Consider the following 72,089-nt stretch of genomic DNA (forward strand, 5'->3'; position numbering starts at 1 on the left):
TCCAATCGGGGAACCCTTGGGGGATGTCCGACTGCCGGTTTAAGCTCGATCCCGGCAGTCGGACATCCCTCTTGCAATCTGGTACCTCTGGCTCCTAACCACTCATCTGCCTGCCTGCCTGATAGCCCCTAACTGCCTCTGCCAGCCTGCCTGATTGCCTCTAACCCCTCTGCCTGCCTGCCTGATCACCCCTAACTGCCCTGCCCTGCTGGCATGATCTCACCCCCAACTGCCTCTGCCTGTCTGATCACCCCTAACTGCCCTCCCCTGCCAGCCTGATCTCACCCAGTATTTGTCTCTCTTTGTTTTCCTCAGTAGTTCTCCAGGCCTCCCTGCCTCCCTGTGTCCCTCTTACTCTTCCCTGGCTTGGAGGGGTCGGGGCCAGTGGGGGCCACTCCACCCTCTGCCCTCCCGCCCTTCCATCCAGGCCTCTTCAGGCCCAGTCTGTTTTGTTTCCTCATTCTGAGAGAGGCTTTGAGAGCAAGCTGGGAGGGAGGGAGGGAAAGAAAGGGAGAAAATGCTGTGAGCTGGTGGGTGCTGTGTGTGTCTGTGCGTGTGTACAGTTGTGGGTGAGTGTGAGTGCTGGCCTTGACTCACCCATCCCAGGCTCCACTGCCACAAGTCCCCACCCACCCACCAGAGCCTGCTGCACGTGCAGCCTGGATATTAGGTCGAGTCTCCGGTCATTGCGGATGTGACAGACCCAGGGTTTTTATATATTAGGATAGTCACCATGCTGTATGTTAACATCCCCAAGACATAAGGGCCTTATAACTGAAAATTCATACTTTTTTTTTTTTACCATATTTACCCATTTATTTATTTATTCTTTATTTCTGGTACTCTAACCAAGATATAATGCTACAATTCTCAAGCTGTGGAATAAATATCCCTAGAGCAGTGGTTCTCAACCTTTCTAATGCCGCGACCCTTTAATACAGTTCCTCATGTTGTGGTGACCCCCAGCCATAAGATTATTTTTGTTGCTACTTCATAACTGTAATTTTGCTACTGTTAATGAATCGTAATGTAAATATCTGTGTTTTCCGATGGTCTTAGGCTCTACAGCAGCAGTTTTCAATCTGTGGGTCACAACCCACAGGTTGAGAACCACTAGCAGGGTCACCTAAGACCATCGGAAAACACAGATATTTACATTACGATTCATTAACAGTAGCAAAATTACAGTTATGAAGTAGCAACAAAAATAATCTTATGGTTGGGGGTCACCACAACATGAGGAACTGTATTAAAGGGTCCCGGCATTAGAAAGGTTGAGAACCACTGCCCTAGAGTATACCAAAAGGCACAAAGAACTAAGAGCATTAACTTAACTTGAGGTAAAAGTCACATGTTTACACATTTATATTAATGCTAACACATGCTTTATGAAATATAAGCAAAATTTTAATTTATTTTATAATAAAACTTGTCAAGAAATATTTTGGTCTGCTGAACGTATACCCCAAACTGCAGAAGCAAGGTTGTACCCCTCTGCTGAGACTTTTCTGACAGTCTAACATAATGACAATATCTTCAATAACAATTTTAGATAAAATGCTAATGTTTTCCCATGCAGTTATATATATCCTCCATAAAAATCCAAGGCAGAACTTGACTTACAAAGTTGAATGTTCAGAGAGCCAAAACAAGGAAGCTTATTTTGGACCAGGTTGCTTGTGCTTTAACTCTAAGGAAACAGAACTTCATCTCAAAATGTGGTCCTCAGAGTATCTGCATCAGAAAACCCTGGAAATGCTTATTAATATGAAGATATTTAAAATACACCCATTACTCAAAGGGTGATTGTTTTTTATAAATACTTGTTGTTGAGAGTATTATAGATGTCCTCCCTTTTCCCTCCATTGCCCCCCTCCACCCAGTTTCAGCCCTGCCCCAGGCCTTCACCACCCTATTGTCTGTGTCCATAGGTAATGCATATATGCATATAAGATCTTTGGTTGATTTTCCCCACCCCTTCCCTCTGAGATTCGTCAGTCTATTCCATGTTTCCATGCCTCTGCTTCTATTTTATTCATCAGTTTATTTTATTCATTAGATTCTTTGTTCTTTTGATTTTTAGATTTAATTGTTGATAGATATGCATTTATTGCCATTGTATTGTTCATATTTTTATCTCCTTCTCTTCCTCTTTCTCCTCCTCCTCCTCCTCTTCCTCCTCCTCCTCCTCCTCCTCCTCCTATTCCTCCTCCTCTTCCTTCTTCTCCTTCTCTTAAAGAATACCCTTTAACATTTCATGTAATACTGGTTTGGTGGTGATGAACTAAAGAGGGATTGTTTCTGGAACAGAAACTCAAGAACTTCCATGGGAACTTAATAGAGGATTGATACATAGATACACTGAAGTTTGCAAATAATTTCAGATGGTTGGAGGGTTTGAAATTCCCCTAGCTAGCTTTTCTAGTTATCAGTTTTCTCAGCTGGCCTTTTCATAAAGCATGGTAGCACCTAAACTCCTAACAGTTTTTAGAACTGATTGAAAGGAGCACTATACATCTTGAATACCAAAACTCTAGGAGGAAAGTTGATTGTTCTACTGGGGATATTGAGAGCCTGAGTTAAGCCTCACTCATTTGGAGAATCAGTAACACTTACCTGAGAAGGGTTGCAAGGGTCATCTCAAAGAGAGCCAAACATTTCTAAATGCCTCCCTCAATCCATTTAAAGGCCTGGACAAATATTTGAATGAACACCATACTTCTGGCCATCTTTTCCTTTCACAAAAATCAAATCCCCCAGGTTGTTAAGAGATAGCATACTAAAATAAGTTCCTATTGTCTATCAGTTTTGTATCTGACTTCCTCAGAGTAGATCTTCTCAGATTCTTTAATTTATTAATGTGCAGAGTTTTGAACAGGAAGATAAAAATGCAAGGTTTTAAACATTTCTCTTGAACTTATTGGACCAGAGAATTTTCTTAAAAGATAGACCATTGTATATCCCTGCTACTCAAAGTAGGATTCAGAAATCAATGGGGATCTTTGTAAGCTTCCCCCAGGAGCTTGTCAGAAATGCAGTATCCCTAGCCCTCACCCCAGAACTACTAAAACAGAGTCTGAAGTTTTACAAAATCCTCAAGAGATATGTATGTGCATTAAAGTCTGAGAAACAAGGCTAGAGAACACATTTTGAGGACCAAGGCCAAGGACAATGACAGAGATGGTTGTAACCTGGAAAGCTTCAAGAATCAGTCTTACAGTTCATTCACCTTGGCTCCTGAGAGCCTTCGGTGTTGTTTCCAAGGAACAGCTGCTCAGTGCAGGGAGTTTTCACTTGGAAAATTACATCTGAAGCCTGCATGCAAAGCAATGCTTTCTGCAATGGAGAAAAGCACAAATTGGGGCTATGGTTTGTACCTTTTTCAGTATATGGACAGTTTGATTTGCACCAAATATGTCCCACGGAGACAGAGATACTGAATGAACTAGAATTTTGCCTGCCATTTGAATCTGCAGAGAAATAGCCCATTTCCCAACTGCAGCTGAGAACTCATCATCTCATCTTAGCTAACAAATAATCAGAGATTTTTTAAATTGCTGTTCCCAAGCCACGCTAAGTCCCAAGCACAGATTCTGAATCAGGTGCGTGTGAAATACAAATAGGGCTGGAATTGGGGAGGAAAGATGAAGCTTGAGCCTTAACAAGCAAAATGTACATGATAATAAAAGCCATGCTCAGCCTCAAGTCCATGTAAGGTATGAATCAACCAGCAAGAGCAAGGTTCCCATCGGAATCTTCCCAGCCTTACAGCCATGACTCATGCCCAGAGCCATCTTGTCCCTGCAAGAGAAGCATAAATCATCATCCATTCTTGAAAATGATGCCAAAAGTGCATTTTATTCAAATGCATTCCTTAAAATAATTGCTGAGAAAAATAATACAAGAGTATTCAACTGACAACTGACTCTTTAGTGTTCACATCTGGAGGGGAAAATGTGTCATGGAGTGGTTAAGTGGATTCTAGAGATGCTGGGAATTCCTAAACACACAAAAGTCCAGCAACAACAGAGCTTGTTTTATTATTTTAAGGAGGAAACTTTTGTGTCTTTGTCACACTTACAAACTCCTAAATTTTATAATGCCAACCTGATTGTGTTTTTCTTTGTTTCCTTCTTTTCCTTTCATATTTTAACCAACAACAGCAGAAAAAAATATTTGTCATAGATTTCTATAAGCTCTCTCTCCTCTCTCCTATACCCTTTCCACCAGCATTCAAGCAAGCTCCAGACTCTTTCATGGTTACAATAAACCATCTTTGACTTTGTTTTCCCTCCTTAAGCTATTCTCATTAAGAATTATACTAATTTTAGCAACCATTTATTAAGCTGTATAGTGGATACTGTTGGTGTCCCAGTCAATGCCCTTTACCAGATTGGTATACCTACCCCCAAGAAACCAGCGTTGTTATGCCTACCCCCAAGTGTTGGCTGCTAATAGTTCACAATTGCCCCATTTTCAGAGAATTCCCCTTGACAAAAATGGCAGCCATTTGTCCAGGAAGTCACATCCCACTCCCACCCCAGAGACAGACCCCTGCCAATGACTGGCTGACATGAAGAAAACAAAAGGCCAGCCAGTCACATCTAGGTTGGAACAACTTCATGGTGTAATTAACACTCCAGAGCCTGCAATGAATCAAGCTAAAGCCAGAGTACAGTAGAAACCATATCCTGGCTTAGCTCCTTCTCCTACTTCATCAGCTTCCTTTCACCCCTCACCCCCTTTCTCCCGAGAATGCTTCTCTAATAAATCACTTCCAGCTGAACCCCTCTCACAGGCTCTGCATCTAGAGATGCAGACCTAAATCAAGCCATAGTTTATATGTATTACCGATATACTGTTTTCATATATTTGTTTCATTTAACACTCAGGAATACCTTATTTGGGAAGGCTATGTAATTGAGTTGACTAGAGACCAGGGTTAACAGATATTTTTCTGGTTTCTAACATGGTCTATATGCATTATGCTAAAATGCTGCCTTAGACATTTATAGTACCAAGTTAATCACATATCACCAATAAAATTAATAATTACAAAGTTCATAATTTGAATGAATGTCTCTTCATCATGTCAACATGTTCAACACCAAACAGAAGCACACAGTGTTTCCTTGACACAAAGTTATATTTTTCCATTAGGAAAAAAGAGGAGAAAGAAGAAAAGGAAATTAAAGTAAAAGAAAGTAATGAAAGAAGGAAGGGAGATGAAAAAAGGAGGGAGGAAAGGAAGAGAGAAGAGAGGGAGGGAGAGTGGAAAGGAGGGAAAGACAGACAGACACACAAAGAGATAAGGCCACAATAGATGCTTGTTTTAATAGGCTTTTAGCCTCTTAGGTGACCCTGGTCTTGCTTCTTGGCTGGAAATGCACTGTTCATCATTTCTCCTTCCCACTTCTTTTCAATGTGGAACAGTTGGGAGTGTTTTCATCATGGGCTGAGCTTCAGTGCAGGGCTTGGCTGAGAATCACTTTTTTTTTTTGCTAAGAACGGTAAGGAATTTCCAGGGAGGGCTTGTAAACTAGTTATCTCTGTTGATGACCACATCTGTGGTACAGAAACATTCCATGTAATAAAGTGTATCTTGTGTTCTGTGACTTTCTGCCATGTGGGTTTGTCTTTCCCACCCCATTCAAGACACCCTTTTCTTATTAAAAAGAATCAGAATGTAGCGAGTGATACCCCGCCCATAGGGTGAGGAGGCCTTTCTGTTTTTCATTTTGTGTCCAAGCAAGGCAAATATCATAAAATTCATTGTGTGATTTCTTAAGACTTCTAAAATGATCTCACTCTAAAGGCATTGAGGATGCAGAATGCCTACTATGTGACAGATATACATAACAATACCACTGAATATTTTATATCAGCTCAGTAGAATTTCACAGCAACCACTGAACTAGGCATTCTGGTCCCCATTTTCCAAAAGGGAAAACTGAGAGCCAAAAGGGTAAAGTCCAATGTCAGGCATGGCATCTAAGAAATAAAGAAACTCAGCTACAGAGTCAAATCTGAAGGATTCCCAAAGTGTACTTTAACAGGAGCACAGAGAGTGACTTCTCAGGTGTCCATCTCCATCTGGATAAGAACACTTTTCATCCTGAAGAAATGCAGTTGTAATGGTTATTTGCCTTTAAAATGTTTGCTCTGCCCAACTCTCAGAATTCTATAGAGATCTACCAGCCTTCCAAAGAATATGAAAAGAATTATCATGTAATATAGTGTATTCCCAAACCACAAGACGAGGTAAGCAAGGCTGGAAGAAAGAGAAGCATGGAAAATGGCCTGCTATAACAAGGATTACTCAAGATGACTATAAGCAAAAAAAAAAAAAAAAATTTTAATTTTAAAATGCCTTTGGAAGAAGATTTTGTTTGAGCTCCTGAGGCTGAAGAAACTGAAAATGAATATGTTCGCTCCCAAGGAATTCGGGCCCCAATGCTGTATCTTGATCTTTCTAGGAATCTGATATCCACAGGCATCTGCCCAGAACAGTGACCTTTGACTTCATTACTGCTTTTAGTAAATATGGGAAGAACATGATTTAAAGGAGTTTGGAAAAAAATGGTTTATTTTTAAAGAAGAGCAGAGAGTATGTCAATCAACTAAAAAAGTATCAGGTTTGAAATTTAATCATCAAATGGGAGTAGGACTAAATAATGTCTAATTTTACTTCCAATGACATTTTAGGATTTTAAGACATATTATCTAGAAAATGTACCTGATAGATGGCAGATTTTATGAGGTTACAAACATTTGCAAAGACGCTCAATGGTTTTCTAAACCTAGAGTATTGGCAAATGCTATTTATGTTATTTTTTTAATAGAAGTTATTTTATATTCCTTGACATAAATTATACTGTAGATAACATAACTTTCTCTCTTCTAGTTCCAAAAGTAAACACTATAATTCTTGGGCTAAAGTACCCTAATTAATAAGTTAATGGAAATAAAGAGTAGTGAATATATTTTTTAAAGACTTGTAGAGTTAGCACAGACATTGTGGCATACATGATAGATGGTCATTTTGGCAGATGCCTGCTCAAAGCTTCCACTGTTTATAGTTACTGGTACAGGTAGACTCGGCTTAGAAGATATGCCCCTGGTATATTCTAGAAACAGACAAATGCTTTGATATTAGGATATCTATATGCCATGATTTTTGAATGAAATAATTATATACAATTGTAGCATCTGTTGCTTTTTTGTTTCATCATTCTGTGACTCACTTCTGTCCATCAATAAGGACAATATTAATGAGAACAATGAAAATTTTACCAGCTAGTTGTGGGCTCTTTAGGTCAACTGGCTGACCTATACCCATGAAGAGTCAGCAGAGCCTCCTTGGCTTTATCTGGGAGGCCAATGAACTGGCTATAGGAAGCATTGGAACAATCAAAGACAGGTTTTTGGGAAAGGGCTAAAGAGTGTTACCCTGGCTTTGTTCTAAGACTATCCTAGACATACCCCATGCATACCCTGGCGCTTTCACAGATTCCAGAGGAGTTCATAGACTTAGTGAGTCTACCCCTTTAAGCCTCACAGCAACTTTGCCAGGAATATAATGATATTTCCTTTATTTTACAAACAGAAAATTAAGGCACAGAAAGATCAAAGAACATATCCATAGTGGCATAGCAGAGAAGAGGCAGAACCAGGATTTGAACTAGCCAATATGACTTCATGGGCCATACTCTTTACCAGTCCCCACCACTGCTTAGAATCTACAGGCCTGCATGTTTCCAAGCACACAACTTAAATGTAAGGCAAGGGGATTGACTATCTCCTCACTGAATCACAGCATTTTCCAACTAGAAGAGATGGATGCACTATCACCTATAACAAGAGGGTTCCTTTGGGATTACAGGAAAACATCCAGGTCAAAGTGAAGCAGAGAATAAAATCAGTATGCATAAGGAAATATGAGTTATGTTCCCTCCCAGAAAATTTAGGCATTAGTGAGAACTGCTTTTCATAAAGAAGATAAATGCTTTATATCTCTTAAAAACTATGTGTTTGGAAGCACCTTGGTATCCTCCAATAATTCAAAGAAACATGCTAATAATTCCTATTAAGGATGTGTCTACCTGTACCTTGGGAGTAAATCATAATTACTAAAATGTCCTCAGAATGTTTTTCTATCCCTCGGTTCAGATCTCACTGGCATCAGCTGAGGGGAGAGGGAGAACGCAGGGAAATGTCCTACCCTGGGCCCTCACTGGCACTGCAACCAACTGGGCGAGGACTGCTAGTCAACTCCAGTGTGGGTTTCATGGCAACGGAAGCACAAAGATAAGGTTGCCAGCTCTAGGCTGACACACTGAATGTAAGGGAGGAAACTTAACTGACGATACGAGAGCCGGAGCCCGGATGTAGGGTTTCTATAATGAGAGTTTCTATTTTTCCTCTGGGAAAATTGAGCATTGTCAGAAAATACTGGAATGAATGCAGTGTATTTTTCCCTAGGAAACATAGCATTTCTTCATTCATTCACTCATTTGATTATTTACAGAAATAAAGTGGCTTGATTTTCAGGGAAGCCTATAGGGATATGTTTATAATACGCTTGCTTCCCATACCTGTTACTGTATATGGATCCATAGTCCTGAATGAGAAGGAACAAAATCAAAATAAAAGTGAAGAAGGTGAAAGTACAAGCATTAAAAGATAAAATAATAGTAACCATTTCCTCTTGTTTCTTTCTCTCTTTCTTTCTTCCTCCTGCTCTCCCTCCTCCCACCCCTCTTTCTTTTGAATCACATGCTTTTCTGACACACAAAAGAATGTCTGCCTTCATTTCCTCCCAGGCCCAACTGGCTTATCCTACATGATAAAAAGGTAATATGCAAATTGCATCACTCTGCTACGCCCACGATTGGGCCGGCTGGAGGCGTGGGGGGCGGGACTCAGGGTGGCTGATTGGCTAGCGGTAGGAGCGGGGGGCAGGTACTCGCGAGTCCCCGCCCCCCGCCGGCCTAAACGGCCGGCACTGCGGGAGGACCCATGGGGCTGGCGGAAGACACTGGTGATGGAACTCGGGGTGGCCGATTGCGTGGCTGCCGGCACCAGTTTTCCGCCAGCACCAGTTTTCCTCTGGCCACCCCTGATTGGAGCGCCTCCCGAGTCCCACCCTCAGCCTTCGGGAGGCGCTCCAATCGGCGGGTGGCCAGACGAAAACTGGTGCTGGCAGAAAACTGGTGCTGGCAGCCAGGTGAAGGAAAGTCTATTGCACGAAACTTCGTGCAACGGGCTTCTAGTACATAGATAATCTTTTTTTTCCCAACTTTATTGAGGTACATTGACAAATTTGTAAGGTATTTAAAGTGTACAAATTGATGAGCTGATATATGTATACATTATGAAAGGATTCCCCCATTTAGTTAATTAACACACCTCCACCTCACATGTTTACTATTTATTTATTTAATTGTTTAGGGAGAACATTTAAGTTGTACCCTCTTAGCAAATTTCAATTAGATAGTGTCATCAACTATATAGATGCCATGTTCTAAATTAGTGCCTCATACCGTAATTCATCTTATAGCTGAAATTTTGAACACTTTTACCAGCCTCTCTCTTTCTTTTGTACATCCCAGATCCTGGTAACCATCACTCTACTTTCTGTTTCTCAAGTTATGCTTTCTTAGATTCCACATATAAATGATATCATACAATATTTGTCTGACTTACTTCACTTAGTATAATGCTCCTCAGGTTAATTGATGTTGTAACAAATAACAGGATTTTCTTCTTTTATAAGCCTGAATAGTATTCCATATACATGTAATGTGTGTGTGTGTGTGTGTGTGTGTGTGTGTGTGTGTGTGTCTGTGTGTGTGTGTGCTAAAGGCCTGGTACATGAAAATTCATGCACTTGAGTGGGGGTCCCTCAGCCTGGCCTGTCCTCTCTCACAGTCTGAGAGCTCTCAGAGGCAGGAGGTGACTTGACGATCAGGGGAAGGCAATGCCCCCATAACACCTCTGCTGCTGCCATTGCTGGCAGCACAAGCCAGCTCTGGTTACCTGAGCCTCTGGCAGCCCTGGGTAGCTGGGAAGCTACCATCTGAGGCTTGCCTGTGCCTAGGGCCAGCCCTGGGTGGCTGGGGGGCTGAGGGGACTGGGTGACTCTGGAGGCAGGCATGCAGAGCGGCCAGACCCACCTGGCTGAAGGGACTGGGAGCCATCATCTTGTGGCTGTGGGTGCTGCCATCTTTGAGGGCATCGCAGTCAATTAGCATATTCCCTCCTTATTGGCTGTTGGTGCCACCATCTTTGTGAGGGTGTGATGGTCAATTAGCAGATTCTTCTTTATCCTAGTACTTAAGATTTTTTTAAACCAAATACTTTGACTATTGTGAATATGGGAATATAGATTTTTGTTCTAGAAAAGGATTTCATTTTATTTTGCAATACATTTACAAATGGGATTGCTGTAAGGACAATCTTATTTAGGAAACTCCAGATAATCCCCAATACACTCAAGTCATTCTTGGCATTGTCCACTCCTGCACAAGGTTTAATGGGTGTCTCTGTTTCCATAATATTGGCCTCCCAAAAGTTAACCCATTCTCCAACTGTGAATTAATGCACTTTTTTTTTGCCTTGTTTTGTAAATACTTGATCATAAACAACATAGAACCACATAGCTATGTGCTCATCACACACACAAAAAAAGTGTTTCTTGTGTTATTCCTTATCCTTCTTTTCCAGACAAGTTTTAAATGAGTCAAGCCATGAAGTTTCTACTGTATATTTCATTAAAAATAATCTCTGCACCATAGAATTTTTTTTTACCACTTGAAATTTAGCTTATGTTTTCATCTGCTTCATTTCATACATAACTTCAATCTTGTCTAGCAACAGTACAATCAAAGAATAAACTATTCCTGATAATTACTTCACTTTGAGGTGCAGGCACCCTTCTTTTATAGCCAGTCTAACCACATTACATAATTTGTCTCTGCCCCTCAAACACATCTACTTCCAGATCTCCTCAAATCATCGCTTTGATTTTCCAGTAGTTGTCTCAGTTTTCACTCTTGGCAAAGCCTTGAATAAGTTGTGAAATATCACAAGCAAAAGGTTTAAGTATTTCAGTTCTGCTGGGACTGCCCAAGAATTCCATGCAGATATGTAAACATTGCCTGGAGCATGAGATTCCTTTCCAGGTGTTTACCTGCTGAACCAAGCCCTCAACCTTATTTGATAATCATTTGTTTGTCTCCAAGTACTGGGCAAACCATGAAACTCCATTTACCTTCAAATTTGGAAAACTAGAAAGCTTTATACCTAGGGAAAAACAGAGTGAACTTTGCAAAGTTCCAGTGATTTTTACCCAGCTTGTGAATTTTGAATAACATGTAAAGTGTTTCTTATACATGGCATGGCTCACATTTCTCCAGTATCTCTAGATACAGCAAGTAGGGAGGTAAATCAAATAATATGTTGACTTAGAGTCAAGCATAAATTACTTGTACATTGCATAAGAAAAGAAAAGAAATTTCTAATTGGAGTTTAAAAAGCTCCACTGTGTTACTGAATACAATTTCCTGCTATGAGGACAAATATAGAATAAAAATAGAAATAAATTTCTTAGTTGGCAGTCCCTGAATTGAATGACAAAATGAACACTGAAAGACAGTGTTGGTGCCCATATAGAAAGCATATTTGTAAGCAATTTTAGCTATCCATTGGCTCAATCAGGAATAGGTTTGTGCACCGAAAATAAGTGAGGACAAGTAGGTGTTTGGCAGGTGGATGAAAGGATCGTAAGTAAAGCCAGGAGCCACTGAACGCAACATGGAGGGTGCAGTAAGGGAGTTCTGTTCTGGGGACCATATGAGAGTTGTTATTTATATTCAGAATCCAGGTAGAAAATACAGAATATGAAATAGCAGGCAAAGAATCTGGGGACTCAAACTCTGGTGCATTTTTAAAAGATAAAAATTACAAACTTTATAGATTCCAATTCAAGCAAAGTCACCAAATTTTTAGTTAAAGAAATGATCATTTTATTGGTAATTCTCTCCTGCTTATTGCTAATAATCAGAAGAGTTTGTTTTATGTGGGAAGACCATTTACTAGCTGTGTGTCTTTGGCAAGACATATACCTATTCTGAATGTTTCCCTCTCTATAAAATGAAAATAATCACTTGAAGATAAAAAAGATAAGAACATAAAAATTAATTGGAAACTGCTATCGAAATTTTATTGCTACATGTATGGTTATTACTTATTAGGTACAGAATGCAAATTCTGTTATTCGTTTAAAGGGGAATGTCTGGCCCGAGGGCGGTATAAGGCCCAAGAAATCATTTGGTCTGGCTCTGCCAAGGCATTAGGGGTGAGCTAATTAAATATTTGACCAAATATAGCAGGCTCATTAAGTTGATAATTTTGGATGGCCTGCAAATGATATTATAAATATCCAAATGGCCCTTGGCAGGAAAAAAAGGTTCCCCATCCCTGGTTTTAAAAGAAATAACTTACTTAAAAAAAGAAAAAAAGAGTAAATTAGTGTGAAGTTGAGTGTCTCTAAAGCTTAAGAAGTAATCATTTTCCCCTAATCTGAAGCTTGCTCTGAGCCTCCATTACCCTCTAAACTCCTTACCTCAGTGGCGACATGGAGTTGAATATCTTCAAAGATAAATTATTGAAGAGAGTCCAGCAAATGAGCCAGTTGGATTGGCAGACTGCAGGGAAAGCCTGAGGGAAGATGACAGAGAAGAAATGGAAAAAGGAAGCTGTTAGGAATAGGCCTGGGCCCATCCAAAGGAAGGAGCAGAGGAAAGGGAAAGTCTTGATGGTGGAGGTACAGTGGTTCCTCATTCTACCTGAGGACCAGCAAATGAAGGAGCATCCTCATCTTTGTACAGCCTCTGAGGTCAAGTGCTGCCTATGTGCAGGGTCCCTGCTTATAGCAAAAAAGTTTCCGTAATGACAGAATCCATTTCAACACATGTGGCCTCGTGCTTTCCTTAGGCCCGTTACAGCCTTGAGAGCATTGGGGGATCCTTCTTCCATTACAGACAAATTTCCTTATATCCAACACAGCTATCATTCAAGGAAAGAAACCTCTTCCAGCTGCCTGGGAGGACGTTTGCCCGTGAGTACAAAGATGGCAAAAAAAGAAAAAAAAATGCCCAAAGCTCCAGAAGCAAGGAGTCTTGAAGAGAACACAGAAGCAGAGAAAAGGCTGCATTTCAAACTGTGGCTAAAATGCCCAAGACACGTAGTTCATCACTGGAGCACAGAGTTGAGTACCCATTATAGACCCAACCAGCATGACCTCCAAACACATTCCCACACTCAGGCTGAATAGTACTCTCCTGAGGCCCCTCACTGTTTAACTGTCAATCCATTTTATCCATAGTGAGCACTTGCACAAAGACTAGAGTGTAGAAGAGATGAAATACACTATTTCCCCCAAAGTATCTCACTACTAGAACCTGCCCCTCCCCCCGCCTCTTCTTCCCTGACAAGGGGAAAGAGGATGCAATTTCCGGATGTCCTAGGCAAAGGCAGGCAGAGTCTCAGGAAACACATTAATAGTCATTTGGCTCTCACCATATCCTCTTGGAAATCCCCAGGTGTACCATTTGTACAACTAAAAATAGAGGAAATAAAGGTGGTTTTCTTTAGAAATAAACAGGTCATTATTCTGCTTTGCTCTCATACGTGATGCTAGAGAGAGAGAGAGAGAGAGAGAGAGAGAGAGAGAGAGAGAGAGTGTGTGTGTGTGTGTGTGTGTGTGTGTGTGTGTATTAGAGGCCCGTGCATGACATTCATGCACTGGGGTAGGGGGTGGGAGGTTCCTCAGCCTGGCCTGCACCCTCTCATAGTCTGGGACCCCTCGGGGAAGTCTGCCTGCCATGGAGGCAGCAGAGGCTCCCGTCACTGCCCCGGCGCTCGCCAACCATGAGCATGGCTTCTGGCTGAGCAGTGCTCCCTCTGTAGGAGCGCACTGACCACCAGGGGGCAGATCCTGCATTGAGCAACTTCCCCCTGGTGGTCAGTGCGCATCATAGCAACTGGTTGTTCCGCTGTTTGGTCAATTTGCATATTAGTTTTTTATTTATAGGATATGTCCACTGACATGACTACACTCCCCAAAAATCTCCCTGTGAGCAGTCATCTTATTTCTAAGCAATAACTACCTTCTGGTAAATATATCCTACCAAGGGTCTCTGGGTCTGCTATGGTATTTAGCTATCAGGTTTGTCTTCAACTTCAACAGTTGTATAAAAGGGCATAAAGTCTTCCCCTTGGGATATTTTTATACCTTTTTCTTTCCTAGAATTTTTGTTCTCAGTAGAGCCAGTTATGTGAAGAACTTAGTGGGGATGAGTTATCTTATTCTTCCAAGTATATTTCTCCTTCTTATGATAACAAATTCTGATAATCCTGTGTGAAACCATCTCAATTTTATTCACATTCCATGTTATTCAAAGGTATATAACCTATGTCTAGCCAATCAGCATCTTTTAAACATAGTCACTATTATTGGTTCAGGAAAAGCATGTAACTACAGTCAGTGCAGTCAGAGTTAACCTCGCCACTTTAGCTTCAAAAATCTTTAAGAAGCACTCCCTTTTCTAGGGAAGTTATTGGAGGGATAAAATGTACACATGAACATGCTGAAGGCCATTTTGCCACCATGGAGAGACAGTCTGCTTAAAAATGGAGGAAACACAAAGGAAACAGAAGGACAATGGAAGACAACCACTGACAACATTGTGTCAGTCCTTAGAGCCAGCAGTGCCTAAAGCCAAACTACTCATCTTTTCAATTCTACAGTGCATCTTCTCTTTGGCTTCATTCTCAGTTAGGTTTTCAGCCAATCTATGTTAGATTTTCTGTCACTTGCCACTAAATGTGTTCTGCTTTAAATCTTCCCTTTTGTGCTAATGCTTCATCTCCATGTAAAACTGTATCAGCAATGTTCTCACTTTGCCACTTAAAGCTATGCCTGGAAATCAGGTGACAGTGATGAAAATGATCCACCATCTATGACATTCATTACTAGCTGAACTTCAGCTTCCAATAAATAGAGGAAATTGGATCATAATGAAAGCGCACAAAATCATTTCCAATATGAATAATCTTTGGACAACTTCATTCCTCTTTACTCCAGAGACAGACAAGAGTCTCTTCTCATTTGCCCAGATTGGTTAGCCAAAAACACAATAGAATGAAGCCATAAAGCTGAGATTACTATAGAAAATACCACCAATAAATTAGAGCAGAATGATAAAATGAATATGCTATTAGTTGGATCTTTGTAAATCACCACTTGAGTGTTTATTAAGTGTTGGAGTTAAGTTTGATTACATTGGGTGAAGAATTTCCATGTGGTAAAAGTGAGACCAGTGTAGCCAAGAAGCAGTTGGAAGCCACACAGGTCTGTTCTTGGCTTTCCAATGGGTGTGGAAAGAGTAGACAGAACTAAAAACACAACTGGAACTCTGGCCTAGTTCCTAAATATTAGCATAGAGGGGTGTGCTCTCCAAGCAGAGGGTGTCACCAAGTAACCAAAGGAAGGAATACTTGGGGAAAAGAAAGAGGGTGGGGGAGGAGTCCCTTTCACTCTAGTTCTCCAATGTCAAGGAGACTGGCTGGGGATCAACAAAGGTCCTCTAAGAATGCTTCTATTTCTTGGTTTTTGGCTAGTTACCCAGAGCAGATGTGAAACGTTTGCTATGATTAGGAAATATTTTGCATGTGAGAATGTGAATGCTATAATCCTCAACTCAGCCAAGAAAACTTAATAAATGGTGAAATTTTACATCTTTAGGGAGGAGCAACAAAATTTTTAAAAACTGTTGGTTAAAATAAACACCAAATTCCCAAGGAGAGACTCCCAACTCTGATGATGTGCAGCACTGATCATTTTATTACTGTGGAAAAATTTACTCAGACAGTGAAGCCCACCTCATGCTTTTGTTAATGTTCTCAAATCTCCCATTATCAATGGCATATGCATACTCATCTCTTACTATCCTACTTTTCTTTTGTTATTGGATGAACCAGAAGTTGATGACACAGTGTGTCTTTTGTTAGCAAATAGTAAATGAAAAAGTGATTTGATGTCATTAAAAATGACAAGCCTTTACAAATGAAACCAAGTTATCAATGACTAAAAAATTATGGAAATTAGAGAGTACTCTTGCATTCTGGTTCTCCATTATAGCCAGCTGTCTGACCTTCATTAAGCCACTTTATTTCTCTAAGTTTCAATGTCCTGTTATGTCAAGGAGAGAACTGGATGACATCAACATTTCAGAGTGTGTATTGTAGAAACTAGTTATATGGGATGTTAATGAATTGTCAAAGTAAAGGTAGGAATTCACTGATCAAACAGGACAAAGGAAGACATTGAAGACAGAAGAAATCACGTGTGTAAAAGTACACAGATATGAAAAAAATTTTCACTCATCTGTTCAACAAGAATTTATTGAAAGCAATAGCTATTAGGTGCCAGGTGTTCAGTGTGCTAGATGTTGAGGATTCAATGGTAAGGATGACAAGAAATCTTCCTTCAAAGAGTTTATATTCTTGTGGGGTTTGAGGTTAAACAAACAATTAAAATAAAATAAATCATTCTTAATATTATGCTAGAAAAAAGAACAGAAGTTCCTACAGAATATGCAGATAAGGGAGGTAAGAGAGGGCTTTTGGGAGAAGTTGTATTTGAACACAGCTGTACAGGAGATATAGGAGTGACCCAGGCAAAGATTATAGAAGATGAGCATTCCAAGCAAAAGGGATATTATGCATAAAGAGCATGCGGCTAAAAAAATAAAATGGATAGTTTGAAGAATTTGAACTTGAAATCCAGTGTGACTGAATTTGGTGTGAGAGGGGGAAAGTAGAAGGAAATGAGCTATAAAGGTAAATGGGAGAAGGTAATGTATCTTAGAAACAATGCACAGTGGTTTGAATTTCATCATGCAGAAAATAAGGAACACTAAAAATTTTAAGTTGAGAATGGTGGCAGTAGCAGCAGTGAGAAGATTTAGTGAAGAGGAGCAAGATTAGAACAAACTATACTAATTTGGAGACTCGCCTTTGGAAGCTGTGGCAGTGAAGATGGAGAAAAGAAGAAAAATGTGAAAGTTATTTAAGAGGTAGAGTTGGAAGGTTTGTGTCTGATAAAATGAACAAGATAGAAGAATCTTGGCTGACACCTGTGTATTTAATTTGAGTCACAAGGTGGATGACAGTATCATAAACTAGAACAGAGATTATAGGACAAAGAAAAGAAGAAAGAATAAATTGAGAAATAAAGTTGAGTTCTGTTTTGGGTGTGTTCATATTTTTATTCCATTGGACATTTAAAATAGAAGTATTCGGGTATACTAGTCTAGAACACAAGGGAGTAGACTGAAGTCTCAAGATAAATTTGAATGTGTTTAGTTCATGGAGTGGCCACGATCACTCAAAGAGTATGTGAGGAGTAAAATAAGAAGAAAGATAAGGTTAAAACCAATATAGAGGGAGAAAGCATGTGAAACTATATCTGAAAAGAGGGCAGAGAAGGAAAGGCAAAGGGATATAATTTATATTTATTTAAAATTATATCATCTTCCAGCCTCCTTATCACTTGACTATTATAAATATCAACCTGGAAGCTGGCTGAACAACTAAGTAAAGAAACCATAGTTAATACAAAGCACAAATCAATACATGCAGAAATAAAAAACAAACACATAAAATAAAATTAAAAAAAAAACAAAAAGAAAAAATACTAAGATTTTTCCCCCAAGTGTTGAACATACTCAGTTCACTTAGGTCATAACCATAAGTTTCCAAATTTTGGAACCCATTGGGCCCTCTGATTTTCTGACTAAGCTATAGTCTTCTGGAGTTGATTTCATCAGTGGCTAGTGAAGCATGACTTCATTTTTGTGTTGTTTTTTTTTTAAATAAGCTTTTCTTCTTAAAACATTTTGATGAGCTAAGCATAAATTAATCAGAAACATATGGATTAAATTGACTCCAAAATACATATGGGTTTGAAAAGAAGAAAAGTACTTAGGGCAAAAACACATTTAGGGTTTTATAAGCCCAATATGTTAGAACACCATAGCAAAAGAATTCTAAAATATGACTTCCCCTTATCTCTGCCATGGTTAGCAAAGTCCTTGCTATCTTTGTACAGAAAAAGGAAGTCAAGAAGCAGATGATCACCCTGAGATTACTCGGTTTGACAACTCACTTTCTAAGACCAGGCATTGCAATTTCAGCCTGTCTGTCTGCTCCTTTTCAGGGAAAGCAGGCACTCCAAGAGCTTTTCCTTCAGCTTCTGAGACCTCAGGGTCTATGACCACACCTCCAGGTTATCCTCTCCTTTGAAGATAAAAATCCTCATTTTCCACTTCTTCTGAGGCAATTCTTCTCTTGCATAATCTATTGTTACCTCCAAATTGATATATTAATATAATGCATTTATTATCTCTTCCTCTTACTTCCTTACTTCCCAGTCTTCTGGGCACAAAATTTGGGAGGCAACTTTGACTCTGTCACCTTAATTCTTTACATCCCATCAGTCATCATGTCCTGCCAAATTGTCCTTTGAAACCCATACCTTCTCCATCCTCACTGCTAACATCCTCATCCATCCCCTCATCATCTCACACCTGGATTACAAAGAGCAGCCTCCAAGCTGACCTTACTGATTCCTTCTAACCCCCACATACTATTGACAGCTTAATCTTCTTTAACCCATGCTTTCATCATATCACCCTTCCCCTTCTCCTCTTTTGCTTTTACTATATGTCAAATTTAAATTTTTCTGCTGGTCTCCCAAGTTTCTTTATAATATAGACATATTCTACTTCTCCAAGTGTGTTTTTCCATTATTATTCAACTAGAAGCCCGGTGCATGAAATTCGTGCACGGCGGGGGGTTGTCCCTCAGCCCAGCCTGTACCTTCTCCAATCTGGGACATTCCTCTCACAATCCAGGACTGCTGGCTCCCAACTGCTTGCCTGCCTGTCTTCCTGATTGCCCCTAACCACTTCTGCCTGCCAGCCTGATCACCCCCTAACCACTCTGCTGCCAGCCTGGTTGATGCTTAACTGCTCCCCTGCCAGCCTGTTTGCCCCCAACTTCCCTCCTCTGCCGGCCTGGTCACCCCTAACTGTCCTCTCCTGCAGGGTTGATCACCTCCAACTGCCCTCCCTTGCAAGCCTGGTCCCTCTCAACTGCCCTCCCTTGCAGGCCGGGTGCCTCCCAACTGCCCTCTCCTGCTGGCCATCTTGTAGTGGCCATCTTGGGTCCACATGGGGGCAGGATCTTTCACCACATGGGGGCAGACATATTGTGTGTTGGAGTGATGGTCAATCTGCATATTACTCTTTTATTAGATAGGATAGAGGCCTGGTACAGGGGTGGGGGCCAGCTGGTTTGCCCTGAAGGGTGTCCCGGATCAGGGTGGGGTTCCTTTGGGGCGTGGGGTGGCCTGAGTGAGGGGCCTGTGGTGGTTTGCAGGCTGGCCACGCCCCCTGGCAACCCAAGTGGAGGCCCTGGTATCTGGAATTTATTTTCCTTCTAAATTGAAACTTTGTAGCCTGGAGCGGAGCCAAGCCTGCTGCTCCCTCCGGGGCAGCAGCCATTTCTGTGGCAGTTAATTCACCTTCTACAATTGAAACTTTGTAGCCTTAAGCGGGTGAGCCCGGCCAGGGTGTGCGGAAAGCTTGCTTCCCCTGTTGCTGCCGGCAACCCTGGCCTGCTCTCTCAAGCTCCATTCTGCCGCCATTTGTTTTAATTTGTTTACCTTCTATAATTGAAACTTTGTAGCTTGAGTGGAGGCTTAGGCCTGCAATGGCTATGGAAAGCTTGGCTTGCTCTGTTACCTGGGAAACCTTGCTCTCTGTGGCTGTAGCCATCTTGGATGGGGTTGATTTGCATACTCGCCCTGATTGGCTGGTGGGTGTGGCTTGGCTGGTGGGCATGGCTTATGTAGCGGAGTGATGGTTACTTTGCATATTACCATTTTATTAGAGAGGATACTGCCTGGCTCCCAAAGCTTTGCATCAGTCCTATACTTATGTTCAGTTTATGTTCCAATTTATGTCATCCCAAATCATTCCCTTATTACTCACTTGTATTTCCTCACTTGTATTTACCTTCCTTCTATTTTTTATGGTAAGATGTCTATATCACATAATGTAGGACGTTTATTAATGTGATAGTTAAGTGACAACCTGAAGGATCAAAAAGACATAGCTCACAAATAGTGTCAGGAAAATAGCTCATGCGAGACCCTGTGATGGCATTGAGGGGAGCAAGGAGGGAGAGATAAGAACAACTTTGTGTATTTAAGAAATTGTAAAGGCAAAAATTATGTGTGAAGAAATTGTGTTTTAGAAAATATAAAAGGCAGTTGTAGCTAACATTGTTTAAAAGGAGGAAATGGTTGTGAGATGAGGTTGGACAATAGTCATAGGCCAAATCATAGAAGGCCTTGCCAGCCCTGCTAAGAAGTGGATTTTATTTCAAATTCAAGTCATTGTAAGGTCATGACACTAAAGAGATCATTTACTAAGAGATAACTCTTGCTTCTTAATGAAGTATGAATAGTAGTAATACAAGAATGACAGTAAGAACACCAGAATAAAAGGTATTTTAATGAAATATAAGATAAAAAAGGTGGCTTATATTTGGTGATAGTAGTCAGAGGAGTTAAAAAAAATTCTGGAAAAGAATTGACAGCACATAGTTGTGGAAATGACAAATCAAGGATGATTCCTACAGTTCAGGCTTGAAGAATTGAGTATATTTCTTAAAATAGAGACAACTATGAGTAAAAGAGAATAGTACATTTAATCAATTTTTAGTTTTGGGTTTTGCCCCCAGGCAACTGTGGTTTAAATAGTTTTGACCCATCTCCAATTCCTTGAAAATGACAAGGACTGAAGACATTAGTTTTAAACCTATTTAGAGGCAATGGAGAGCTACTGAGGCAGTGAAGATCCAAAGGGTACAGATCAAGAAGAAGGAAAAGAAAAATGAGGGGGAGGAGGAAGAAGAGAAGGAGGAGGAGGAAGTCTGGAGACATGATCCGGCATTTGGTTTCTACTTTTCCCCTCAAGGCTTTTCTTCATTTTAAAAGTGAAAGAAAAGACGCTGAGAAGCTGATCAACAATTTTGCTAGATTTTTATTGCGAGGAGGACAAGAACTGGAGTACATTGCATGCCAAGAAAGAAGATCCTTGGTAAATGCTCTGGTCTTTTGGTTAATATCTCAAAGACCACACCTAAGGAAAAAAATGTAAAATTAGAAGTGTTCCAAACATGCTAGAGACTGAACTGAGATTCAAATAATCTCAGTGCCCAATTGGATTAGAGTGATATGGGACTATCAGTGATTCTAATTTAGCTGCCTACTAGAAACAAAAGGAAATCTTTTCTGGAGAAAGATGAAAATAAAACAGGCTTCAAAATACCTCTAGAAATTATGAAAGCCAATAGCTTGTATTCAACAAAAGTGAACAGATATAACAAAGATAATATGACCAAAATAAATGACAAAAAAGATATAAAGTACAAATAACAGAAATAGACCCATTGCATATCTTGAATTTAAAGATATAAGACATGAAAATAACTGTGATTAATATGTTCAATCATTTTTTAAGAAGAAAAATTTTGTAATAGAACAAAAGTTTATTTTTGAAAGAAAAAGAAAACTATGAACTGAAAAAATACAATGATAGATATTAAGAACATAATGATGTTATTAACATTATAACAAGCTGAAGAGAAAATTAATGAAAAAGAAATGGATCAGGATAAAAAAAAAACATAGTGCTAAGTACAGGAAAGAATGTAAAAATTATATGGGAGATACTGAAAGGTTCTAAAATAAAAGTATTTTAAATCCCAGAAGGAAGGAAGACAGAAAATGACAGAATAATACTTAAAAGATAGCAGCTAGGAATTTACCCAAGTGATAAAAGACATCAAGCCATGCTCAGCCAGTGTGGCTCAGTTGAGCATCAGCCCATGAACCAGAAGGTCAAGGTTCAATTCCTGGTCAGGGCACAAGCCTGGGTTGCAGGCTTGATCCCCAGTAGGGGGCAGGCAGGAGGCAGCCATTCAATGATTCTCTCTCACCATTGATGTTTCTATCTCTTTCTCCCTTTCCCTTCCTCTTTGAAATCAATAAAAACTTATAAAAAAAACAAAGAAACAAAAACGACATAAAGCCACAAATTCAAGGGGTAAAAAAATACTAACAAACAGATCCAGAGGAATTTTTAAAGAGACAATTTATCAGAACTAACAATGAAAAGTTCATTTACCATTTAAAAAAATCAATATATATAATATACTACATTAATAAAATAATGGAGAAAGTAATACCACATTTTGATAAATGTATGGATAGCATTTGATTAAAATGACAGAAGATTATGATAAAAATTCTGAGTTAAAAGGCTGACCAAAAAAAAAAAAAAAAAACTGGACTAAAGAGCAGACTAATACATATTAGCAAGCCTGACCTCATTCTAACAGAAAATTGTACCCCCAAAACTATAGAAATCACAAGTTTTTTCAAATATTTTCAGAACTTTGCCAAAATTACATATAATGAGCTATATAGAATGTCTCACCAAATTTCATAGAATTTACATAATATAGATGATATAGTCTAATTACAGTGGTATTAAGCTGAAGATCATAACAAAAGGTAACTAGAAAGTCTCTATTTTTAAACTAAGAAGTATATCTTTATGTAACCCATGGTTCAAAGAAAAAAATCATGGAAATTATAAAATATCTGGGACTAACTTATAATGAAAATACATATCAAAACTTATGGGATTGTGCTTTTTAAAAAAGTATTCCCTAACTTGCATATATTAGAAAAGAAGAATGGCTAAAATTCAGTAATGTGTCCATATCAAGAAGTAATAAAAAAATAAAAAGCAACATGGTGAATACAAAGAAAATATTAAAAAAAGGAAATAAGCATAAAAAAAGTAATTAAAACAAAAAACTACAAAGACAAACGGTCACTTTTTAAATAGAGTAATAAAAACAACACCAACAACAAAAACCTGATAAAACTGATGGTGAGAGAGGGAGGTGAGAAACAGAGAAGGACAAAGGAAGGAAGAGAAAAAAGGCACAGATTATTAATTTCAGTAATGAAAAACAGAACATCATTAAAGATCCATTGTAAGACATTTAAAAATCATAAAAGGATATAGTAACTTAATGCCAGTAAATATTTATTTATTTATTTATTTATTTATTTATTTATTTATTTATGTATATATGTATGTATGTATTTTAAAATATTTTTGTTGATTTTTAGAGAGAGGAAGGGAGAGGAAGAGAAAGAAACATTGATGCAAGAGAGGGACATCAATCAGCTGCCTCCTGCATGGCTTCTTCCTGGGAACAAGCCTGAAACTGGGGCATGTGCCCTGACCAGGAATTGAACCAGCAACCCTTTGGTGCAAGGGACAACACCTAACCAACTGAGCCACACCGGCCAGGGCATGTCAGTAAACTTTTAAGTTGAGGTGAAGTGAATATATATACAGAAGTATACAACTTAAAACCAACTTAAGAAAGAAATTGGCCTTGCATTCTATAAAGCATGGTGTTTCCAGTCACCTGATTACCTCCAAACTGGATCCAAGAACTTTCTATGCACTGCCAACTCGGAGTACATCCATCTAGATCTTCTCTTGTACTTTTCAAAAACAACCACAAGACCATGTGCAGGAAAATTTGTTTTTGCTTTATTTGTGTGTTGTTGTTTTTTTCATCAAAATTGCTTCTTCATTACTCACAGGTGAAAAGACATAGAAACCATTGCCCTTAAGACTTACAAGAAGAATTGAATGCTGTATTCATTAGCAAATGTCAATACTGGGTTCCTAGAACATTCCAGAGGACCTCACCCAATTCTCAAAGTGTGGAATGGATCCATGTATGCCAAGAACTCAGAGTTCTCTCTCTGAATATAACAGTGAAATCATCAGAATGTCCCCCACATAGAATCTCGGAGGCTAATTATTATCTGAAAACCAACAGATGATGAGTAACATCTAAAAATCTATTACACCTAGAATTCTAATAAATTTTAAGCTATATGTGTATCCCCAACATCTAGCAAAGTGCCTGGTGTATAGTGGGCCTTAATAATTTCCAATTGAATGTATGTCAAATCTCAGTAAACAGGAAATGTAACCTAAGAAGTTGTGAGGATAACTCATAGGGACTCAAAGCTATAAACCGAAAGTAAGTTAATGCTTCAACTTCTAATGTCATACATTGTTTACTAAGTTTTGAACAAAGCACAACTAGTCATGTTGTCAGTGCCAGGGTAATAAGTCTATTGCCACATAAAGAACTAACTTGTCTTCTAGTTCATGTTCTGCTAATTTATGAGGTTAGTATAGTTTCACTTAAATTGCTGAATATACCCAATGGAGTTCAGAATTCTTTCAAACCCCATTTTCCCCAGACCCCAGGATACATTTCAGGCTCAAGATTGACTCTCATCATTCCTTGCTCCATCCAGACCAATGAGCCAATCCTTTCCATAGTAGCTGAAAAAAAAAAAAAAAAAAAAAGAGGGAATGGAAAGAAGTAAAGTAGTCCCTAAAAGTTAGCACAATCAAATAGATATGTAGACATAAATAAAACTGGCAGGGTGAGTAGTATACTTTTTAATACCACAAATATTGGAGAAATTGTACAATTTCATCATGGCCTCACCACTTGTGAATAATGTACTCATTGCTGGTCTGGGGCAATGAATAAGCTCATAGCACCCAAACACCATCAGAGCTTCTATATTTACCATGTATCTGCCAACAACCCATGTTCTCGCATTTTCTGTGTAAAAGAGCTCCACGTAGGCCAGATTTAATTTGATGCAGAAACACTATATGTCACTTCCAATAAAAGCAAAAAGGAAAGAGAGATTCACACACTAACTTCTCAAGGATGGCAGCTCATGCTGGTGTTTGGAATAGTTTGGAGATATTGTTTTGTTTACTGAGCCATCAAGTTCAAAAGAAGGTGTACAAGCCTGATCAGAATGGCCTCCGCAGATCTGTTTTCCAAATAGAAAACATATGCCCCTGTGGGGTGAGCTCTTCATTCCCAGCTACAAGTGAATTTGAAAACAGTTTCACTCTGAGGGAAGGAGAATAAGATAAGTCTTTTCTTAACAGAATAATGTTCTAAGATAGGTCCAGAGCAAATTTCTGATAGTCAAGGTAAATGCATACCAAGTTTCCCTAATGCAAAAGCCAAAGGGAACCTTAGACACCATTACTATACTATTCCACCCCCCTGTAGCTTCCTCTAGGTGCTTATACTTAAGCCTAAAGAGATGACATGATTAGATCTAAAACCACACAGCAAATCCATGGCCAAGTTGGAGCCCCAATGCTGGTCTCTTAATTTATAACTCAGCATTCAATATCATATCATTTCAGACATCAAAATAAATATTTAAAACGTTATTTAGAGACAAAAATAGGAAAATAAATTATCATTGTTGATATGGTGACAAGACTAAAGTCATTTATTTAGTATAGAGGAAATCCCAATATATGAGTCAAATTAATACTTTTTTCTGTGATTCAGGTACAAATAAGAATTGTCTGTTATTTTCTAGTAGAGCATCTTTTTACTCTTTTTCCATTTGAACATGTGGCAAGGATTCTTATAGGTGTTACTCAGTTTATTTTTATGTCATGTATTTTATTTTTTTATTGTTGACAGTATTACAGATTTCCCCTACTTTCCTCCCTTTTAAGGAATATTCAAAATTGACTGAATTATTAGTATTTTGTTCTGGCTAAATGCAGGCATGTCATCTTATGGAAATATGTATTATAAAAAGAGAAACACAAAAAAATAAAATATTTACTTAATGATAAATGGCATGTCATGAACTCTTTTCTGTATGTACTTAACTTACATACACACACAACAGTACATTTTATGAAATGCGATTTATTTTTACATGAAAAAAATGATTTAGACTTGTTTAAATGCTTCTAATCTGAAAGGAAAAAACTTTCCATTATAGTTTTAGGAATCAGAAAAACAAGTCCATTATTTAAAACCCATTCTTTTGTAAGGCACCTTCAAGACTTGAGGAATCTGAATCTCTTCCTATATTTGTAAGTCTTTAAAGTCTGCTGATGAATATCCTAAAGTTTTTTTTATTGCATCACTACAAAAAAAAATGAGGCAAAGTAGACATTTAAAGTAAAGCTTTGTTACTAGAAAACAAATAGTCTCCATCCTTGTTTTGAATAATGTCTACCTGTATTCAGTTTAATAGAAGAAGCTAATAGCCAAAAACATGCCAGATGAAAAATACCACACTTCAAAATCATACCTTGTGAAGAAAACCACAAATCACTTCATCCAAAAATTGACTTCTGAAAATAAGTGGGAGATGAGATACTATTTTATTACATTTGTTTTTTATCCATTTAAAGTTTGCATAGAAGCCTCTTTATTTAATAAAAATTGCATACTTTCATGAAAATTCTACTTGCCTGACTTTGGCTATGGAGACACTCTGGTCATTTCCTAGTTTAGATCCTTTAGAGATTAATGTTGACTCAAAAGCCAACTTTTTTTGGTCCTTCTGTTAGGTTGAGTCTTTGTTTTTGCCAGTACCCCCCCTGGCCCACACTGATGATATCACTCTGAGTCACCAAAAGGCCTGCACACACATGGCCCAGACACAGTAATGATGTTGCTGATGACAACACCACACTTAATAATCTGACCACAGAGTGATATGAAGTGTTATCTGGCTCTGTACTTTAACAATTAAGTCTTGTTTGTTCTTCAGCATAGACCATCTAGGATTCGACCACACCTGCTTTTTCTGCCGGAAACCAAACATTGAGACATTGGAACTTAAATATGAAAAGGGAATCTGAATGCTTTGGTCAACCTTAAGGAATGCTTTGGTCAACCTTAATAGCTCTGAATGGTCAGAGCCATTCACTCATAGTTTAGTTGAGACATTGGTAGTTAAAGAATCTCTCACCTGTTAATTATGTAAATTTTTGCTGATTGTCTTTTGTTGTAATGGGTGTATCTCAGAACCCCAATAAAAGGGATGGCAAAGGCCAGAGCAGTTGAGCAGTCCTCCCACTAGAGGTGGCCTCCCGCCTGGCCCCCATTTTCCCAAATTGATTCTTTTCTAGCTTCTCTTCATTTTGATTGTGGCCTTCTCCAGAAACTGGACCTGAACGGGAACCCTGAAACACGCGGGACGTGACCAGGGATTCCCACATTTTTCTTTCTTTCTTTTTTTAAAAATTATCTCTATCTTTGTTGTACATTCTTGGCCAATATAGAAGGAGAAAACATTTGAGCCATCTCATAGCCTTTGATTGACCTCTTCTGACTAAATGAACATGTCTAGGACATATACAGCTTATGTTTGATATCATTTCCCCTTGAGGTATGAAGTTGTATCCAGAGGATGAAAGGTAAATACTAACCTTCTCTTAGAGTTGCACTAAATTGCTCTGCAATTTATGTTTAGTTTTTCCTAATAATTATGTTGCTACAATGCCTTCCTGAGAAGTTGTTAACAAGTAACTATGTTCTATTGATTTTATTCCTTTGTTATTTGTATTCCCAAATTAGAAATTTCACTGGCATTATACAAAAATCTATACAAGTAAAGACATCAAGGTAAAGGATGATGACCACATATAGTGTTTGAGTAAGTTTTAATGCATGATTATTGCATTTAATAAATCAAAATATAAGAAATTAATCTTATGTCAATGTTTTAACATAACATCAACTGAAAGCAAGGTAGACAAGCTAGCATTACAGTGAATTTTATAGAAAGCCCCAACACTTCAGCCAATGATCAAATCAGGTACACAAAGAAATCAGTTTGTTGAGTGTTGGTTAGTAAGTTAGTTAAGTTGGGGCTAACACAGGGCAAGTCACAGGCTCAATCCCTTTGAGATTAACTGGCTCTGTGTATATAAAACTTGGTTGCTTGGCCTCAGATCATGGTCTTCTGTACTGGACAGAGCCAAATATTAACCTAACAAGCATAATTGCAACTCAGTAGATAATGTCTACAATCCATAAACTAATACATTTCAGTAAACACATATAATTTGGGACTATATACCTAAAAAGCAGAAGAAACAGTTAAAAGAGTTGACAATGGCAAAATGACTAAGGAATGGGGAACTGGTGTTTTCCTTTATTGACCATAATGATTTTTTCATCCGTTATATATATATTACCCTAATAAAATTAAAAATTGAAAACAAATAACTGCTTACTATTGCTGGCTAAGGAAATAAATGGGACAGTGTGAAGCATTTAGTACAAACAATTCCTTTGCACAATTAAATGAGAGAGACCATTCATTCTTTCATATATTGATCAAACAATTAAGGAGCAATTACTATGGATAACATATGGGCTGGATGCTGTAAGAGTTGCAGATGAGTTTGTCACAGCCTCTCTTCTCGAAGACCTCACAATCAAGTAAGAAGAGAAGGATATGTAAAGAGCTAATTATAATATTAAAATTAATGTTTTGCAATGGAGGTTTATTAATAAGTGGAGAGTGTAAAGGAAAGACCCATTGATATTCATTGACAAAATGGAAACAAGCTCCACAAAGAAAATAATCACTTGAATTCAACCTTTAACAATAACATTTCCTATGTGACCCAGTGACTAAGGATTTTAGATTAGTGGAGAAGAGGGGAGACATTTTAAATTGGGGGAGAATCACTAGGAAAGGTGAGGAGGTATGTAATCTCAATATGGGAAGAAGTAAGAGAAAGGTTAAGAGGCAAATCAATGGGAAAGGATTTAAAGTGCCATATAAGGGCACATTCTTTATTCTTAATGTTTTTTTGAAAAGGGCAATGGCACTTGCAAGGTTAACTCCAATGACCTTGTGATTAGGGCCTAGTGAGGGAGAAGCTGGCAGGGTCAGTGAGGAAGCTGCTGTGGTTGTGACTGGGAGCACGAGGACATGAACCAGGGCATTGGCAGTGGGAATGGAAGGAAAGGAATACTTTAAGTGGCAGTGTGTGGCAGTGGAAAAATCAATTAAACTTAGCAACCAATTAAATGTGGGAGGTAAAAATAATAAGGGATCCAATATGGGAGGTTTGTGTTTGGACAGTTAAATTAATGGTGGTATCAGTAACTGGGACAGAAAACATAGAAAGATATGGGATCATGGAGGGACTATAATTAATTCCATTCAGGACATCTGGGCTTCAGACACTATCCAAACAAGCAATGCGAAGGCTGACATTGACAAGTGGCAAATATGCCTGTTGACATAGAACAAAAACTTGAATCATGGACAGACATTTATGAAATTCCTGCTATATGCAAAGTATTGAGGAAGGTCCTATGGGGTGGGTAGAGCAGCTAATAGTATAGTGTCTGACCATAGAAGCTTGATAACATAGGTTAAAAACAGACAATGTAAATCTATGGGAAAATATCTAAGAATTGTTCCAAGAAATTTTTATGGGAGAGAGAGAAAATAAATTAGCCCTTGAAAGATGGCTAGAGTAAAGCAAAGGGGGAAATAGAACTTTCGAATGAAAGGCATGGAAAAGGCTGAAAAAGAAGATTTGGTGAGACCAGGAATAGATGGGCTAAAGGAGGCATGTGAAAAAGGACAAAGAATAAGCATAGGATGGTAAGCTGAAGCTAGCTTTTGAGCATTTTTAATATTTAACAAAGTTGCTTGAATTTGATACAACAAATGGAACTTTTGGAAGATTTTCTAACAACTGAGTAAAATGAACACAAGATTTCTGCTCTGCCCTTTTGAAAATTTTTTGCATTTCTTCTTACTTTCCCCATTCTTTAAATAAATGTTTCATGAGTGGCTATTATGTGTGAGATGCTATGAAAGGCACATAACTGGATCAGAATTGCACACCCTTTTCCTTGACATAACATTTGAATAAGACATCATGTGGAGTCGTGGAATCAGAATTTGTCTTTCCATTTAGGTTTTGTCACTTATTAGCTTTGGGCAAGTCACCAATTTGTCCTGAGTGGTTTTCCCATTGTTATATTTATTTGTTTTTGTTTTTATGTTAGGCAGTCTTCTTATTAGTATTGTTTTTCTATCTTCTTTGCCTTCTCTTTTCTTTCACTTCTGCTAACATATCACAAAGTTACAATTTTTATTATTGCTTGCCAAAATTGGATTGTATGGATAGATTCCTATACAACTTTCTCTTCTCCATGGAAAATTTTATTTAAAGCTCTCTTAATGTACAACAAATTTATATATTTTTCTTTTTCCTAATATTGGATATACTTATTCAATAATCTATCATGCCTTTATCTTTTCTTGGGTTTTTACCTTTAAGACAAAGCTGCAGTAAACATCCTTGCCCACATATATTTATTTCCTAGTGCTTCCTTCTTTCCTAGTGATGGGAAAGATCTTCAGAGTTAGGAGTGCCCGGTATATGTATTTTAAGTTCATTAAGTTTTGCCAACTTGCTTTCCATAAAGCCTGCAATTCAGAGGTCTATACAAGAGTACTTTAATGGTTCCCAGAGGTTCACATACATCATAATCATGTGGGAAGTTTGTCAAAACACATATCCTGGGCCTCCCCTCTAGAGATTGTTTGCATGACTACCTATATTTGGTGATAATGTTTTTAATTGTTGGCAGCATAAAAGATATAAAGTCCTATTGTACTTTAATTTGCATTGCATTGACTACTGATCAGAGTGAGCATATTTTCAAACATTTGTGGATCACTAGAGTTCACTCTTCTGAGTATTACTTCTCATGTTCTTTGTCTGCTTTTTTTCTATTAACCCTTTGCACTCGCTTGCTTTTTTCTTGATTCTTTTATTCTACTCGGGATTTAAGTTTTTAAATAACCCAGATTTTACTTTCTTTTTTTCTTTTTTTTTTTGGAGTTTCTTTTCATACAAACTTATTTATTTGGATTTTTTTATATTTCAAATTATTGATACATTCAATAACTGTCACACTCGACATCCGAGTGCAAAGGTTAAGTTGTTTATTTTTTTCCTGAAATTATTACTCACCAAGCATCCGCTGTTTCACATCTCATGAGCTCAAACCTTTGGAGGAGCTTAATTGCCTTTCTCCCTTCCTACTAACCAAGTGCAGAAGGAGATGTAGATTCACAGCTCCTTTCCAAGAGGAATGGGCAGGCTGCACTATGAGCTGGAAGTTCAGCACTCAGTTCACTATTATGGCTGAGGCATCGTTCCCCAGGTGTCTTGCCTTGTCATCGCCTCATAGGAAAACAGTAAGCTAAGACCTATCTGAAGATCTTCCATCGTGGATTCAGAAGTAAGTGATGAAATAAGGCGTTTCTCTATTTATTAGATTCAGTTAAAATACTTGTGACAGAGAAAGACTGTTTAGGCCTCCTGAGTGAGTCATGTCAAGAAAAATTCCTTCAGAAGGACTCACAGCTCAAGCAACTCCTACCACAGACTGATTTCTGTCACATTGAGAGAAGGGACATTTTCTTAGATGTATTTCCATTCATTACAGTATCTGAAACAATATTTTCAAGTTAGTATACATGCTCAACTTGTATGAGCATTGTATGTGGCATTATCTATCTTTATAACTTTACATAGACACATAAAGGTTAGGACTGAACCCACAGCATGTCAAATCTGTGCTTTAAGATGTGGTCTACAACACTTATATTTTAGAATTGAAGTCTTTCCTTCATTCCACGTTGTGCATGAAAGATGGTGAGTCAGCTCTCCAATCTGAAGGAAATTTCCCCAAGTCGTTATTTCAAAGTGAACATTCTGGGAAAAAGTCAAAGCAAGGCATCTAGAAACTGAGTTCCAAACCTCTAAAGTGATTCAGATTTTGTTTTGTCTTCAGGGACATACAGAGACACAGTTGTTGTCTCAGTCAGAATCCCCACCCCCGAGTCTGACCATGTTTGAATGGTAGCTCCATATTATGACGAGGGCATAACCCAAGTTTAGAAGCTGCCAGCAGTTTGTGGCACAAATGTCTGGTCACCAAGGGCAGAAATCCCCAGCCATCTGGGGACTTGTGGTTCAATGGGATATGGACTAGCCAATACTACTCTAAAGTGAGTTTTACTTTGAATAACTTGTGAGTATGCTCCTGGTATAGAAGTTGGAGTGTCCATTTTGTTTGTTTTGGTTGTTATTTGTTTTATTTTTAATCTGAGAATGAACTCAAGGCCATGCAGCCCACAGTTTGCCAGGTTCAATGTTTACAGGCAAGTTTTAGAGGATTGCAAAAATGGCCAAAATATTTTGCAGTCCTCCCTTCAAGAGATGAAGCCTATTCCCCATTGAGTTGTCCTCCCTACTTGCTTTGGATAACAGAATACAACAAAAACAACACTGTACAAGTTCCAGACCCAAGGCAAAAGAGGCCTTGAAGCTCCCATCCTTGTGCCCTTAAAACCCAGAGGCTGCCATGGGAGAAAGCTAAGGTTAGTCTGCTGGGTGATGAGTTGGCTCATGAATACATATTGCCCCAGGTGATAGCCAGCCAACCTCAGAAACAGTCACCTTGCTAAATATGGCAATTGACTACAGATGAGTAAGTGAGACCAGGCAACTAACTGCCCAACTAAGCCCACCAAATTACTGACCCTAGAATGCTAAGCTAAGTAAATAGTTGTATCTTTAAACCATGACATTCTGGGGTTGCTTGTTACATGACAAAAGCTAACTGATACACAGGTCCTTACAAGCATACAGAAAGAGTAATAAGAGTGGTGAGGACTGTGGTGAACTGATAATCCCTGTCTAAGGAACTCAAATAAAGATTTTGAAAAACTCTGCTTGCCATAGGAAACACATCTGGAAGCTGCTGCCAGCCAAGAGTGTTAGCCTTCTGAACTAGCCAATTCCCTCATTCTTACAAATGAGAAAATTGGTCCAGAAACTGACTTACTCAAATTGTTATGGCTAGTTCATGCCAGAACAAAAATAGAGTCCAGGTCTTCTGATATCCTATGCAGGACCTTTACTTAAAAAGAGGCTTTAAACAAAGGCTGGCTTTTTCTATCTGAAATAGGCAAAACTTGAAGATAAGAAAGGGCAGCGTAGAACTAAAACTGTTCAACTCCTTATGATGGGTCTCTAAGTTATCTTTTATGGAAATTGTGCCAATGAGAAGGAATGGATCCTGTGATTTAATTTTAAGAAAAAATATTCTTAGAAATGTTTATTGAGCTTACAATTTTCTGTCCAATGAACACATCACCCTCACTCATTAATTATATTTTTGTGTGTTCTGGAAAGCAGAAAGAATAACAAAGTTCTCAGATCTTAAAATGGAGGGGAAAATGTTCCTGTTACATAATTCTTTGAGGAACTGACTTCTGTCAGCTTACGTAAGAGGATAATAAAATCCATATTGCATGTCCTCTGAACATATAATGCCACCTTTTTGTAGATGTGCAAATGACTACCTTTAAAATGAGTTTCATCATTGATGACATAATTGCATTGTAGAAGATAAACAGATGTTTCAACAGGTATCTGGCATTTGACTACAAAAAAAAAAAAGTGCATTGGAGGGTCAATTTTCATTCAGTTCCCTTTCTGTGAAGTTAACATAAACCAAATGATTTCTCACACTGTGTGTTTATTTGGTATTTCTGCATGGAGGTTTACTCTTCACCCATGATAAAAGCCTCTCCTGCTCACTGCCACCACATAAGGGTTAGGAAATGGACGGGCTCTATATAAACTGTCTCTTTTCCCATCTGGTTGTGCCCATCCTGCCAAGATAATGCTCTTATTTTCAATGCAGCCCAAAAGTAAAAAAAAAAAAAAAAAAAAATTAAAAATCAACGTGCTGCTGGCGCTTTTCTCTGTGTTTAGTGCCTGTGCATTGTGAAGACATTTAAAAATATCTTTTGGAATGTACATGTCAGCAAGTACACCTAAGTTTGTGATGGAGACATGGGAAGCACTGTGAGGGAAAATGGGGTGGGAGGCACGAAGCAGAGAAAAAGCGTACAGCTCAATTCCCATTACTTAATAGAACACATTGTGAGGCCAGAGCCTTGTGGGAGCCAATCACCAGCTGACAAAATTAGATTCTGAATCATGCTTTGTAATTCTTTCTAATGCCAGCCAGGGATGAGAGCCTTCCTTGGGAACTGGTTCCTCCCAGGACCTACCCACCCCCCTGCATTCCTTATCAGCCCCTAGCCAGCTGCCAGCTCTTAAGATTACTGGACAGAGAATTTAATTCTCAAGGTTGTATATTAATATTCAAATTCCTTCTTATCCATAGACTGTGACTTAAGTCTGAACTCTTTTTTTTTCCCATCTCCACCCTCTTTCCTGCATGAATTTCCTTCCATAGATTTTACCCAGAAACCTTCAAATTGAATGGACATAGAAAAGAGAGTCGCTTACAAAACTTGTACTAAATCAGTCCTGCTGCAGCATAAGCATATCCCGAGAGCAAGGCTTTTTTTCCCCCAAGCCTAAAAACTAATTTTATTCAATATTCTTTAAAACACATCTCCACCCTCAAATCCTTTCCCCTCCAGCAAGTGTTCAGCTGATGTCTGAAGTTGTTGGCAAGTAAATTGGAATTAGTTACAGTGGAAAATACAGTTATCAGAATGTAGCCAGATATCTCATATTGCTTAGGATGGCCCTCGTTTTCACATGGATGCCTTAGAAAATATAAAGTTCCAGGGATTTACCAGGCAAAACTTCTCAAATGATCCCAATACCAAAAATACACCTTACCTGTAGTTTTATCGGGAATCATATAACTAAAAACTATGCATTGAAAAAGACATGAAGGCATGTGCTATTTAGTGTCATAAAGCATTTTGGCCTTAACTATTGGACTAACTAAAAGAAAACATGATGGGATTTCAGTTTAGTCTTAATTAATGCAGTGTTCATTCTCCGTGAAAGGCATCTTAATGTTCTGCTGTACTTTGCATTTGTGGGGCAAGTCACGCCAATGTAGGGAAGTCCCCTCCACTGAACTGAATAAACATTTATCAGTGGCAAACTGCACAGGGCACTTTAATAGATATAAAGAAGATGGCTGCTCTAATGGATTATTGTTTTTTTATTATAATGAGTCAGGTAGATCTTCTTCAAATTATTGTCTAGATCACCCACTAATTTTATGACTTTTACAAAGTTACTTAAACTTTCTATGCCTCAGTTTTCTCATCTGTAAAACAATAACCTCAGATGATTATTGTCAGGCTTTAAAAAACAATACATATACACTGGCTTGAACACATATCCCAAACACAGTAAGCAATAAATAAATGTTATATTATTAGCTATTCAGATAAACTTATCTTTCAGAAAATTAACAATTTTAGATTGGATGTTGGAGCCTAAAGCCAGATTTTAGAAACATTACAAAGCCAATGGGCCCAATCCTCAGTTTATCTTCAAGTATCCTTTTTTGTTTGTTTGAGAGACATAACTCAAGCAGCCATGAGAACTGACCAAGACATGGCCTAATGAAGAGACAAGCTCATTCTCAGCTACCTACTTTTGATCAAAACTCACCTGACATGTGTGCTGTAGACTCTGGGCTCCACAGATGGTATTTGTCTTTTTAATATAATAAAATAAACCAGCAAGGACCGGTGCATGAAATTCATGCACGGGGGGGGGGGGGGGGGTCCCTTCAGCCCGACCTTCACCCTCTCCAATCCGGGAGCCCTCAGGGGATGTCCTACTGATGGCTTAGGCCCGCTCCCCATGGTTCTCTGCTCTCAGCGGGGCCTGCCTGCTCCACACCACGGAGATGGGCAAGCAGGCCCTGCTGGGTGCTATCTGAGGGCCACTCTTGCCTGCTCCCAGGTCACCGTGGTGACAGCCAGTCAGGCCCTGCTGGGTGCTGCCTGTAGGCTGCACTTGCCTGCTCTCGGGTTGTCCTGTGATGGCCAAGTAAGCCCTGCTGAGTGCTGCCTGCGGGCCTGCTTGCCTGCTCGCGGGTCACCACAGCTATGGCCAACCAGGCCCTGCTGTCTGCTGTCAAGCTGCAAAGCCACACCCACCTGGGGACGGGTCTGGCTGCGCCGCCCACCATGGAGTCGCCAGTCCAGCCCTGCCTGGCTCTCTGGGCCCTGCCTCCCTCTCTGGCCCTTGAAGCAGCCTCGGCCACTGCTGACCAGGCCCTACCCCAGCGCAGACACATGGAGGCCCCTGCCACCCAGCCCCCGTTGCTGCATGCGCAACCTCCTCCTGTCCGGTCAACTCATTACGGCATCTCAGTTAATTATCATATTTCTCTAATATATATATACCAGCAAGGCCCTAACTGGTTTGGCTCAGAGGATAGAGTGTCAGCCTGAAGACTGAAGGGTCCCAGGTTCGATTCCGGTCAAGGGCATGTACCTTGGTTGCAGGGCACATCCCCAGTAGCGGGTGTGCAGGAGACAGCTGATTGATGTTTCTCTCTCATCAATTTCTAACTCTCTATCCCTCTCCCTTCATCTCTGTAAAAAATCAATAAAATATATTTAAAAAAACACAGGCATTTAAAAATAAAATAAACCAGCAAGAATGATGAGTGGACCACTGGGTTTTGTGTTATCCTTTACAAAGAACAGATGACATTTTAAATATTCTCCAATGGGCAGGATACATCTACTCCTTGAATATAATCTACCCTTCAAGGGTTAGAATGCCTCAACATTAAGTACAGAATAATGGCAGGAATGAATTTTAGAATAAGGGAAATATGGGTGCCCCTAAAACCACACTGAAGGGCAGAACATCCATTCATCCACTCTGCTTGTATACTGCAGAACTGACACCTCATTTTAAAAAAGAGAAGTTAACACACAAACCTAATGGTCTAAAACCAGAATGCATAACTATCTCACTGCCCTAGCCAGTGCGGCTCATTTGGTAAGAGCATTGTCCTGAGTACTGAAGGGTCTCAGGTTTGAATCCAGGTCAGGGCACATACCCAGGCTACTGATTTGATCCCAGGTCAGGCTGTGTACTGGAAGCAGGTAATAGATGTTTCTCGCTCACATTAATCTTTCTCTCTTTCTCTCTCTCTCTCACTTCCTCTCTCTCTAGAGTAAGTAAATAACGTATTCTCAGGTGAGGTTTTTAAAAAATTCCCCAAAAAACTATCTCACTTTTCTTAAGCATAATTTTTCTCTAATTTGGTGGGAAATAAAGACTAAAGATCACCTTATAGCTAATACAGAATCAAAAAAATTGAGAAAGTTAACTAATTTTTCTTTGTTATCCTATATAATAAAAGCCTGATATGTTAAGTGTCCGATTGTCCAGTTGGCCATTCAACCAATCGAAGTGTAATATGCTAATGATATGCTAAGGCCGCTCAATTGCTTGCTACGACATGCACTGACCACCAGGGGGAAGACAGTTGACTAGTTGATCAGTCGTTACGTCGTGCACTGACCACCAGGGGACAGATGCTCTGAACTGTAGGTGAGCTTGCTGCTGGGGTCTTCCCGATTGGGACTGAGCGAGACAGGCCGGACACACCCTGGAGCCCTCTGTAGTCCCTTCCCAGCTGGCCCACCTCCTGCGTCCCTCCCTGGCTCTGATCAGTGGGATCCCTCAGCCTGGCCTGTGCCCTCTTGCAATCCGAGACCCCTCAGACGATGTCAGAGAGCTGGTTTCAGCCCAATCCTGCAAGCCAGCCTGAGGGACCCCACTGGTGCACAAAATTGTGCACTGGGCCTCTAGTCATTATACAAAAAATGTGCCTAGATATGGTCTTCTGGTTTCCTAATAGTATTAGCGTATGGAAATGTTAATTGAATTTAATTACATGTCTTGAAATGCCTGATATATTAATGTTAACCCTGAAAAACTGACTATGACCCACTTTGAAGCTTATGATTTAACTAGAGGCTCGGTGCACGAATTCACATACCCTTCCCCCATCCCCTTGGATACTGGCCAGTCTGTTCCATGTAACTATGCTTCTGGTTCCATTTTGTTCATCAATTTATTCTGTTCATTAGATTCCACATATTAGTGAGATCATATGGCATTTGTCTTTTCAGACTGGCTTATTTCACTGTAGCATAATACTTTCCAGGTCCATCCATTCTGTTGCAAAGTGTAAAAGTCACTTCTTTTTTATAGCCACACTAGAGGCTGAGTGCACAAAATTTGCGCATGGGAGGTGGTCCCTCAGCCCAGCCTGCACCCTCTCCAATCTGGGACCCCTAGGGGGATGCTCAATTGCTGGTTTAGGCCCAATCTGGGACCGCTGGCTCATAACTGCTCATCTGCCTGCCTGCCTGATCACCCCTAACCACTCTGCCTGCCTGCCTGATTATCCCTAACCTCCTCTGCCTGCCTGCCTGATTGCCCCTAACCACTCTGCCTGCCTATATGATTGCCCCTAACCACTCTGCATGCCTGCCTCATGCCCCTAACTGGTCCCCTGCCTGCCTGATGCCCTTAACTGCTCTCCTACTGGCCTAATTGCCCCTAACTGCTCTCCCCTGCTGGCCTGATCGCCCCTAACCACCTCTGCCTCAGCCCCTGCCACTGTGATTTTGTCCATAAGGACGTCCAAAAGATGTCTGGTCTATCTGGTCTAATTAGCATATTACCCTTTCATTGGTATAGATAGAATTCCATTATGTAAAAATATCACAGTTTTTTATCCACTCATCTGCTGATGGGCACTTGGGCTGTTTCCAGATCTTTGCTATCCTATATAATAAAGAGGTAATATGCAAATTGACCATCACTGAACACACAAGATGGCTGCCCCCATGTGGTCAAAGATGGCCGCCCCCATGTGAACACAAGATGGCCACCACAAGAAGGCCTGTAGGGGAGGTCAGTTGAGGGGGACCAGGCCTGGAGGGGAGGGCAGTTAGGGGTGACCGGGCCTGCAGGGGAGGGCAGTTGTGGGCGATCAATCCAGCAGGGGAGGGTAGTTGGGAGGGACCAGGCCTGCAAGGGAGGGCAGTTGGGGGCAACCAGGCCTGTAGGGGAAGGTTGTTGGGTGGGGGGACCAGGTCTGATTGGGATCAGGGGGCAAAATAAGGAAAATATGGGTGCCCCTGCAAGGGAGGGAAGCTGGGGGCAACCAGGCCTGCAGGTGAGGGCAGTTGGGAGTGACCAGGCCTGCAGGGGAGAACAGTTGGGGGGGACCAGGCCTGCAGGGAAGGGCAGTTGGGAGTGACAAGGCCTGCAGGGGAGGGCAGTTGGGTGGGGTCCAGGCCTGCAGGGAAGGGAAGTTGGGGGCAACCAGGCCAGCAGGGAGGGCAGTTGGGGTGACCAGGACTGCAGGGGAAGGCAGTTTAGGGGTGACCAGGGGTGACCAGGCCTGCAGGGGAGGGCAGTTAGGGGTGACCAGGCCGGCAGGAGAGGGCAGTTAAGGGCAATCAGACCGGCAGGGGAGCAGTTAGGCGTCAATCAGGCTGGCAGGGGAGTGGTTAGGGGCAATCAGGCAGGCTGGCAGGCGAGTGGTTGGGAGCCAGCAGTCCCAGATTGGAGAGGGTGCAGCCTGGGCTGAGGTACACCCACCCACCCATGCATGAATTTTGTACACCGGGCCTCTAGTTGTAAATAATGCTGCTATTAACATAGGATATCATATATTCTTTCTGATTAGTGTTTCTGGATTCTTAGGATATATTCCCAGAAGTGGGATCACTGAGTCAAAAGATAGTTTCAGCCCTAACCAGTTTGGCTCAGTGGATAGAGCGTCGGCCTGCAGACTGAAAGGTCCCAGGTTCGATTCCAGTCAAGGGCATGTACCTTAGTTATGGGCACATCCCCAGTAGGAGGTGTGCAGGAGGCAGCTGATTGATGTTTCTCTCTCATTGATGTTTCTAACTCTCTATCCCTCTCCCTTCCTCTCTGTAAAAAAATCAATAAAATATATATTTTTAAAAAGGGTAGTTTCATTTTTAGTTTTTTTGAGGAAACTTCATACTGTTTTGCATAATGGCTGCACTAGTCTGCATGCCCACCAATGGTGTACAAGGGTTCCCTTTTCTCCACATCCTCACCAGCACTTGTTGTTTGTTGATTTATTGAAAGTAGACAGAAGAGAAGCAGTCCAGAGACGGAAGACGCTGATGTGGCCTTCCCATACTAGCAGTTAGCAGCTGTGCATCACTGCAGGTTGCCCAGGACCAAACCAGAGAGAGTCGGACCTGCATTACCACCATTTGTCCACCATCCAGAACTGTAATATCAGTGCTGACATGTACACATAAGGAACTGTTGGACATTGAAATTGGGTCTCAAAAGAACTGTTGGCCCAGAAAGAAACTCACTACAGACTGATTCATTTGCCTGTCACCATAACCATTATTGCTTGTCTCATTTTCAGTTCTTATAAGTGTATTTCTAATAGCACATGATCTCACTCATCTAGGGGAAATAATGAACAACATAGACTGATGAACAAGAACAGACCCAGAAACAAGGAGGCATGGATCAGACTGTCGGGCCTCAGAGGGAGGGTAGGGGAGAGTGGGGGTAAAGGGGAGAGATCAACCAAAGGACTTGTGTGCAAGCATATGAGCCTAACCAGCTGTTAAGGACAACATGGGGGTGGGGGCATGTGTGGGGAGGAGTGTGGGATGGGAATGGGGGGATGAGGACAAATATGTGATACCTTAATCAATAAAGAAATTTAAAAAAATTAAAAAATTAAAAAAAAAGAAAAGAAAGTAGCCTTTCTGACAGGTGTGAGGTGATATCTCATTGCAGTTTTTATTTGCATCAGAAAGCAAGCCTTTTATGATTATCAAGTCTTGTCCTATCCTATAATTAAAAATGCAAGAAGTGCTAACAAAAAATAAACAGTTGTTAGAAAATGTGCCTCTTACAAATATACCAAACTAGATGTTTTAATTTTTAAATTCCATCTTATAGTCTACCCAGTTTATTCCAGTTACCCAAAGGCCTATCATTGCTGAGATAACTCAATAACATCTGTGTTTATTAATGGCAAGAAAGGATTATGGCTTTGGGATTATTTAAATATTTGAAGTTTGGATCTGACTAGCTGCAGAAGTATGCATATGCTTCCACAGAGAGAGCTAGATAGTGGGTAATTGGCCCTGATTTCATACATCACAACTGCTTTCAAGTAAAGGCTACAACTCTATCCATGACTTTCTTCCCTTTTCACTGAGTTCTCATCATTGGTTACTTTTTTATTAAAAATAATAACTTTTTTTTTACTTAAAAAACAGCCATGAAGTGATATGTATCAGTCCACCAAACATTTCCTGCAAGTGTAGTACATCAGGAATAGTGAGTATTTTAAAGACTGATCTCATGACAACTACTCTATTATGTGGGTCATATCTTTTTTGCTGTTTGATGTTTTATGTTTTTTCTAGCTTTATTAAGAGTTATGTATATTTTCAATGGCCTTCTCAGCTAAGTGATTTTATTTACAAAGTGACCATTAGAACAAGGAAATGACCATACTGCATATTGAACTCTTCAACATGTCACAGGTATTCAGTGAGGCTGGGAGAGTTGACTGTTATTTTGGGGCTCCAAGGAAAGATTCCAATCTAGCAAGTACAAAAATATTTTCATTCACCAAAAACTCATCACAACACATAGTAGGAATCTCATCGGTATAATATAGGAAGCGCAAATATCTGAAATTATATGTAAACTGATTACAAATAATAGTAATTTTAGAGCTTAAAAAGGTGCCAGTAATCAATGAAGTATTTGTTAATATGGATAAAATTTTGATTTTTTGATTCAGAAAACGTGTGATGATTTTATTAGAGTGGGTTCATAAATCCATGATTCATTAATTTAATGCTTATTAACACAACATCACTATAATAAAGGAATATATATCTAATATACGTACAAATAGGAAAGAGACATATAACAGTGCTCCATTGATGAATGTACATTGGATTCTTATGTAATGATTTTTAGCGGGGGGCGGGGGAGAAAGGAGAGACAAAGAGAGAGAGAGACATAGAGGAAGAGAGAGATGGGGTGGGGGGAGAGAGAGAAAGACATTTGTTGTTCCACTTATGTATGTATTCATTGGTTGCTTCTTGTATGTGCCCTGACTAGGGACTGAACCCACAACTTTGGCATATCAGGACAATGTTCTAAGCAACTGAGATATCAGCCCAAAGCATGTACATTGGATTTTTTATTTTATATTGTAGTGTGTTTATCTTTGACTTTATAGCTGGTTATATGAGTTGCCAAATGTAACTATATGTGATGATGGGCCAGGTGCTACAAGATTCTTTCAATTCCCATTGAAGCACTCTACCAGTTGAACAACACATCACTAGTCATTGCCAGAGCCACTCTAATGAGAGAGTTTATGGGCAAGGACTTTGGAAATCTAGTACTTTAGAAAGATAAGACGTTTGTCTGCTCTTTTATCTTCTTCCTCAATGTGAACTTACAGTTTTTGAATTTCCGTTTTTAGGTAATTTCTGATATCTGACCCAATCCCTTTCTCTCTTGGTGGTGGGTTTAGGAGGGCTAGGAGGTGCTGCGGTGGGGGGGAGAGGGAGGTAACTTCCTAGAAGATTCTATTGTGAAATTCATCCCCCCCCAAAAAAAAGGTGGAGAAAGAAAGAAATGCTTTCTTTGAAAACTAAAGATAAGAAAAGAAACTTAATGTTGTGACTGGGCACAGCGCCATTTTAAAATATCTACTATCAATACCATATACAAAGATGAAACAATGCTTAGGCGTTCTCAGGAAGCTGGATAAAGGGGGTTTCCCATCTCCTCCCCCATGTTCCTACCTCTTGCTTAGATGTTAACAATACCTTAGTTTCTAAGATTCAAAATACAGACCTTAATATTTATGCTTTATTTATTATCAATCCTTGGTTCAAGGGTCTTTTTAACTTTCTCATTCAAAAGTTGCTCAAAAGAATCCATGGCTATTAAATAGTTCTTTAAAATGGCAATTGTATTTGTGTCGTATAGAGAAGTCAGAAACAGATGGATTAATTTTCCTTTAAAATATATTTGGTTTAAAACTACTAGAGGATAAAATAAAATATTTGGACAAATATGTTTAAGTTTTGCTAAGAGATTAACTCCTAAGAAACATTTTGAAGGAATTAGCCAATCTGAAAATCCAAGGTCTTTCCATAGCAGATAATTTTTTCCCATGAAGAACTAAAACTCTCAATATTTGCAGATAACATGATATTACCTATAGAAAACCCTAAAGAATCCACCCAAAATTAATAGAATGAATAAAAGAATTCACTAAAGTAGCAGGATACAAAATTAATATCCAGGAATCTGTTGCATTCCTGTACACTAATAACAAACAATCAGAAAGAAAATGAAGAAAACCATTCACAGTTTCATCAAAAAGAATAAAATACTTCGAAATAAACTTAACCAACGAGGTGAAAGACCTCTACTCTGAAAACTATAAGACATTGAAGAGGGCACAAATAAATGGAAGAATGTATCATGCTCATGAACATGAAAGATTAATTTGTTAACATGACCATACTACACATAACCATTTACAGAGTTAAGAAAATCCCTATCAAAATACCAAGATCATTCTTCTCAGAACTAGAACAAATAATCCTAAAATAGTCAAAGATATCTTGAGAAAAAAAGAAGTGGGAGGTATTATGCTCCCTGATCTCAAACTATACTACAAATTATAATAATCAAAATAGGATATTGGCACAAAACATACACACAGATCAATGGAACAGAAAAAAAGAGTCCAGAAATAAGCCCTTGCTTATATGGTCAACTAATCTATGACCAAAAAAAAAGTAAAAATATACACTGGAGTGATGAGAGTCTCTTTAACAAGTGGTGCTAGGAAAACTGGACAGATACCTGCAAAACAAACAAACAAAAAACAACCCAAAAAAGCAAAAAACTGGACCACTCTCTTGCACTACATACAAAAATACATTCAAAATGGATTAAAGATTTCCATGTAAGACTTGAAATCATAAAACACCTGGAATAAAACACAGGAAGTAAATTATCTGGCATTAGTCTAATATCTCTGTGGACATGTCCCCTCAACTAAGGGAGAAAAAAATAAACAAATAGCACTATGTCAAACAAAAAGGCTTCTGAGAAGCAAAGGAAATCTGCAACAAAACAAAAAGGAACCTTCTAACTGGGAGAATATATTCGTAAATGATATATCCAATAAGGGATTGGTATCCAAAATATGTAAGAAACTCATAAAACTTAATAACAAAAAAGTAAACAATCAATTGATAAATGGGCAGAGGACATAAAAAGACTTTTTTTCCAAAGAAGACATACAGATGGCCATCAGTCATTGAAAAGATGCTTAACATCACTAATCATCAGGGAAATGCACATCAAAACCATGATGAGATACCACTTTACACCAAGTCAGAATGGCTATTATCAAAAAGTCAACAAACAACATGTTAGCTAGGATGTGGAGGAAAGGGAGCCCTTATGCACTGTGGGTGGGACTGCAAACTAATGCAGCCCCTATGGAAAACAGTATGAAGTTTCCTTTAAAAAATTAAAAATAGATATAAGATATGACTTAGCAATTCCATTTCTGGGTATTTATACAAAGAAAACTAGAACACTAATTGGAAAAGATATAAATTCCTCTACGTTCTTTGCAGCATTATTTACAACAGCCAAGATATGGAAGTTACCTAGTTGCCCATTGTTAGACAAATGGATAAAGAAAATGTGGTATGTATACACAATGGAATATTAGGCAGCAATAAAAAATAATAAGGTCTGGTCATTTGCGACAGCATGGATGGATGTTATGCCAAGGGAAGTATACAGAGAAAGACAAATACTATATTGTTTCACTTATATATGAAATCTAAAAACAAAAGTAAAACAAACAAAACAAAAATAGACCAGAAACAGAGATCAAAGGGATGTTTACCAGAAGGGAGGGGTTTGTGGTCAAGGTGAAAAGGGGAAGAGGAATTTAATGGTAAGTTTGTATGGTGATAGATGATTACTAAAATTAGTGGGGTTATCACATTGTAAGGTATAATAATGATGAATCACTATATTGTACATCTGAAACTAATATAATCAATACAGGATTCTATACCAACTAGAGTTAAACAAAAAAGTAAAATTTAAAAAATTCTCAGTCAAATCTTCTGCCACCATGTTTGACCACCTTTACTACCCTCCACCCTTCTTCCCTCTGATTACCATCATACTGCTGTCTGTGCCTGTGAGTTTTTGTTTGTTGTTTTTATTTGTTCATTTGTTGCTTTCAGTTTTATATCCCACATATAAATAAAATCATATGGTTCTTGATTTTTCTGTCTGACTTGTTTCGCTTAGCATGAATATTTGACACTCAATGCAATATACAGATGATTTCTCATAGAATTGTACAATGGATACCTATATAACTTTATTAATGTCACCCCAATAAATTTAATAAAAACTCCATCTCATGGAATATAGGTTTTGAAGGAAATTAAAGAAAATGTTGATCTTTAGCAAAGAATAAAAATATATAATTTTAAATCAAATATAGCATGCATACGTGGTACAGTAAATATTGGCACCCATTCACAATGCACACAGGTTTCATGAACATGCATTAAAAGATAAGCACTGTGCCACTCACTGGAATATCAGTACAAATAGAACTCATATCCTACATTTAAGGCAATTTTTAATTCACAGATTTTAAAAACAGAACCATGTTCAAATTGTACCCATCTTACAATGTTGCAAGTTCATGAGAAACAATTGCAAGCCAGTTGCTTCAAAGCATTCATATGATCATGAGTCTTAGTTATTTCAAATTGGAAAAATAACATTGGAATTACTCAGGACAGCTACACCAAGGGAAAGTAAAGAATTGATTCTCTCTTTTGATAATTCAGTCCATGAAGCATCTTTCATTGTATATATGGTTGTCTCTATGTGAGTGTGTCTGGGACTTAAGTGATTGGAGCACTAGTCTCACTACTCCAACTCCATTCAAGTATGTATGTGAATAAAAAAATAAATTAAAATCTGAAAGCATCAAGAGCAGTGTTACAGACTTTGGTGTGTAACAAAATCATCTGAAGAGCTAATTTAGAATGCAGAAGTACAGTTTCCTCAAAGTTGGATGGGGCCTGGGCCTTTGTCTAAGAAGCTCTGACCTAAAGTTGATTTTTATTCTTAGCCTAAAATTGTGCTCAAATATATTTATAATTACAAAATTATATTTACATTATATACTTATGGTTATAATCTATATCTACATTGATGTCCAAATAATTTATGAATTGAATAAGGGAGACCCCACTTGATGGAATTGGTTTGAAAACAACTTAAAATTTAACTGGTCATAAACTTAATAGGAGTTAATACTGTGGTACCTCTGCTCAGAAGAAGACAATGCAATTGTCTAATGCATTAAAAGACATGCAGAGAGCATAAGACCTTAATATCTAATAAAGGAAGTGGCTCATAATATTGAGTAAGAGGTAGTCAATAACAACCTTTAGAAAACTGGCTATTCTTTCAAATTAGTGTTCAGGTTTCTTTGGATAAATTCTCAAACGTGGAATCGCTGGATCATAAGGCAGTTCCATTTTTAATTTTTTGAGGTAATTCCATACTGCTTTCTACACCAACAGTGCATGAGGATTCCCTTTTCTCTACACCCTCACCCCCACTTGCTTGTGGATTTATTGATGGTAGCCATTCTGACATGTGTGGTTTTAATTTGCATTTCTCTGATGATTAGTTACATATAGCATCTTTTGCAGTATTATTTACAATAGTCAAGATTTGGAAGCAGCCCAAGTGTCTATCAGTAGATGAGTGGATAAAAAAGCTGTAATACATGTAAGCAATGAATACCACCCAGCCATAAAAAGGAAGGAAATCTTACCTTTGGGACAACATGGGTGGACCTTCAAGTATTATGCTGAGTGAAATAAGCCAGTCGGAAAAAGACAAATACAAAATCATTTAACTTATATGTGGAATCTAATGAACAAAATAAACTAACAAATAAAATAGAAACGAACTCTTAGATACAGAACACTGACAGCTGTCAATGGGGAGTTGGGTGAAAAAGGTGAAGGGATTAAGCAAAAAAAAAACAAAACAAAACACCTCATAGAAAACAATATGGTGATTACCAAAGGAAAAGAGAGGGGGTATAGGTAGGAGAGGATAAAGGAGGGATAAATGTTGATGAAAGGAGACTTGACTTGGGGTGCTGAACACACAAAACAATATGCAGATGATGTATTATAGAATTGTACCCAAATAACTTATACCCATATATGCATAACCCATAGACACAGACAATAGTGTAATGAAGGCCTGAGGGGTGTGGGGGTGGGTACAGTGTGGAAAGGGGGATTGGGGAGAAAATGGGGACATCTGTAATATTTTCAACAATAAAGATAAATTAAAAAAAATAATTGTACCCAGGAAAGCTATATAATTTTATTAACCAATGTCACCCCAATAAATTCAGTTTTGAAAGAAAGAAAGAGAACTGGCTATTGGGGGAAGAATATATTACTTTAGAGGCATTCTTCCCAGGATTCGCTGAAATAAAATCCAGATGTATTTTTTTTAAATGTAGAACAAAAGAAAGAAAAAAATGTCCAAGTAATAGAAAATAGGGGTATATATGTGAATAGCTTTGCAATGAAAAATAATCACAAACATTCAAAAGATTTGCCTATGTAAAAAGTTAAAACCTTGGTGAATAAAAAACACCATTAGGAAAATTAAAAGCTATCAAGTAAAATGTATGATAGGTTATTATGCTTTCATAATCACATCTCTTCCCCTGAATTCCATCTTTTCTTTTTCTTCTTTTTTTTTCATGTCACACTTCTCAAAAGGGCAATCTACTTTTTCTGCCCTACTTCTACCAATCCTGAAACCACAAGAGTCCTTGTTTGTAGTACACTCCAGCAGTGATTCCTAAACTTAGCTTCCATTGGGATCCATGTTGAGGGGTTCTGAAATATATATTGAGGGGTTCCATCCCTGAGTTTCTGACTCAGCATGTTTAGATCAAGCTCAAGATTTTACATTTCTAACAAGTTTCTGGATGATGTTGATGCTACTGATGTGTGGCCCACACATAAAAATTATTATTCTACAGAATATTTTCTTCCTGTGTGAACAGAGCTTTGGTAACTGGTAAATCCAGTGGTGCAACTTCAATCCTCATTTCACTTAATATCTCAGCATCGTGTGTCATATTTTTCCACTTCTACCTCTTTGAAAGTCTCTCTTCACTGAGTTCTCATGATATTAATTTTGAATTTTATTGTTTGCAACTCAGAACCCTTATTTATATACCTGGTATATAACATCTCTTATAATCTACTAGAGGCTCAGCCCGGCCTGCACCCTCTCCAATCCGGGACCCCTTGGGGGATGTCCGACTGCCGGTTTATGCCCGCACTTTTAACAGATGACAGCTTCATTGTTGTTTCTTTCTTTTCATACTTAAACCTATTGGAATTAGTAGGTATTCAAAGTGTATATACATTTTGGGGGGACACCCTGTATATCTCTAGTTAGCAGTGAAAGGAACCAATGGCGGGTTTGGAACCCCCACACAGGAAACCTCGCTCACTCCCCACTCCGCTTTTCACCTTTGCCGGCAGCAGGAGAATCAATGTTTTCTCTCATTAACTCGGAAAAGCACGTCCTGTCACCCGCTGCCCGACAGGAGCAAGGCTCAGTCAGGATGGCCTTCGCTCATGGGCGCTGGCACCCCCAGTGCACGTTCCTCCTCTGCAGGCTCCCCGGCTCTCCCACCGTTTCACTGAGAGGACGGACCTCCTCGCCTCCTCTGGGTTCCCGATCTCCAACGCTGACCAAAGGCATCTCAGCGAGGGCTGCCCGGCGCCCACCAGGTGGGTCTGTCCACACCTGCTTCCACCTCAGCACCTGCATTAGCCCCACGGAGGTGATCTCGCCACCACACTGGCCTCCGTGGGAACAGAGCATCACCACTCCGCCCTCTCACTGTCATATCACAGGCGCCCACCCCAAGCACCCAGAAACGCTCCAAAGGACGTGAGCATGCTGAAGGGGACATGCGCACCTCATGTGGGGGACGTAGGCATGCCAAGGTTGAAGGAAGTGCAGGGGAGGGTTGGGGGGACCGTGCGCATACCTTGGTCCGGGACTGTTGCAGGCGCACATGGGTGACAGCGTGCTGGGGGATGTTCACACCCAATGGGGGGAGAGAGACTGCACGCACTGGAGGTCTGTGCAGATCCGCAAACCCACGTGGCGCAGCCAGGAGGATGTCAATCTGGCCCACCATGGAGGCTACCCCCGGGCACCTTCTGGGCCAGGAGGCTGCACCGGGATCAGCCAGCAGCAAGGGCGAGGGCAAGGGCCAGAGCAAGGGTGGCTGGCTGAGAGGGCTCCACAGATGACCAGCATGCTGTCAGTCACAGGGGCCGCTGCCAATGCAGCCACCTCATCGCTGGGCCCTGTGCTACCTCTGTTGCTGCGGTCCTCCCAGGCCCTTGGAGCATGCCTCTGGACCCAGGTGCACTCCAAGGGCGGGATCTTCCCACAGGCCTCTCTGGAAACAGCTCAGGGAGGGCACCTCAGGGCCAGTGGGACTGACGGAAGTGGGTGTGTGGCATGCAGGTAGTGCCTGCGCTTCTGTTAACTTACACAATGTGTTTTATACCACAGCATGTGAGGGCGCCAAGTGGAGCCTGCCGGCCGAGCTGAAGCAGCACCTGCGGGCCATCAGGAGCACTCACAGCCGCAGCCACCACCAGGTGGGGAGTACAGGCCACCATCTGCCGGGCCGCCTCCCCCACCCCTATCCCCGCTGCCACAAGTCCCCACCCACCCAAGCCTGCTGTGAGCACAGCCTGCTGTTGGGTAGTCTGTTTGTTTTGGTCATGATGGCCCCTGGCTTTTTATATATTAGGGTGCCCTATTTACCATATAGCTTTAGCTTGTATTATTCTCCCTCCCTAATCCTGAGACTGCACTTACACTGACTTTCCTCCAAAACCTTGCAATTGATGTGCTATTTATACTTCTACTAGAGGCCTGGTGCACAAAATTCATGCACAGGTAGGGTCCCTAGGCCTGGCCCATGATCAGGGCTGATCTGTGGGGTGACCAGTGGGGTGATTGGAGCTCCCCCCCTTGCACTTGCCTTGGTTGGCATGGCACCATCTGCTCACTGGCCCCGCCCCCTGCTCACCAGCCTCACCTCCCACCACCACCACTGGTTGCCTCCCTCTACAGGGCAGCACCTGCATTGATCGTCTGCCCCCTGGTGGTCAGTGCCCAGCATAGCAACCCGTCGTTCTGCCGGTCATTCCGCCATTTGGTTGATTTGCATATTAGGCTTTTATTATATAGGACTAGAGGCCCGGTGCACGAAATTCGTGCACGGAGGGAGGTTGTCCCTCAGCCCAGCCTATACCCTCTCCAATCTGGGACCCCTCGAGGGATGTCCGACTGCCTGTTTAGATGTCCGATGGGATCGGGCCTAAACGGGCAGTCGGACATCCCTCTCACAATCCAGGACTGCTGGCTCCCAACTGCTTGCCTGCCTGCCTTCCTGATTGCCCCTAACCGCTTCTGCCTGCCAACCTGATCACCCCCTAACCACTCCGCTGCCAGCCTGTTTGCCCCCAACTTCCCTCCTCTGCCGGCCTGGTCACCCCTAACTGCCCTCTCCTGCAGGGTTGATCACCTCCAACTGCCCTCCCTTGCAAGCCTGGTCCCTCTCAACTGCCCTCCCTTGCAGGCCGGGTGCCTCCCAACTGCCCTCTCCTGCTGGCCATCTTGTGGTGGCCATCTTGTGCCCACATGGGGGCAGGATCTTTGACCACATGGGGGCAGCTATATTGTGTGTTGCAGTGATGATCAATCTGCATATTACTCTTTTATTAGATAGGATAGAGGCCTGGTACAGGAGTGGGGGCCAGCTGATTTGCCCTGAAGGGTGTCCCTGATCAGGGTGGGGTTCCCTTGGGGCATGGGGCGGCCTGAGCGAGGGGCCTGTGGTGGTTTGCAGGCGGGCCATGCCCCCTGGCAATCCAAGCGGAGGCCCTGGTATCTGGAATTTATTTTCCTTCTATAATTGAAACTTTGTAGCCTAGAGCGGAGCCAAGCCTGGGGCTCCCTTCGTGGCCAGCAGCCATTTCTGTTGAGGTTATAATTGAAACTTTGTTGCCTTAAGCAGGTGGGCCCAGCCAGGGTGTGCAGAAAGCTTTGCTTCCCCTGTTGTTGGGGGCAACCCTGGCCTGCTCTCTCAAGCTCCATTCTGCGGCCATTTCTGTTTGAATTTGTTTACCTTCTATAATTGAAACTTTGTAGCTTGAGTGGAGGCTTAGGCCTGGCAAGGGCAGGCGGAAAGTTTGGCTTCCTCTGTTACCTAGGAAACCTTGCTCTCTGTGGCTGTAGCCATCTTGGTTGGGTTAATTTGCATACTCGCTCTGATTGGATGATGGGCGTGGCTTGTGGGTGTGTCGGAGGTATGGTCAATTTGCATATTTGTCTATTATTAGGTAGGATGCCTCTACAGAGGTTGTTTTTCCCCCTTCTCTGCCTGACAGATTCCCTATTTACCCTTCAAGACTCAGCTTAAGTGACACTCTCCTTGAGAAGGATTCTGCCCAATGGAGTTATGTCTCTTGGAGTTTTCCCACCATTTTGTAGACAACTCATTACCGTATGTAAGGTATTTAAGTCTAATTATTTCTTTATACAATCATGTGCCACATAAGGATGTTTCTGTAAACAGTGCACCACATATATGACAGTGGTCCCATAAGATTATAATGGAGCTGAAAAAGTCCTATCACCTAGTGATGTCATAGTTGTTAAAACATCATAGTGCACCACATTACTGACGTGTTTGTGGTGATGCTGGTGTAAACAAGCCTACTGTGCTGCCAGTTCTATAAAAGTATAGCACATACAGTTATGTACACTACATAATAATTGATAATGATAATAAATGACTGTTTCTGGTTTATACATTTACTATGCTATACTATTTATTTATTGTTATTTAAGAGTGTACTCTTTTTACTTATTAAAAAATCATTTTGCTGAAAAACAGCATGCCAATTTATGCTGGCAGCGGCTTTATACATCTTATGTTTACCATGTCTCTTGATTGCGTTATTCTCTCTTGTGCTTGATTTAATCTTTGGTTGTTTTATACAATAACATGCCGTACCAGCTTGTAGCCTAGGAGCAATAGGCTATACCATATAGCTAGGTGTGTAGTAGGTTACACCATCGAGGTTTGTGTACGTGCACTCTATGATGTTCACACAAGGACAAAGTTGCCTGACTCATTTTTCAGAAGTTATCCCCCTCGTTAAGTGGCGCATGACTCTCTATCAATCCCATTAAAATATGAACTCATCACAGGACTGTTTCATAGGCAAGGGCCTAGCATAGTGTTGACTCAAGGAGACTGGAAATGTTTAATGAATGAATCAATGGGCCAAAAGTACCAGGCCATAGTGGTAAACACTGCTTAGAACCAATGTTTAGGGCAGAACTGTTTTCAGACCCATCCTGTTTCCATGTTACAGATCACATTCCTATCAGCTGATTCTAGGATCTGATCAAGTCATGAATGACTAACTTATTTTGCAATGTACCTGTCATGGCAATGCTCATAAGAAGGTATTTTATAAGTTCATTTGAGAGTTGATAAAACAGATAACCTTGTCCTCTTAACTGTTAGAATATACACTATTAGTTTTGCATCAATGTTGACTTCCAACTGGTCAAATTGAGAAATTAGGAGGGTAAAATTAAGACATATTTATAATTCAGATATATTCCACATATTGAAAAAAAATAATTTAATCTGAGGGAATTTTCCAAAAGAGCAATTCAAGTTGATTTTATAAAAGGTTCTAACCATTTTTATAAAAATCCCACCTTGGAAGCATTTAAACATACTTTAGGTTCTGCACAAGTATATAAATGAGTGTAAACCTCAAAATGTCCCATCATTACCCTCTCTACATCATTTTTTAAAGGCTTTCTAGAAGTATAAGAATAAAATACATGCTCTGGACCCTGTGGCTCAGTTGGCTGAAAGTTGTTCCATATACTGGTCCATACCATGTCAGGGTTCAATCCCCAGTAGGGGACATGCAAGAAGCAGCCCATCGATGTTTCTCTCTCTCATCGATGCTCTCTCTCTCTCTCTCTCTCTCTCTCTCTCTTCCTTTCTCCCTATAATCAATAAAAATATATATTTTAAAGATTAAAATGCATGATACTTATTAATAAGAGAATTTAATAATTGTCAAACTAGAAATCAGTTTCCAGAAAAAAATAAGATAAAATTTTAAGTTATATTTCATACAGAGAAATAAATTATTGATTTTTCAAATTTGAGGTATTCCAAATTGGAATTTAGAAGGATCTCTTAGACAGCAGTGTGATGGGTGTATTGGGCGTATAGGAGATAGAAGACAGGAAGACCAGGCAGGAAGATGTTGTGATAATCCTAGTGAACAGTGGGGCTAGATCAGAGGGGCAAAAACCTGAGGTATGTGTGATCGAAGTATAAACGTGTTGGTGGCTGATCTGATGTTGGAGGGTGAAAGAAGAAACAAGAATATGATCCTCTGGTTTTGACTTGGGTTACTTGGTTGATAATGGCAGGAAGAGAACATAGGGGAGAGGAGTGAGACTGTGTAATGAGCTCAGTTTCAACAGCTGCAGTGGGACATGTCAGAGGGATATCTATGAATAGATGGCTATTAAAGAGTTAGAAAGAGGGGGTCTACAACCCCAGAGAATTTCCACATTTTTAAAATGTGGTATGTAGGTTTCTATGAATTAAGATCCTTTTCAAGTCTAATGATCTAAAAATCCTAAATTACCATTGCCTTTCATTAGAGATTCAGTCAGTTGAGGCGTTAGGTCTAGAAAAGGCACCCATCGAGATGATTACTATCATTTCTCAAATGAAAGTACTTTCTCAAAATATTTCAACATACTTAGAGGATGTTTCATCCTGCTGAGTTAAAAAAACAACAACAACACAGCAGCTTCAGCTTAATATTGAAGATATCAAAGCTAAACCCATCTTCCTCTAAATATTGGAGCCTGATGCAAATGAAAAACATTTCACCCTGGTTTAAATGTTGTTGGTGAATCCACAAATAGGTGATTTAATGGTTCTGTTCATCTCAGTGGTGCTATATGCAGTATAAACTCTTCTCAAAGTCTGACATGTGCAGAAATCATGTGGGGATCTTACTCAAGTTCAGGTTCTGACTCAGTGGGTCTGGGGTGGGCCCTGATAGTCTGCTTCTCTAACAAGCTCCCAGGTGATGCTCATGCTCTTGATTCATAAGATTCACAGAATATAAAAGAGACAGAATGACACATTCATGCAGTCAGATTTTGTTTGGATAACAGTCTAGTCGCCTGAGTTCAGGCAATTTATTTTTTTTAATCCATTTTCCCTTACTGTAGAATGAAGTGATCATCACCAGCTGCCATGGACCCTCCTGAATCGAATACTGGGACCATGTGCACCCGGAAGATCAGAAAGTCACAGAAAATGAAGAGGAGAAAGTGGATACGTGAATGCATGGAACAGAGCGATCAAAGGGAAGTTGGGAATTAGAAGAGAGAAGTAGGATAGGAACAGATGGGTGATGCATTGAAGAAAATGAGCAAAACATGGAACTTCTTATTCACTTAGCATTTAAAAATACTTAAGCGGTTTTAATTCTGAATGTAGTTTTTAGCAAATGTTAATATGTACATATAGATTCACCTGTCCTGTTTGTTAAAATGCAGATTCCTCAGCCATATCTTTAGAGATTCTAAATCTAGCTCACTGGGGTGGGCCAAGGTGTATGCATTTTAAATAAGCACCTTAGATAAGTATTACTTTGGAACAATAGTGTGAGAGGCACTACTAAGACCCTAGGAAAAAGAAAAATTGTGGAATATTTGAAAGCCAATAAATGTAGTAGAATCAGTGGAAAAGTTTAAAAGCATTTACAGGAGACAATGTTGCAACAGGCCCATGGAGCGATGATTTGGAAAAGCCAGTGATTAACTGCCTCCATGAGTAAACTTCAACAAATGAGGAATATGAGTCAATGAAAAGTACCCCAATAGACCTAGCTCTCGGCGAGCAAACCTGGGGTGCACTCACATTTATTTATTTATTTATTTTTAAATCCTCACCAGAGGATACTTTTTCCATTAATTTTTAGAGACAGTGGAAGGGAGGGGGAGTAAGAAAGAGACAAAGGAAAACATCCATGTGAGAGAGACACAATTGGTTGCCTCCCACACACATCCCAACCAGGGTCAGGGAATGAGCCTGGAACTGAGGTACATACATGCCCTTAACTGGGAATAGAACCCATGACCCCTCAAAGTGCAAGCTGATGTTCCAACCACTGAGCACCACTGGCCAGGGCTGCACTCACATTTAGAGGGTCCCCAGCTAAATTGAGCACTAGCTGTCTACCATGCCCACATTCTTTATTGGCATTACTCTCTTCCCTGTTTCACTTCCTCACTTTCTCATATGTTCCTGAAATCGCCTCCCAAGCAAACTACCTGCTTCAGTCCTTGTCTCAGAGTTTGATAATGGAGGGGTAGGAGACTCTAGCATGGATCAACAGCATATGTATATTTATGTGGATATTTTGTGGGTTTTTTGGTGTGTGTTTTTTTTAATCCTCATCCCAGGATATTTTTTCCATTGTTTTTTAGAGAGAAAAAAATAGAAGGGAGGGAGTAAAAGAGAGAGAACATCCATGTGAGAGAGACACATCAACTGGTTGCCTCCCATAAGCATCCCGACTGGGGGTGGGTAGTAAACCCAAAACCTAGGTATGTGCTGTTGAACAGGAATCAAACCCGAGATTCCTTGGTGTGAGGGCTGACTCTCTAACTACTGAGCAACACTGGCCAGGGCAGCACATGTATATTTATGTAAGTGTATATGTGTGTATAAGTGCACTTCATTCTTTTTTAAAACATATTTTTTTATTGATTTCAGAGAGGAAGGGAGAAATAGAGAGAGAGAAACATCAATGACGAGAGAGCATCATCAATCCACTGCCTCCTGCACGTCCCCTATCGGGGATCGTGCCCACCACGCAGGCATGTGCCCTGACTGGGAATTGAACCATGACCTCCTGGTTCATAAGTCGATGCTCAACCACTGAGCCACACTGGCTGGAATGCACTACATTCTCAGTTAATAAGCCCATGCTTCACATAGCCTTCTTGATTATTTCTATTTTTCTCCTTTTTTTTTTTTTACATACTTCTTGCCATGCTTAATTATTTCATTGTTTATACTCTAACGACAGCAATCATTCTAAGAGTAAGATACAGGTCAATGCTACTGGCCTGCTGTTTTCTTATCAGTACTTAACTGGTATTATCTTGAAGGTGACAGTTCCTTTCAAGAATCCTTTTTAATGCACCTGTCCATTTTGTGAGAAGTTCAATGAAAACTTAATAACTAAATTCATGATTCCACCTAACCAGGTCACTTAACTAACAACACTTTGCAACAAGCTATCAGAACAAACAAGAAAGAGTATCTCTATCCTCCACACTGCTCTAAGGAGCCCACACCCTTTCTACAAGCTTCCTCCCAGAACATGAGTGGCTCCTGATTCTGTCATACCTGGACTGAATTTGGGTGCTGCATATTAAATAGTTGTGAAATAAGCCAGTCAGAGAAAGATAAGTATCACATGATCTCACTCTGATGAACAAAATAGATCCAGAGACATAGAAGCAGGGAACAGACTAACGAATTTCAGAAGGAAGGCTGGGGATAGGGGTGGGAGGTTGGTGGGGAGCGATTAACCTGGGAGGTTATATGCATATGGACACAGATAATAGAGTGGTGAAGGCCTGGGAGGGGCAGGTACAGGGTGGACGGGGTCAATGGGTAAAACAAATAAGCAAAGGGGACATCGTCTGTAATACTTTCAAAAATAAAGATAAAATAGATAGTTATCAATTTCTGTCCTTCTTAAGGTCAAAATTATAAAATTAAGATCTCAGGGCTCTAGAAAGATAAAGCTTAAACTCCATAGAATTACTCTTAGCTTTTTATAATTTGTCTTTTGCTTAGAATATCCAACTTCATCTTGACTCACCACTTCACATCCTGTGCTCCAACATCACAGACATCCTTAAATTTCTAAAATCAGCCTTGCTCTATTACATTACTGAGCCTTTGTAAATGTCTGCTTAGCTCTTCATTCTTTTAGCAACCTGAAGTCATAGTATCCACCACCTTCCAGAGCAAATACCTCTGGTGCTTCATGGCCACCACCATGGTTTACCACCAACATGGCAGCTGAGTGATCACTGGAGACTTCCAAGTGGATTAGATCTACCTCACCCCACATGGTCCCACCTCAAGCATGCCAGCAGGCGTCTTTCAGCTGTTTGCTCCAGGGACTTGCATGCTGGCTCCCCTGAGCACACAGTCCCTGGAGGAAACTCTCCACCAGTGGGGACAGGAGCCAGTGAATAAGAGCTCCAGTTTCCTGTCTTTCAAGGGACAGTTTTGGAAGGCATTGTGTTTGTTTCTCAGGAAGTCCTAGTGGAACCAAGCCCCACTGCCCACTGGGGAACCCTTGATAAGACACCCTTACAATGGCCTTCCCTCTTCTCTGCCTCACCTACCCTCACTAATACTTCCTGGGAGCTACTCCCAAACCATTTGCACCAAAATCCCTGTCACAGGCTCTGCTGTCAGTAGAAAACAAACTGAGACTCCTTGTTCTGCCTAACCGCCCGGAAACCCTGAAGTCCCTCCCCTAAGTAGACATATTTCTGTTCTCTTTGCTACTGTCAAACCTTGATGTACCTTAGCTGTTTCACTCACTACAAACAGACATGACTGCTGGTTATCACACATATTCTAGCCCCCTGCAAAGGGGCCATCCAACCAGGTCGAAGGTCCCATGCACTCATACATGTCCGTTCACCCTGGCTCTTCTGCTGCTCATCTGATGTGGCATTCTGGGGTTCTTGATGTCACTGTGCTCCATGGGCACTGTGGTTCCCATGACACTGACATTGGGCCAAGTCTCCAGGTACAGCAAGTCCTCTTAAAAACTAACTGTAAGTGAAATGACCCATGGTAAAACCGATTTTACTGTAGGCTAATTGATATAAACAAGAGTTAAATTTCCATGATATATTTCTGGTCACAAAACATCACCACACTTCTAAATAATATTACTAGTACACTTGTAACAGTAAACATTGAAATAAAGGTGAACTCTACATACATTTAAGAAAGACTAATAAAAACAAGAAGGATAATTATTTTCCAACCTGCTGATTCCTGTTCAGGGTGGCAAGTGACCAGAGCCTAACCTGGTGGTCAGGTCTCAAGTAGAGATCAACCCTGGACAGGACACTCTTCCATCGCAGAGTGCACTCATGAACACCCTCACACTCCCATTGGCACAATATAGACACACAAATTCACCTTATATTCACATCTTTAGAATGTGGCAGGAAACCAGAATCCCCAGAGGAAACCCACAATGACATGTGGAGAACATGAAAACCCCACTCAGACAGTGGCCTCAACCGGGAATCTATTTTTTTTCTCATCAACATTATAATGAAATGACACTGAATTAAATGATGTTATTCAAGGACCTGCTGCCAGGTTACCCTGACCAGGCTCAACTCTCTTTCACGTATCTCCACCAAGTAGGCAGTCCTGGCTGGTACCCATGGGATGGTCCTCCAAGGGCCCCTGCTCATGCCTTGGCTGCCACAGCTCCAAGATGCCCATGGGAGATTACGTACTCAAGCCCCAGAGATTTTTCCATTCGGTGAAAAGTTGTTAATTTCTCTGACATTCATTTAAAAGGTTAGACAAGGGATGGGTTCAATTAATAGCTATCATTCTTGTTTTAAAGTTACTACTTTCCTTAATATCCTTAATTGACTATCACTTTTTCACTAAGGTAAATTCAGTATCCCGCTCCCCATCCCCATTCCTACCTCCATTAGCTTAATCAAGTTATATAACTTCTCTAGGCTTTAGAACTTTCTCTTGTAAGATGAGAATAATAGTTCCTTGCCCACTGAAAGACTGTGGACACAACAAGATTATCTCTTGAGTTTTCTTAGATCCTTAGATTAGGGTTTATGATGATTGCCATATACCCATATGACATCAAGTTATTATTCTTTCATATCACACACACACACACACACACACACACACACACACACACACTGTCCCCCCTCCCACCCTTGACTGATGCTGTCATCCTTTGAAGGACATTTCAGCTCTACACCTAAAATGGATGCATAAATATAATTGCTGACATCGATTTATTCCCAAAAAAGCCTATCACAATGGTTCCAGCGTGTAGCTCTCAATAAAGGATGTGACAATTACGGATATAAATTCAGCCTTTGGCGTGCCAGAGTTACAGCATCCTCATATTTAGACATCAAACAAGACTTCCCCGTTGTACAAAGCAAAGGAACAGGAAAACGTGGACACTCAGCATGACTGCACTGGCTCCAGCAGGTCAGGAGTTTGCTTCTTCAGAGGATGAAAATACTCCGTGCTTCCTGTGTTTCAGGAAGAACCTGGGTCCATCTTGGCAACTTAAAGCTTCGTGGTGCTTAAAAACAAGCATGCCTCATATCCACCCTCATCTCATCGGTTTTGAGTGGGGGTGGGGGGAAAACCTTTGGATTCCATTGGGAGAAAGAGACATCAAAAGAATTAAATCATTAACTATTAAAACATTAAAAAGTTAGGGAGTGAGAATTAGGATGAGTTTTTTATTTGCTTATCCTGGATCATATACTCATCGCAGTTCATTTACTCATGCCATTTTGGGGTCCCTTTGCTCTGAAATCATGGGGAAGAGAAAGGCTCAATCTAACTGTGACCTCAGGGCAAAATTATTCATTTGGCAGAATGGCTGAATGTGTAAAATTTATTGTAAAGGTGACCATCGGCGTATAACTATTTCATACAAAATACAAAGAAAATAAAGAAAGTATAAAAGGGATGGACAGGATAGGATGGTCACTAGTTATTTAATCAGTTATTCACTTTATTGTGAACATTAAAACTATACCAAAAAAACAACACATATAATGAACAACCATGCCCATGTCCCCACAGCTTCAACCACTATAATCCTAGTATGGACATTTTTAGCATTCTATATGCTTAGGCTGTACCAAGCTTAGACAAGCCTGACAGAAGTATATTCGGCAGTACTTTAACACATGATTCTTTGTTCTTTTGCTGTTTGTACCACTGTGAATCCACCAAAGAAAAAAATGCGCCAAACTATGTGAGTGTGTAGGTGTTTTCCCATGCACTGTATTGTTTAATTCACATACCCAGTCCCTAGGGAAATTTTTTAAAAATTAGTTTCATTCTAGAAGATCCAAAGAGCTCAACATTTTACAAGCTCTGGGTTATTAATTCTTATAGTTACTTCCCTGTGACGTCAGTAAGTGGGAAGTGTTATTATGCCCATTTTACAGATGAAGAAACTGAGGGCTTTTATGATTATATGTCTCATCCAGAGCCAAACTGTACTGGCAAGACAATCAAGGACTTCCAATAAAGCCCATTTATTTAACCTCCACACCAGAGCTAGAAATATAATGTGAGTGATGTTTGTGATTTAAAATTTTCCAGTAGCCACACTAAAAAGTAACAATAAACAGGTGAAATTACTTTTAATATTACAGTTTATTTAGCCAATATGTCCAAAATATAATCATTCCATTAAGTAATGTGTTTGAAAAAAAATAGTTTACATACTTATTTTCATACTAAACCTTCAAAATAGATGTGTATTTAACACGTAAAGCACATTTCAATTTGGACTCATCACATTTCAAAGGCACAATTGCCATGGGGTGGCTAGTGGCTCTCATAATGAACAGCAGAGCCCTAGGCCATAGGTTCTTCTCTCACAAGCCACCCTCCTGCCATTAGACAGCTTAACCAAGACATGCCATACCTTCTGTTATTATTTGGAATGCCTTAAATTTTGCTTTAATATCACGTTGGTTTGGGCTAATGGAATCAAATTATAGACATGAATTAAGGCCCTTGGAAAATAATATGCAGTTCCAACTCCAGGAGAAAAAGAGGGAAACCCACTTTCATAAATTTTGAAAGAGGACATAATGTATTTTGAATTTCAGTTCCTATCATTGAAATGGTTTAATAAAATTAGGAATGAGCCTGTGATGAGCTAGCAAATAAGTTGCTTACTGTACTATAAGAGCTATGAAGCTATGATTTTTTTGAGCTAACATTTAGCGGGCAAATATTGAAAACATTATTTTTCTCTTGACAACTTAATAACTTTCACAAGCTACAAAAGTGATACAGTTACTCAATAGCATCATTAAGGGGGGGTAGAGAATAGCCTATATTTAGCTCAGTGCTTAATGGTATTCACACAGGGAGCAGAGGCTTTCCCTCTCCTAATTAAAGCATACTTGCATTCCCCCTGGTAGGAGGTTGCCCTTTGAACATTGACCTTTATGTACCTCACAAAACCACAAGTTGATTTATCTAAATCTCTCATTTATTTCACTGGAGGTCCCCGATTTGGGTGGTAACATCAAATAAAATGGTTGAAATCTCAAAAGTATTTCACAAAGTCAAAAATCCATGACAACCTAAGGAAAGTTCAGCATCCAAGTCAGCAGCAAACAATGTAACATTTCCAAAGGCAAAGAAATGTAACTACAGCCTGTATTCCACAAGTGTGCACCACTAGGATGAATGATAAAGTGAAACAAACCGAGTAGGTAACCACTAAAAACACAAGACATATCAGCTAGTGACTCTAGGGTTAAGGAAAAAATCACACAATATTCAAGGCTCATAAGGCAATGCCAACTGCAGGTTTAAAACTATTTGTGATGGCTAACAATCACTCTAAATACTGAGATATACATTGACTCTGCAGCTATTACAGATAATTTTGAGGTAGATAATTTAGAAGAGTTGACCCTATAATGTTCAATAATAAAAACCAATAAAGTAATTTCGCTATATTTATATGTCTTTGTATCTGTCCATTCATCCATCTTTTTCTGTATGTATCTACCACCTATGTATGTTCATTCCCAAAGAAATAAATCATAAAATTATACTGGAAGGCATATGATTAGAAACTATTAATATACATGCATAAAACACAGGGGAAAAGGCCCCATTTGCTGAATAAAGACCCATTCAATAGATAAAGAAAATGTAATACATGATAGATAGATAGATAGATAGATAGATAGATAGATAGATAGATAGATTGATAGATTGATAGGAGGTGGATAGTTATTTCTCAATTTATGATAAGGAAATCCTACCATTTGCGACAACATGGATGAACCTTAAGGACTCTATGCTAAGTAAAATAAGACAAAGAAAGACAAATGCTGCACAATCTCACTCATATGAGGAATCTTAAAAAGCTGAACTCATAGCACAGGGTAGATTGGTGGCGGCCAGGGGCTGGGGGAAATGGGTAGATGTTGGTCAAGGGTACAAACTGCCAGTCTGAAGATGAATAAGTTCTGGGGTGACTACGATTAACGGCACTGCACTATACACTTGAAAGTTGCTAAGAGAAGAGGTCTTAAATCAATCCAACAACAAAACAAATGCAATTAATTTATGTGCTAACTCACTTCACTGTGGTCATCATTTAGCAAAATAAACATGCATCCAATCATTATGTTGTACACCTTAAACTTACACAAAGTTATAAGGCTGGGGAGGTTAGGAAGATCTATTTGAGGTAAGTTTTCAAAAGAGCCTTCTTCAGGGCAAGGCTATTTCTTAAATTCTTCAAATACTCCTTTTATTCAAATTGCTTCAAGAAAACTATTTCAAAAGTTCACATTTATGTGGAAGGCCTAGTAATAAATTATTTAACAACACCCTTACTTAAAAGTTCACATTAAAGGGTAATCAAGCAAGGATTTTGCCTTTTTGCTCAGAGGAGTCTATGAGCTCCTGCTTTAGCTCTCATTCCCCAGACTTTTTCTTCAAACCTTCTACCTAGTTGGAGACCCTCTTATTTTAAGCAAATTTATTTGACATTACAAGAATCCTGGCATGAAGTGAAATACATGCTCCCACAAGAAACATGTAGCATGCAGTTACACACACTGCATATGAACCTGGAGGGATCGTCAAGCTAGGTGGTGAATGAAGACCATGCAAACTCAATTTTCCTATGAGGGAATCAGCCAGTGAGACAAGGAATAAAAGTTTCTCACTTTCTTACAATTCTTGCTTTCCTCCCAGAGAATCAGTTCATTTAAGCTCCAGAACAACCTCTTGAGACTTTCCCTCATTCCCACTTGGACAAATTCTGGCCTCTGAGAGACTGTCTTTAGAAGTCAGCCTGATTAAATAAATAACTAAACAATTAAAAATTGCTCCTTCCTTAGATGAGCACATTAGAGATTGTAGTAAATTACCACATCGTCAGCTTATTTATTTAATGTGCTACTTTTATGTTTATGCCTTGGTAAAAAAAAAAAAAAAAGAAGAAGAAAAAGAAAGAAGCCTTTATTTCCTCTTCCTCTTGAATAGCACATGTAATACTTATTTTGTATTTTTTGAGAAAGCAATTCATCATTTTCTTTGAACACACAGCTATCCAAATTTTAAAGCCTTGGGCACTTATATATATGGAGTCCAACAATGGCAAATACAAATTCCTAAACCCTAAAGAAATTTCCCCCCAATAAAGTGTTTGCTGTCACAGGAGCTTCCTTTTCTCCCACAGATATTTCATGATACGAGGATGGGAAATCAAGGGGCCATTTGATGAGGTTGAATATCAAACACACAGGCTTTCCAACCCTCAGGCAGTTTACTTGGTGACTTCACATCACATCTGGATTGCAAATCTCCCTGCAGCACAGGCCTTACATCCAGGCCACCGGGTTTACACAAAGAGACCGCCCAGCTGCTAGCTGGTAAAAGGCTCCTGGGGTCTCACGGGGTCCCTGGGAGGTGCGTAATTCAGTGCAGAAGCTTCAGTGCAGAAGCCGTCCCCGCAATTACATGTCCCTGTGGATTACAGTGTAATTGCATGGAGGAGACTGGAAAAATAATTGCTTGTAACTTACCCTGCAGTTGAGAAGGCATAAATCATCACGTGTGCACTGCGTAATGATGTGTGATCACTTTGCCACTACTGTGTCGCAGCTACCACCTATTTAGCCCATCAGCAGTGACTTCTGGAGAAGAACGCACGTGAAGGTTACGTGTAACCTGAAATGTAATGAACTGAAGCACTGACAGCTACCCCTTGCCTTCCAAAGAACTGCCTCAGGAAAAGTTTTATAAGACACTCCCCTCTCCCCGCAACCTGCTTTCACAAGGGGAGTAAGAGGGAGGAGTGTAAGTGTTGCTTGATTTGCACTTTTCAATTGGGCTTGTGCCATCTGGCCCCTGTTTCCCAGGCTCTGACATTTGATCCCTAGAAAGGTTTAGATAAAACTATTCAAGTTGTTAAAAATTCAACCTAATGCAGAGTTGATATTTGAGAGATTATTCTTAATTTTGAAATCATTTTACGTGTGTAATTCATAACAACCTAGATATTATTTGCTAGGATTAGATCCTAATTCCCTTCAACAACTCCTCAGTCCCATTTATTGTTTTAAATAAAGAAAAGAAACATTCTATGTCCAAAGGATGTGTAGTTTTAAGGGGTTTTACTATATACGGGTAATGTATGCATCATTCACAAACAACCACAAATTACTTAATCTATTTATGGCTAAAGTGAAGAAAAAGTGTGTATGTCTTTGCATAATTTCTTCCAGATTTGAGAGTATTGTTGTTTGACCTCTTTGCTTCATCACATCTTGTCTCAACAATTGATGAAGCATGGGAATAAGTCCAGTATCAAATTAGAAGCTTTGGAATCCCAATTTATTTTATTTTATTTTTATTGTTTAAAGTATTACAAATAGTAGTACATATGTCTCCTTCCCCCCCCTCCCAATTGACCTTCCCCTCGCCTCCCCTACCCCCCCCCCAGCACATGCCCTCACCCCCCACCCAAAGTCTTACGTCCATTGGTTATGCTTATATGCATGCATACAAGTCCTTCAGTTGATCTCTTACCACCCCCACCCCCACCCCCAACCCTCCCCAGCCTTCCTTCTGTCTTTTGACAGTCTGTTCGATGCTTCTCTGCCTCTGTATCTATTCTTGTTCATCAGTTTATTATGTTCTTTATTATTCATAAATGACTGAGATCATGTGGTATTTTTCTTTCACTCCCATTTTTAAATCCAGTTTGATAAGATGTTAAATTATTCTTTAAAAAATAATAATCTTTCCATTGAATACAAAATTATAATTATTTTAGAAATGGCAATAAAAATTGCTAACAAGAAGTTTACGCTTAATCTCTTTACAATAGCGACTGCTATAGAAAACCAACTTTATTGAGCACTGTAGTTTGAATTATGAAGAAAACATGGTTAAAACTAGTTTCAAAGCTATATAGTTGTAAAGAAAAAAATTTTACTTCTAACAAAACCTAAACTTTGAAAGGTATTATTTAATATAGAGGTTACAATCCATGAGTTATTTCGCGAACTGGTGAAGCCTATAAACTCTTCTCAAAATAATGTTTTTAAAAACATTAAGTTAGAATACATGGGAATGCAAAGAAAACAATTCTATGAGTGTAATTAAAAAAAAGATTTGTGATATTGTAAAATATAATTTTTATTGATGAATTATTATGTGACTATTAAATTTAAAGAAGTCGCTCTGGTCAGGTGGCTCAGTTGGCAGCTGGTTGAAGCATTGTCCCATACAGCAAAGGTTCTGGGTTCAATTCCCAGTCAGGGCACATACCTAGACTGCAATTGGATCCCCGGTCAAGGCACATAAGGAAGACAACTGATTCTCTCTCTCTCTCTCTCTCTCTCTCTCTCTCTCTCTCTCTCTCTCTTTCTATCAATAAACAAAACAAAAAGAACATTAAAAATTTAAAGGAGTCCTCTAGCTACTGCATTTTCAAAATGGTGAAAAACACATGAGATTTAAAGATGTCATAACAACTGTCATACAATATGAACATATCTATGCCCTGGTACTGTAGTATGTTGTTCACATTCATCACTAAAAGATATGCTCTATTTATGATACAACTTAGTGAGAACAAAAATGCAATATTTCCCATCCCATTTCACAGATCCTCAGATAGATCCTTTTAGGGGGGCAGTGTCCTGTGCTTGCTAGGTTAAGGGTGCCTGATTTCGTACTAGTTTCTAAAAGAGATATTAAACACATTACTGTTTAATGGTGTCATTTCATACCTACTGTCTACCAATTGGCATTGGCATCAATTCAATGCCATCAAGAATCCCCAATTTGGGGTGCAGTGAAGAAGGAAATTTCATTCAGTGCAGTGATACAGCATGGCTGTAGAACAGCCCATCTGTAGAACAGCTCAGTAGGCTACAGTAAGGCTGTGAAAACAGCAGGACTATGAGGCTACCCCAGGGCCAGTTGGGCAGGCAGCTCTGCTCTGCTCCACAATGGTCTAGTCCCTACACTAGTGAGACTCCAACTGGGAAAACCTTTATTCACTCTTCCATGGTAAGTGTGATCCCTGAGCAAGAGGGGAGCTGGCTTATATGGACAGAAGGTCCCTAGTCCCTGATTGGTCCATCCTCATGCAAATGAGGACTCCAAATCTTCACAGTTTGATTGGTCCAAAGGCACTATCCTGATTGGTCAGAATAGAGCTGCTCTGATTGGTTGGAGCTGTGCAGCTCCAATTAGAGGGGGAAAGCTTCAATCATATTGGTTGAAATAGGGTTCCAGGAACTCCTTTATAAGGGCTGGCTCAGATGGCAAAACCAGTGCAGGCAGGCAGTTTAGTGCAAAGACAGGCAGTCCAGCTCTGCCTTTTTTTTTTTTTTTTTTTTTAAATAATTTGAGCCCCGTTAGCCACTAAGAGCCCTTTGTTACTAGGTGTTAGTTTTGTTGTTTTTTGTGTTTTTCTTTTAGGGCTCACACCACCATCTCTGGGATTAAAAGAAAGGGCAGAACTAATTATTTGTTTGTTTTACAAAGATATTGGGTATAGAAAACCATTTAATGAAGGATCCACCAATAGAATCCTTCTGTTTTTCAAAGCAAGGTGTATCCAGTACATAAAGTCTACTTTTCACAAGTATACATTGTATACAGGGTGATAAAATAGTACAGGGAGTGACTTAATTCCTCACACTCTCACTCCCTTATCTACCAAATAAAGAAAACGGGATGGAGGATTCTCAGCTGATATGCTAATCTTAACTCTGTGCTAATCTGAAGTTAAGATTACAAGGAAAGAATTTACTCATTCATATCTTCCCAATAGCACCTGCTTATTTAACCACCTTAGTGTTTCCCTTACCTTCCAATGCAACTTGACAGTTTATGAAGTCGTTACAAGATATTCCTGATCTCATTTCCATTATTGCAGGCATACAACTTCAGTGCCAACGTTTGAAATGCTACCTGCTCATATAGCCAAGCCATGTTGGCAGGTAAGGGAAGGTTCCCATTGCCACATATAAATACCCCCTCCCATGGCCTATTTTCTCTTGAAACTTCTCAGTGCCTGTCTCTTGATGATTATGACATTATTATTTATTGAGCTGTGAGAAGTGGTTCTCAGTACACAGAGCAGAGAGGAAGAAGCTTGCAATTTTTAATAAGACCCACAAGATAATTAAGGCATACAATTTCTTCTTCTAATGCTAGGCCAGGAGAACTTTTCAGCCTCTAATATGAATGACTAAACACTTTTATGTTTGAATTTATACATGACTGTAAAATGTATTTTGATTTTTTTTAGTCCGCCCTTTCATTTAGTTTTCCCAGGCAAAAATGAAACATCACATCATGTTCCACTAAAAAATAGGGAATTTCAATCAGGCTTCAGATCCACCTAGTTCTTTATTCAAATGCATCCTGAACATTGCGTGCATAGCCACTCATCTGCTCATGAAAAAATAAAACCAAATTGCATCAGACTAGCTCTACATATTTGTGCAATTCTTCGTCCAAATAAACCAGGTCTTGGCTCTATGAGGTAAGCAAGGGTGGGAATGACTAATTCATTTTACAGATTCAGTCTTGTACTCAACATATTTCTGGAGTTCTTACAATGACGTGTTCATTGAGGTACATAAAATATGCCCAGGACACTCCTTTTCTCAAGGAATCTGCATCTAGTTTGAGGTATAACTCAGAGATGAGTGCAATGCAAGGGGGACAGTTAAAAATTAGGAACTGATCTTAAGGAAGTATGAGGTGAAGGCATGGGAAAGCAGACACAATTTCAGCTTTGAGGCATCAGAGAAACTCCATGGAGGCAATTAAATTTGAAAAAGGCATGGAAAATAAGAACTTCATTAGCCAGAGACTGGAAATGGGCATTCCATTAAAAGAGAGCAACATAAGCAAGGTTAATGAGGGGAAAAGGCAATATACACTGAGTGGTCAGATTAATATGATCTCTGAACGCATAATAATCTGGCCACTCAGTGTATATCCTATATAATAAAAGGCTAATATGCAAATTGTCCCCTCGATCAAGAGTTTGACCAGCAGGCAGGCCAGCCAACCACCTATGTCCCCTCCCCCTGGCCAGGCTGGCCAGATCCCACCCATGCACAAATTCATGCCCTGGGCCTCTAATATATATATCAGTGTGTGTATACACACACATACACTGAATGGGCAGATTATTATGTGTTCACACACACACACACACACACACACACACACACACACACTGAATGGGCAGATTATTATGCGTTCAGAGATCATAATAATCTGGCCACTCAGTGTATATTCAAAAACATATGGGTTGGTCATAGAGTATGTGCTGGAGTTGGGAGTTTGAAGTTTAGTTGCTGGATTTTAGAAAGTCATTAAAGATCTTAGATGTGGGAATGTTGTGCCAGAGTGGGTTTGAGTGGGACTTCAGAAAGCAGTAGGTTCCTAATTCTAACCCTAGTCCTAACTCTAAGGAGGATAAAATGGCTAGAGCCAAGGTGGTATTAGGAATGCAAAGGAATAAACCAGAAAGATACATAAAAAAGAAAGAAGTCCAGGAGATATTAAGGAACATGAGCAAGATTACATAGAGAGTAAGGAGGGGTGAAGGTGCCTGTTGTTGACCCAAGAAATACATCTGAAATCAATGAGCCAGTAATTTCCATTAAATTACTTTTTGTGGGCTGATTTGCTCTACATAGAATAAAAATGACTATAAATCAATCCAAGTTGGAGACCTTATTTAGAAGCTACATTTTCAACAAATGTTAAGTTACCATCAATAGAAACTTTAAATAGTTGCAATTAGTGAGTAAAAGAAAGAATAGGTAGTATTAGAGGTTAAAAAAATTTCAGTTACTCAAGAGCATTATTAAACAGTAACTACTTGAAGAAATGTAAAATATAATTCTGAAAAACTAGTAATGGGCTTAAGTAAAAGTATCTAGTGTTACCCATAATACATCAATTTATGATACTAAAAATAGAGATATTAACTTTGTACCAAAATCATTTTCCTCAATAGTGTCACAACAAGTATGCCTCATGAAGAATGTAGGGTTTTTTTTCTTTTCTTTTTTTTTAAATCTTTATTGTTGACAGTATTACAGTATTACATTATGTCCTCTTTCCCACCCACCCCCCAATGACCTCTTCTAGCCTGCCTCCACCCCCCTGCCCCAGGCATTCACCACCCTATTGTCTGTGTCCATGGGTTATGCAGATATGCAAACAAGTTTTTTGTTGATCACTTCCCACCCACACCCTCCCCTGCTTTCCCTCTGGGATTCCTGTCTGTGGACTATAGGTTTTAATTTCAGTCTTCAAAAAGATTGAGTGGTAAGAAATATAATTTCCACAAGGAAAAAACAAAGGCAAGCAATAACTACAGAATAAAATGCAAACTCAAGAAAGTATGCCCTAAATATGAAAGAAAACTAAATTTTTTTCATGTTAGAGCACCCAATTTAGCATAAGAAAGGCGGGGGGGGGGGAGGGCGGCGCTTTATTACCTTTTAACACTAGAGACAATCCCCAAGTAGCAATTCCAAATGAACTTCAGATCTTACCCTAGGAGCAATGGAACCCTAATAATAACTCACTACTTGGTTCTACAATAAACAAGAATTACATTATAATCATGTGCTATTAGTTTTTATTTGTAAACTTAACTTACATAAAAATCAGAAATGACTTGACTAGTTACAAAATAGAATGTAAATGTTATCAAACTTGACAACTATCTCTTAGGAGGTAGAAAGTATAAATGATGGAGATAGGCAGGAAAAAGAGTAAGCACAAAAAGTAGCATATCTTAAATAGAGAGAATAAAAAAATATTCATAATGATGGAAAAAAGTTGAAGTATATAAATTAAAGATGCATAAAGTTAGTCAATGGAATTAAATAAGGATTAAAAAGCAATCAATATTGAAAAGAAGTGGGGTGGGGAGAGAGGGGTAATGATAGGAGCTATACCCTCCTCTTTCATTTAACAAAGTAGAGAGATTAAAGGTAATAATTCAGAAAATAGTGGTATGACTACATTATTTAAAAATATGGAAGTAACCACCAGGAATACTTGAACATAAATGTTAAAAGAGATTGCCTCTGGGGACTAAATCTAGGAAGGCTTTAATTATGGGGGTGGAAGCAGTTTCTTTTCATGATGAACCCTCCAATTCTATTTAATTGTTCTATGTAATACAACAAAATTAATTATAAATTAATACAAATGACATTTTAATATTACACAATAAAGAGAGATGAAAGAAGGACAGAGATAAGGAGATGGAGAGAAAAGGTATCTATTCAGCTTTCATAACAAAGGGGGTCATTTAGGAAGGGAGTAGAGAAAAGAAATACAAGAAGGCCACATCATTTTCTGCCAACAAAACTAGCTTTTCTACCAAGGGAAAAGAAATCAAAGTGAGTCAAGGAGCAAGGAGGTAGCTTTGTTAGTATAAAATGAATTGGTATAAGAGAGAAATCTATTTCTGTGGTAACACATGAATAAAATACTGAAAATATGGTTTGAGAGGTTTCAGGAGATTAGTAGATTAGTAATGAATTAAAAAAACAACAGAGGATGGGGTGCAGAAGAAGGGATAAAACTTTTACTATATATCTTTAAGTTTTCCTTTCGAATCTTATAAATGTACTAGGGGCCTGGTGCACGAAATCGTGCACTGGGTGGGAGGGGGGGGTGTTCCTCAGCCCAGCCTGCACCCTCTCTAATCTGGGACCCCTTGGGGGATGTCCAACTGCTGGTTTGTCCCTCTCACAATCCAGGACTGCTGGCTCCCAAACGCTTATCTGCTGCCAGCCTGATCACACTCTAACCACTCCTCTGCCAGCCTGATTGATGCCTAACTGCTCCCCTGCTGGCCCAATTGCCCCCAACTGCCCTCTCCTGCAGGCCCAGTTGCCCCCAACTGCCCTCCCCTGCTGGCCCAGTAAACCCCAACTGCCCTCCTCTGCTGGCCAGGTTGCACCCAACTGCCCTCCCCTGCAGGCCTGGTAGCCCCCAACTGCCCTCCCCTGCAGGCCTGGTTGCCCCCAACTGCCCTCTCCTGCAGGCCTGATCACCCACAACTACCCTCCCCTGCTGGCCATCTTGTGGTGGCCATCTTTGACCACATGTGGGCGGCCATCTTGTGCGAGGGCATGAGGGTCAATTTGCATATTACCTCTTTATTATATAGGATTACCAATTTTAAAAATAACATAGAAAGACAAAAAGCAATAATATATTTTAGTAAGGTACATATATTTTATATAGTAAACTAGAGGCACAGTGCATGAAATTCATGCACTGGGGGTGAGGGGTCCCTCAGTCCAACCTGCCCCCTCTCACATACTGGGAGCCCTCAGGGGATGTCCTACAGTCTGGCCTCCCTTTGTGGGAGGCAACCGGACTGGTCAGGGGAA

The 72,089-nt window shown here is 39.8% G+C and overlaps 1 long non-coding RNA gene across 1 annotated transcript; it reads right to left on the reverse strand.

Moving 5' to 3' along the window:
* Positions 1-23,661: 23,661 nt before the first annotated feature.
* LOC129150875 (uncharacterized) lies at positions 23,662-31,307 on the reverse strand. The gene is made up of 3 exons (XR_008557654.1): positions 31,110-31,307; positions 26,399-26,441; positions 23,662-24,587 (listed from the first exon to the last, which is right to left on the reverse strand). It is a non-coding gene; the product is annotated as an uncharacterized LOC129150875 (long non-coding RNA).
* Between the last annotated feature and the right edge of the window lie 40,782 nt (positions 31,308-72,089).

The sequence above is a fragment of the Eptesicus fuscus genome, chromosome 12 (assembly GCF_027574615.1).
Source record: "Eptesicus fuscus isolate TK198812 chromosome 12, DD_ASM_mEF_20220401, whole genome shotgun sequence".
In the NCBI taxonomy this organism is placed as follows: Eukaryota; Metazoa; Chordata; class Mammalia; order Chiroptera; family Vespertilionidae; genus Eptesicus; species Eptesicus fuscus.